The following is a 72089-nucleotide window of genomic DNA, read 5'->3' as shown; positions in this document are numbered from 1 at the left end:
GGTGTATAAGGGGAAGTTGTTCAAACATAAGTCTATTATTCGATATATAGATTTCAACTGTCATGTCTCCACATAGTTTACGCTGTGAGATTCATATGACGCTTCGTGTCACCCTGGAAGTGGCCTCCATTCGAAAAGTATTTTGTATGAGTCAATATCAAGGTAAACAGAGGAAGTAGTTCATAGTAAGTGGGTGAAGGATGTGTGTAAATATATCCTACGGTCTCCTCCATTAGTCCAAACCATGAGATTTCTATGTTGCGCCTCCTGGTTTGGTTTAGGTGGCCCTTTGCTAGTCGTTTAGTGATGGCTATCCCCTCGGAGGATTGTAACATAGGATTCGGAACAACGCAGGCTTCAGTAAAATGAATAGGGTCTTATAGTCCCATCTTGGATGTTGTCTTCTATTTTAGAGGCAAGTTTATACCATTCTATAGGATCTGAAAATAGCGGGTTACACTTACAAGAATTACTAAGTTGTTAGTAAAGATCTTGACCGAAAACGATAACTAAACAACTATAGGAATAAGAGTTATTCCAAAGATAGTGTTTGGTCAAAATTGTTTGTTTTAGTGATGGAGTATGTGACTGCCCCTCGGTAGCATATATTTTGACTTACTAAGTATCGTTGCAAATAAATAATGGTTATGGGTACATTATTACTTTTTGCTAAAACTTGATTTTGGATTTAGTTACAATCTGCTAATTAGAATTTGTTTGAATTTTATCAGCATGTCAAATTCTAGAATACTCACTTCCGATGTACATAACAGTAAAATCAAATCAACAAACAAATTACTAGCGGTTAATTACACCAAAAGAGTTTTAACAGAGAATTGTCCTCTATCTCCCAACTCATCTAAAATTATGAATTATGTAGAAGAGGCTGTTGAATTCGAACAATAAGATTTACTTGTTATCGAAGCATGTTTAATGGAAAATGATAAAATCTGGATAATTGATTCAGGTGTTGCTAATCATGTATGTACTATCTCACAAGAAACAAGTTCCTAGAGACAGTTGATAGAAGGTGAACCAATCTTTAAGGTAGGGACCGGGGAGATTGTTTAAGCCAAAGAAGTAGGAGATATGAAGTTATTTATAGGAGATAAGTATATTTATTTGAAAAATATATATTATATTCCTTCTATGAAAAGGAATCTATTATCTGTCTCTCGTTTGCTAGAATAAAATCATAAAGTTTATTTTGAAAATGATGAAGTGTTCATCAAAATGGGAAATATACAGATTTGTTCTGCAAAAATAGAAAATAACTTGTACATGTTAAACCCAACTGAGCTCAAAGCTGTCTTGAGCATAGAGATGTTTAAAATTGTTGGGACTCATAAGAAGAGGAAGATTTCTCCAAATGCCTATCTTTGGCACTTGAGACCGAGTCACATAAATCTCAATAGAATTGAGAGATTGGTTAAGAACGGTCTTTTAAAAAAGTTGGATGATAGTTCATTACCACCTTGTAAGTCCTGTCTCGAGGGTAAAATGACAAAAAGATCTTATTTTGAAAAAGGTCTTAGAGCCAAAGAACCCCTAGAGCTGATTCACTCAAAACTTTGTAGGCCTCTAAATGTTAGAGCAAAAGGAGGGTACGAATATTTCATCAATTTTATAGATGATTATTCTAGGTATGGGCATGTTTACCTAATGCACCAAAAGTCTGAAACGTTTGAAAAGTTCAAAGAATATAAGGCTGAGGTTGAGAACCAATTAGGTAAAAAAATTAAAACACTACGATCGGATCAAGGTGGTAAGTATTTAGACACAGAATTCCATAACTATTTGATAGAACATGGAATTCAGCCTCAACTCACAGCCTCTGGCACACCTCAGTAGAACAGTGTGGTAGAAAGGAGAAACAGAACTTTGTTGGACATGGTTCATTCCATGATGAGTTACGCTCAGTTACCAACTTCTTTTTGGGGACACGCAGTTGGGCCTGCGGTGTATATTTTGAACATGGTTCCCTCGAAAAGTGTTTCTAAAACACCTTACGAGCTTAGGAGAGGACGTAAAGGAAATTTATATTACTTCAGAATTTGGGGTTGTCCAGCACATGTGTTGGTGCAAAATCCTAAAAAACTGGAACACCATTCAAAAGTATGCCTATTTATAGGTTACCCAAAAGAAACTAAAGGTGGTCTCTTTTATGATCCTCAGGAAGATAAGATGTTTGTATTGACAAATTCAACCTTCTTAGAGGAAGATTATATAAAGAACCATTAACCTTGTAGTAAGCTAGTAATAGAAGAAATGTCCAAATAAACGACAAACATATCAACAAGAGTTGTTGATCGAGCAGGTCCTTCAACAAGAGTTGTTGATAGAGCAGGTCCTTCACATCCTTCTCAAGAGTTGAGAATGCCTCGTCGTAGTGGAAGGGTTGTCAACAGCCCTACCAGTACATGGGTTTAACTGAAACTCAAGTTATCATACCAGATGAAGGTTTAGAAGATCCATTGTCTTTTAATCAAGCAATGGACGATGTGAAAAAAGACCAATGGATTAAAACCATGGACTTTGAAATGGAATCTATGTATTTCAATTCTGTCTGGGATCTTGTAGATCAACCTGAAGGGGTAAAACCAATCGATTGCAAATGGATCTACAAGAGAAAACAAGACCAAGCTGGTAAGGTACAGACCTACAAAGCTAGACTAGTGGCAAAAGTGTTTACCCAAATAGAGGGGCTAGATTTTGAAGAAACCTTCTCTCCAGTTGGCATGATAAAGTCTATTAGAATAATCTTGTCCATAGCCACATTTTATGATTACGAAATATGGCAAATGGATGTTAAGACAGCTTTTCTGAATGGCTATCTTGAAGACAGTATCTATATGTCTCAACCATAAGGGTTTATACAGCAGGGTCAAGAGCAAAAAGTTTGCAAGCTTAATCAATCCATTTATGGATTAAAACAAGCTTCTAGATCCTGGAATATGATATTTGACGCTACGATCGAATTTTATGGCTTTGAACAAAATGTTGACGAACCCTGTGTATACAAGAAAATCGTCAACAAAACTGAAGTTTTTCTAGTGTTATATGTTGATGATATTCTATTCATTAGGAATGAGGTAAAATATCTAGCTGACGTTAAGAGATGGTGGCTTCACAATTCCAAATGAAAGATTTGGGAGAAGCACAGTATGTTCTTGGAATCCAAATAGTTCGAAATCGCAAGAATAAAACATTGGCATAATCTCAAGCACCTTATATAGACAAGATGTTGCCTACATATAAAATGCAAAATTACAAGAAAGGATTTTTACCTTTCAGGCATGGAATTCATCTAAGGAACAGAGTCCTAAGCACCTCAAGAAATTGAGGAGTTGAATCGAATTCCATATGCATCTGCAGTTGGGAGTTTGATGTATGCAATGTTGTGTACTCGTCCCGATATATGCTATGCTGTAGGAATTGTCAGCAAATTTCAGTCCAATCCTGGTATGACCATTGGACTGTTGTTAAAAATATTCTCAAGTATCTTCGGAGAACGAGAGATAATATGCTCGTGTATGGTCTTAAGGATCTGATCCTTACTAAATACACTGATTCTGACTTTCAGACCGATATTGATTCAAGGAAATCAACTTCGGAGTCGGTATTTACTTTTAATGGAGGAGCAGTAGTGTGGAGGAGCATCAAGCAGAGTTGTATTGCAGACTCCACCATGGAAGCTGAGAATGTAGCTGCAAGCGAAGCAGCAAAAGAAGCAGTATGGTTCAAAAAGTTCTTGACAGATCTGGAAGTGGTTCCTAATATGCACATGTTTGTCACTCTCTATTGTGACAATAGTGGCGCAGTTGCAAATTCAAAGGAACCACGAGGCCATAAAAGAAGAAAGCATATCGAACGGAAGTACAATCTCATTAGGGAGATTGTACACAGAGGAGATGTCATCATCACCCAGATTGCTTCCCAAAACAACTTAGCTGATCCATTTACAAAGGCCCTCTCGGCTAAAGTGTTCGAAGGTCACTTAGTAGGACTAGGTCTACAAGTTTTGTATCACTAGGGCAAGTGGGAGAATTTGTTGGTATTGTAATGCCCTAGTTTATTGTATTTGTACATTTTATTCTCTCCATGTAAACTCCACATTGTATATATTTGTATATATTGATCCACTAGAGTTTTAGTCCAAGTGGGAGTATTGTTAGGTTTTATGTCCTAAAAACTCGTAGTTTGTAAAATAATAAACATCTTCTATAATCAATATACTTGTTATTGATCTCATAAATTTTATGAAATTCTAAATCAAATAAACTAAGGCCCATGACTATTGTATGAGTACTTAAACTTTATGTAGAGACATAAGAGTGGATCGAGTTTGAGTAAATAGTCAAAATGATCTATGGTACATGAATGAGGTTGGGTACCTTATTCTGGTAACACCATTGGATGCAGCCTACTCTGTAGTTGTTATAAAGAGTTGTAAAGTGCTAGATACGATGTGATTGTAATTCGTACATATTATGACATGAGGAGTGGGGGCATCCTATGCAATGAGTATGCATAAGATCAGAACCAAAAAATAAGTCACTTTTACTTTATAATGTTGTTTACTATTTAATACTGACTATTTACCTAGATGACCTAGGTAACTTCATCTTAATCCTGAGCTAACTATGAACTCCTGTTTATTCGGGATTACCCTTAGATTTTCATAGTTGAGGGTTGGCTCAACAGCACCGGCTCAATAAGACTCCCATTTCAGGGGTAAGATCGGATAGATAGACGGAAACATAAGGTGCAAGACAGAGTTCACGCCTACCCGATTTAGGGATAGGAGAAAGGTTGTTCTCTCAAGTACTGAATCCAGGTCTTGAACAAGGGGTCCCACCCTCTCACTAGGTTGAGAGAGTTTGGTTTAGTGATTTGATCACAAACCAATTGTTCATTAGAGGATCAGTAGGACTTGAAGAATAAGATGTAATCTCGGGGTAAAACAGATATTTGACCCAATCATTATTACGAACAACTTGTGAAGGGTTGATTTGCTGATTATGGTTAAATCATGTGGACATAATATATCTACAGTGAGGGGAGTGTAACTATGGGCTTTAGTGGAGTGATCCATTAGTTTTCGAATGGAGATTAATTTGGTCTGATGAGTTTAGCCAATTAATCTCGGATTGTTGGAGCCCATGATCTATTGGTTCGTGAGGTCCCCCTACTAGCTCGTAACGGACTAGCTCTAGAATAACATGATAAGTTAATTTGAATCGTTCATAGTAATTATATGAGATATAATTACATATTTAATTTGACTATTAAATGGAATAGGAGAATATATATATATATATATTTAAATATGATTTAAATATATAAATATGGATATGTGTTAAAATTAATCTAATATTTGATATTAAATTAATTAAGTTTTATTTAATAATTAATTTATGAAATTAATTAAAATTTTCATTTTTAAAATCAAAATAGATTTTATAAAATCAAATTTTGATTTTTAGATAAAATTGGAAAATTAGAAAACAAAACACAACAAAATGGAAAAAGAAGTTTTCCATTATCCATCACCTAAGTAGCTCACTCAAATGGCATTATTTTGGCCTTGTCTTCTCCAAGTATGAGCTGCAACTCATGCAACTCTTTTCTTTGCATGTTGATATGCAATATAATGAGAGATTGGAGTGAAAATCGAGCATGCAATCTATAGAGATTTTGAGAAAAAATCTGGTTTGAAGAAAGAGTTCTTCAGCTAGTTTTTTGCAGTGAGCATATCTTCTTCTTCCCTTGATTCAAGCTTGTTTTGGGTCCCACAACTCAATCTAGAGCACCAAGAGAATAGTGGGGAAGATCTTGAGGTGGTCTACGATAAGATTTTGAGAAGATAGCAGCTGGTGAAGGAGCTTTAAAGAAGTTCTACAAGAGGTATGTCTTGAAATTCACTTGTTTCTGCAAAAGCATACTTTATATTTTTCCAAAATTAGTGAATTTAAGTGCTTAGATGATTCTTGTGCTTCCGTTGTTGTTGATATAATGCTATACTAACCATGTCTAGTAGAGTTTTGTTTCTTCTTTCTAATACACCATTTTTTTGTGGTATACCAGGTGTTGAGAGCTTTGATGTGATCCTTTTTCTATCACATAATCTTGAAATATTTAATTCATATACTCTCCACCTCAATCTAATCGAATTGTTTTAATTGTTTTACCTAATAAGTTTACAACTCCAGTCTTATACTCTTTGAACTTTTCAAGAGTTTCAGACTTGTGTTGCATTAGATAAAGATACCCATATCTAGAATAATCATTTTATAAAAGATATGAAATATTCATACCCTCCTCTTGCCTTAATATTCTTCGGACCACAAAGATATGAATGTACAAGCTCTAAGGGTTCCTTAGCTCTATAACATTTCCCAGTAAAAGGTCTTTTAGTCATTTTTTCTTTAAGACATGACTCACATACTGGTAAAGTATCTACTTCTAACTCGTTTAGTAGACCAACTTTAACCAATCTCTCAATTCTATTGAGATTTATATGTTCTAATCTTATATGTCAAAGACGAGTATTTTCTTTTGGAGAGACCTTTTGTCTTTTAGTTTAGTTGTTGCTATTTTGAACAATTCAATGTGATAAGTGTTTTAGATGCTAACTCTCTTGGCACATATAAGTTATCAGTTACTATCGAACAAATCTCAATATCATTCTTCAAAATAAATGTTTTATTACAAACAAAAGATAATGAATAAAATTGTTCAAGTAAACACGATACAGAAATGAGATTCCTCTTAATATTAGGAACCAAGTAAAAATTGTCTAATAATAAATGTTTTAATAAAAAAAATAACTTTAAACATCCTATAGTAAAAACAGAGACAACCTCCCCCAGTCCCAACTTTCATGGTTATCTCTCCATCCTCCAGCTACCTCTAGGAGTTAATTTCCTACAAAGAAGAACAAGCATGATTAGTGGCTTCTGAATCAATAATCTAGATGTTCGGACTCGGGAATCGATGTCATTACTCAACCCCAAAATAGAACAAAAATTATTTATTTTCACCGATCTAAAACTTATACCACAAACATAACAAAGCGGTAAGATCAGGGTCGAATCCACAGGGAGACTGCTGAATCAATCTAGGACAATTTATGAATTCCAAAAAAAAAAGGATTCTAATTGTTTTGGTTTTGATGAAGGAAATTAAACAAAAAGAAACAACAGCAAGTGCAAAAAAAGGGGTTTTGAATCAAATTGAGGGAAAATCTTGAGATTAGTTTGTATGCTTTTTATTTTCTATCCTTAGTACTAGTTATTTTTTTCCAATTATGTAAACCCTTAACCTATTAGAAATTCTAATAACCCAATTAGCCAATTTTTGATAAATATCTAAATTAACCCTAATTCAGTTAAAAACTTTTCCTTCTTAGTGACGCCCAAGTTAAAAGTGAAAAGCATTAAGAAATGGTTCAATTGTCACGACATTCAATAAGCCGAAAAACCATATCTTGTTGTATGATTCATTTGGGAAGGATTATATTAGGACCCACATGAACTTGGCCAAAAATAGTCTAGACCTCAACCATGCGACCCTAATATTTGCAACTTAATCGATCAACAACGCATAGGCTAGAAAGATTTTGCAAACATGAAATTTAACAAATCAATTTGTCAGAAATTTTATTGAATTCAATTAAAAATAAACAAATCCCCCAAAGGGTTCACAACAATTGAATAAAAGAAACTAGTTAGCCTTCAAGAATTAAGACATACAACTATCCGAAGAAAATAATTTAGCCTCTAAAAGGCATATTCAGACTACAATGATTAAAAAAGGAAGAATTAAGGCTAACTATACCAATAATTGCTCAACAATTTGACTCAATCACTCAAAAACTAGACAAAAGCTCTCTTTATTTGGGCTTATTCTCAAATGAGTAGTGGCTACTTTCAAAGCTGACCCCGAGGGTCCTATTTATAATATCCTTGCAACGTCGCAACACTAGGATCAAGTGTTGCAACGCTTGGTTGCGCCATGCGTGCCCTTGATTCTCCGTTAGTGTTCGTAGCATTGTGACGCTGCTCTTCTATCTTCCAGCGTGCTTCATCGTCAAGGGGTGTTGCAACGATGGAGGTGTCTCAACACTGGAGCATCATGATGCTCTCAGTAGCGTTGCGATGCTGCCCTATTCCTGAAGCTATTGCCTTTCAGTGTCGAAAGTGTGTTGGACTTAGGCTTGAGTTGAGCGTTGTGATGCTGGCGTAGGGCAAAATCGTCTTTTTTCAACTCAACATGATTTAGTGCGTTTAGACTCTAGCTTTTCCGCTCTTGTGACTCGATTCTTTGTCTTTTCCACGTGTCAGCTCCATAGGGTTAATTCTCCTACAAAATAAGACAATAGAATCCAAGAATTACCCAAATATAGGAAGCTAAGGCTATAAATTTAGCTCTTTTTGAGAGCTAACAAACACCCCCAACTTAAGACTTGATCGTCCCGAGCAAGATAAAATTCAGACATGGATTTCAATAAGAAAATGTTCACTTTATTTAATGAATCCTTTCTCCAATCTCAACAGTCTATAGGGTCGCATAATAAATCAAACCAAATAATAACTCAATTGAGACTTTTTATAAAAAGTTTATTTTTCAATCAAAACCATGTACAAACGAGAAAACTAAGAAAGAATTTTTTTCGTTAATCATAAAATGCCCGAAAAAGTCATATCCATCTCTCAATTCATCTTCCCTCTACTCTAGCTTGGACATCAGCTAAAGACATATTGATATTGCTAATCAAAGAGTAACACTATCAAGGAATGCCCAAAACTCACGCACACAAAACATAAAAGGCATTTATTTTACCTAGAGGGCTAGATTTCACACTCCACCGTTGGGAACCTATCACTTTTTTCTTGCAGGCCCTAACAGAATACAGCGGAGGTAGCTCTTTTCTTGTGGGCTCACCTCTATCCATTCACACACGCACACCTATCACTCTTTTCTCACGGGCCTTAACAGAATACAACGGAGATAGCTCTTTTCTCGCGAGCTCACCTCTATCCATGCATACACGCACACTTTATATATCTTTAGCAGAGAAAGGCAACTAGTATATTTCTCTTTTATTTTTTTCACACACACTAGGCTTTTTTTTTTTCCTCACTATCTAGTTTTACTCTCAGGCACTAAAAGTTACTCCCAAGCCAATAGAGGGCCTTTCGAGATGACAACGAAATTCGAGATAGATAATCCATTTCTAAGACTTTAAAGGATATAAAACCGGAAAAAAAAAATTCAACTTAGGTTCATTTTACATGGATCTTATGAAAAAAATTTGTTTATAAAAAGCTCAAAATTGTGAAAATTACCTTTTTTAGAACATACAAACCATTAAGTGTGTCATCAATAACTCAAGAAACAGCAAACAGAGCAAATAAAAATAGGCACACCATGACACAATTAATTTAATTTTTAATTATAAACATGTTTCGCCACCCCCAACATAAAAATATGCATTGTCTTTAATGCTAAGGACAAAAAGAGAAAGGGAAAAAGGGAACAGAAAAACTCCCCTGGATTTTTGGGCTTTGGCATAATCATTTTATACCTCAAGAGTCAAAATTGCACATCTTCTACAAAGAAGGGTAAATGTAGTCAGTCGATATTTTAAATCAAAAAGAAAATAAAAAGGAAAAATATAGAAGAAAGGAAAGAAAAGCAAATAAAACTCCTGGTTGCCTCCAGATAGCGCAACATTTAATGTCTTTTGCTAGACGCCTGGTGATACAGGCTCAAGTGATGGAAGGTTGGGCCAATAGGAAGTTTGCACTAATACAATTGACTTCTCCTTCATTGAAAAATTTTAAGCGGTGCTCGTTCACTTTGAATTCCTTCCCAGTTTCCAGACTTCTGATTTCCACAGCACCATAAGGAAATAAATTAATTACCTCAAAGGGACCAATGAAGCTTTTAGTTTTCTGGACATAAGTGATAGATGAGAATTATAGAGTAACACTTTCTGCCTGACCCGAAATTTCTTTCTCAAAAGGCCTCTATCATGAATTAGCTTTGATTTTTCCTTGCAGATCCTTGAGTTCTAATAGGCCTACAAGCGCAATTCCTCCAACTCTTGTAGCTTTAGTAATCTCTACTCACCGGCTTGGGCCAAGTCCATATTACACTGTTTGATGGCCTAATATGCTCTATGCTCGATCTCGGCCGATAGGTGGCATGCCTTGCCATAGACAAACTTAAAGGGCATTGTTCCAATAGGTGTTTTGAATGCAGTTCTGTACGCCTAAAGAGCATCATCAAGACGCGTGCTCCAATCTTTCCTAGTTGGGTTCACCGTCTTTTCCAGGATATTTTTGACCTCTCGATTTGATATTTCAGCTTGTCCGTTCGTCTGAGGGTGATACAGAGTGGCAACACGATGGTGTACTCCATATTTCCTCATGAGTGCCTCGATGGTCCAGTTGCAAAAATAAGTACCCTAGTCATTGATTATAGCACGAGATATACCAAATCTAGAAAAAAAATATTAGCTCTGAAACTTGAAACTGCAGCAGCATTATTAGTCCTAGTGGCGATTGCCTCGACCCACTTCGAAATATAGTCAACAGGTAAAAGAATGTATAAGTAGCCAAATGAAAAAGGAAAAGGACCCATGAAATCCATACCCCATACATAAAAAATCTCACATACAAGAATAGAATTTAATGGCATCTCATTCCTCCTAGACAAAGATCCTGACCTTTGACACTTCTCACAAGATTCACAAAATGCAAAGCAGTTGGTGAACAGAGAATTCCAAATCAACCTACTATCTAAGACATTCCTAGCAGTTCTCCTAGGACTAAAATGCCCTCCACAAGCCATCTCATGACAAAAGGTGAGCACTAATTCAAACTCTTCATTTGGGACACACCTTCAAATGATTTGGTCAGAACAAATCTTCCAAAGGTATCGTGGTTCCCAAACAAAGTACTTTGAATCACTTTTCAATTTGGCCCTTCTAGAACTAGGCATATTGTAAGGAAACTTACCTGTTACTAGAAAATTAACCATGTCTGCGTACCATGGAGTGAGTGTGTCGATATGGAACAGGAATTTATCTAGGAAGTCCTCACGTAGGGGTATAGAGTCTTATTCTTGTACTATCCTACTTAAATGGTCAGCTACCAAGTTTTCTGCCTCCTTTCTATCTTTGATGGTCAAATTGAACTCTTGGAGAAGGAGCATCCAATGGACCAATCGGGGTTTTGACTCCTTCTTGGTCATTAGGTATCTGAGAGCAGCGTGGTCAGTAAAGATAGTGACAGGAAATCCAAGGATGTAAGAACGGAATTTATCTAAAGCAAAAACAATGGCAAAAAATTCTTTCTTCGTTATGGTGTAATTAATTTGATTGGGGTTTAGGGTCCTTGATGCAAAGCATATGACATGGCTCTTCCTATCGACCCTTTGTCCTAGCACCGCTCCACAGCTAGATTACTAGCATCGCACATGATCTCGAACGACACATCCCACCTTGGAGGTTGCAAAATTGGGGTAGTGGTCAGCTTCTCCTTTAAGGTGTCGAAAGCCTCTTGACACTTTTTGTCAAACTCAAAGGGAACATCCTTCTGCAATAATGTCAATAGAGGCTATGCCAACTTCGAAAAATCCTTGATAAACCATTTGTAAAACCTTGCACCTCTAAGGAAAGAACGATTTTCCCTAACACATGTCAGATAGGGGAGGTTAGCAATAACATCCACCTTAGCTACTACCTCAATTCCTTTTGCAGAAACTAAATGCCCTAGCACAATACCATGGGAAGCCATAAAGTGACATTTTTCATAATTTGAAACAAGATTAGCCTCAATGCATCGTTTCAAAACTAGACTAAGGTTATGCAAGCAATCCACAAAAGACTCTCCATAAACTATATAATCATCCATAAACACTTCTATACACTTTTCTATAAAATCTAAAAATATGTTCATTATACACCTTTGGAACATACCTGGGGCATTGCAAATCCCAAATGGCATACATCTGAAGGCATACATACCGTAAGTGCACGTGAATATGGTCTTTTCTTGGTCCTCTTGGGCGATGGATTTGGTAGAATCCAGAAAAGCCATCAACAAAATAGAAGAATGGTTTTCCGGTAAGCATTCCACCATTTGATCTAGAAAAGGGATAGGAAAGTGGTCTTTTTGGTTACCTCATTTAATTTTTGAAAATCAATGCACATCTTCCATCTATTTTGCACACGCATTGGCACCATCTCTCCTTTGTCATTCTCTACAATGGTCATACCGGTCTTCTTGGGAACAACATGAATGGGGCTTACCTACTTGCTATCAGGAATGGGGTAAATGATCCCAGCCTCTTTAAGCTTGATTATTTCTTTGAGAACAACATCTTTCAAGTTGGGATTGAGCCTCCTGAGGGGTTGGACCGTGGGCTTAGCTCCTTCCTCTAGAGTGATTCTATGCATGCAAAAGGCATGGCTTATTCCCTTGAGATCTTCTAAGGTCCACCTAATGGCCTCTTTATAAGTTTTCATGATGTCGATCAAGGATTCTTCTTGGGACGATGTCAATTCTCTAGAAGTTATGATTGGAAGTGTATTTCATTCTCCCAGGTACACAGATTTCAAATGACTGGAGAGAGATTTCAGCTCGGTCCCTTGTACCTGCAAGTCAAATATATCAAAGTTAGAAAAAGGTTCATCTATTTTGGTAGCATCAACAACAATAAGAGACAAGTCATGTGAGTCTATATCAATACATGGAGCAATTAATGTGTTCGCATCATCATTTTAATCATGCAATATATCATCAATAAAATCATCTGCCTCAATCAAACATAAGGACAAATACTCCTCAGGAAATTTCATGGCATCATACATGTTAAAAGAAACAACTTCCCCATCAAATTCTACAGACAGTAAACCCCTATCTACATCAATTTTTGTTTTAGCTGTTTTCATAAAAGGTCTACCAAGCAAAATTTTAGAAGATGAGGGAGAACAAATTTCATCCATCCTTAATATGTAAAAAAAACCGGGAAAATTAAGTCCTTTACTTGCAAAAGTACATATTCAACTATCCCTAATGGTTGGATATAAGTTCTATTAGCCAGTTGGATGCACACAGCAGTTTTTTGTCAATAATTTAATTTTAGATCCTCATAAACATGATAAGGCTTGACATTTATAGAAGCTCCTAGATCTAACATGGCATGATAGATTACTCTATTACTAATTATACAGGTCAAAGTGAACATACCTGGATCTCGGCACTTTTCAGGCATATTATGTTTTAAGAGAGCAAATACGTGCTTACTTACCACTACCCTTTCCTTGTCCTTATCTTTTCTCTTATTGGTACACAACTCCTTGAGGAATTTAGCATACCTGGGTATTTGCTGAATTGCATTCAAGAGCGGGATGTTAATTTGAACCTTTTTGAACATCTCGATCAGCTCTTCGTCCCTTTGTTCCTATTTTGGCTTTGCTAGGCTACTAGGAAATGGAGCTTTAGGAATGTAAGATTCAAAAGAAGGTGTAGAAGGGGTACTTACCTTAGGTGGTTGTGTCTCAGAATCACCATCATTCTTTTCAGCTTCTTCGTTTGTCTTACCAATTGAAGAAGGATCGTCAGAGGAGGTCTTGGGTGATGAAAGTTCCATACCACTTCTTAGTGTTATAGCACTAATGTTGGCGTGGTCTGGTTGGGCAGGAAGCTTTCCAGAACTTTTGTTCTCAATTTGATTTATTGCATTAGCTAGTTTTGTAACTTGAGTCCCTAGATTGGCCATGCTTGCTCTAGTCTCTTGTTGATAGGTCTTAGTGTCTTGAGACAATTGGTGTGAGTCCTTCTACAGCTGTTGGAGTTCCTATTGAAATTTAAGAGAATTATCAGTTAAAGACCTAACAATGTCTTCTAAGACATACCTGAGGAAGATGATGATGGTTGATTGGAATGATTAGAACTATCATGCCCCTGTCCTTGGCCTCAACCTCCCCACTTAAGGTTAGGATGATCACGTCAATCTGGGTTGTAAACTGGGCCATGAGGGTCATACTATCTCTGGTATCCCCCAACTACATTTACTTGAGCTTGAGAACATACTTCAAATGTGTGCCTAACTACTCCACAGACTTCACAAGTCTTAACTTGAGTTACTCCTCCTTGAGCCAACTGTGTCACAAGAGAAGTTAAATGAGAAATTTGAGTTTTTAATTCCTTAACTTCTAAATTACCAGATACATCAAATTCAATGGCCCTGGGGCCAAAATTTTGGTTATTCTCAGCCATGCGAGATATCAATTCTTGGGCCTCCCTGGGGTTCTTGTCAGCAAGAGCACCCCCAGCTGCTGAGTCGATTGAATTCTTATCATTGGTAAGCAAGCCACTATAAAAATATTAAATTAGTAATTGGTCAAAAATTTGGTGATGGGAAAAACTAGCACATAAACGTATATAGCATTCCTAATATTCAAATAGAGATTCTCCCATAAACTATTTTATACCATAAATGTTTTCCTTATGGAATGGGCCTTAGAGGCTGGGAAAAATTTTTCAAGAAATTTCTTTTTCAGTCCATTCCAAGTAGCAATTGATCCAGGAACCAAGTAGTACAACCAATCCTTGACGTCGTCCTGTAGTGAAAAAGGAAATGCCCTTAGGTTTAGTTGCTCTTTTTTGACTCCATGGGGTCTCATACTTACACAGACCATATGAAATTCTTTGATGTATTTATGGGGGTTCTCCCCTGCAAGCTCTCAGAAAGTTGGTAATAAATTAATTAGTTCTGGTTTTAATTCGAAAGGCACCATGGTTGTATTAGATTCCTTTGAAGAAAGGAGTACTAAGGTCCTTTATGACTTGGTGTCAAAGATCGTATTTCTTGTTAGAAAGGAAAAAACTTAACTATTTACTTTCACAATTTCTCTAGGTTTGATGGTATTCTATTACTTAAGCATCTAGCATGTCATCAATTTCACTACAGGATTGATTTGCGAATGAATGCTGGGCTGGGCCACCTCGAATGGCGTGAGCCACATGCGGGGAGTGGAAATACGATGCACAAAAGCTGCTGGTCCATGTCAGGCTCCGCCAGCTCAATTAAGGTCTTATCACGAACTTCCTCTCCCATTGTTATGTTTTCAACAATTTCTGGAACTTCTTCTCTACGTCTCTTTCAGATTCTCCTCTCCTCTTGGTCTATATTTGGAAGAAAAACAAAATCTGGTCTCCTAGAGGGGCAGCTCATAAACCAAAGGGCAAGATATATATATATATATATATATAAAGGGATTCACAAACTGTCCTAGGCCGATTTGCCAGGTCTCCCTGGCAACGATGCCAATTTTGTTCAGACTCGGGAATTGATGTCATTAATCAACCCCAAAGTTGAACAAAAATTATTTATTTTCATCGATCTAAAACTTATACCACAAATATAGCAAAGCGGAGATCGGGGTCGAATCCACAGGGAGATGGTTGAATCAATCTAGGAAAATTTATGAATTCCAAAAAAAATAGGATTCTAATTGTTTTGGTTTTGATGAGGGACATTAAACAAAAAGAAACAAGAGCAAGTGCAAAAAAAGAAAAAAAAAGGCTTTGAATCAAATTGAGGAAAAATCTTGGGATTAGTTTGTATGCTTTTTATTTTCTATCCTTAGGTACTAGTTATTTTTTCCAATTATGTAAACCTCTCAACCTATTAAAAATTCTAATAGCCTAATTAGCCAAATTTTGATAAAAATCTAGATCAGCCCTAATTCAATTAAAAACTTTTCCTTCTTAGCGATGCCGGAAAACCATATCCTGTTGCATGATTCATTTGGGAAGGATTATATTATGACCCATATGAACTTGCCAGAAAAAGTCTAGACCTCAACCATGTGACCCTAATATTTGCAGCTCGATCAACAATTCATAGGCTAGAAAGATTTTGCAAACATGAAATTCAACAAATCAATTTATCAGAAAAATTTATTGAATTCAATTAAAAATAAAACAAATCCCCTAAAGGGTTAACAACAATTAAATAAAATAAACTAGTTGGCCTTCAAGAATTAAGACATACAAACTATCCCAAGAAAATAATTTAGCCTCTAAAAGGCATATTCAAACTACAATGATCAAAAAGGAAGAATCGAGGCTAACTATACCAATAATTGCTCAGCAATTTGACTAAATCACTCAAAAATTGGACAAAAACTCTCTTTATTAGGGCTTATTCTCAAATGAGAAGTGGTTGCTTTCAAAGCTAGCTTCGAGGGTCTTATTTATAATATCCTCGTAGCGTCGCAACGCTAGGGTCAAGCATTGCAACACTTGGTTGCGCTGTGCACACCCTTTATTCTCCGTTAATGTTCGCAGCGTTGCGACGCTGCACTTCTGTCTTCTAGTGTTAAGCTTGAGTGTCAGGGGGCGTTGCAACGGTGGTAGTGACTCAACTCCAAAGCATCGCAACGCTCTGGGTAGCGTTGCAATGTTAACCTGTTCCTGAACCTACTGCCTTTCAGTGTCGAATGAGCGTTGGACTTAGGCTTGAGATGAGCATTATGACGCTGGCGTAGGGAAAAATCAAAGTCAACACTTAAGGGAGCAATTCATTTACTTGCCTTAATGATGAGAAGGAGTGGATTCCATCTTGTGTAGATATGTTCTCAGCTTTCTACTCGAAAAAATCTATAAATGGTAGACTTATTGAGTCAGTGAGTCGGGTCACCCTCACCCATACAAATCAAATAGAAGTCCATAACTCACTCAGAATTGAGGTTGAATTACCTATGGCAATCCTACAAAATGTTAATATATTCAGTCAGTGTTGTTATAAAGAGAAATTAATCATTTCGCAGTCTGGTCTTATGCAAACTTTTTGTATAGGATACCCTCACTCGCATGTCTCTACATGAATGATTAGGATCAAATCGTTTGTAACACTTTACAACTCTTGTAACAATTATAAATTGGGTTATATCCGCGGTGTCACTAAGATAAGGCAATGATAACGGGCAGAAATGCACGTTATCATACTAAGTTCTTAAACAATGATCCACCCGAAGTTAGAAACTTGGATGATCTAAAATTCTACTCAGCGGCTTCAATTTATAGAGCTTGATCGCCGACAGCATTAATGGACCTGCTCTAAATCTGACACTCGCGGCTCGATGGTCCTTTTCTGAATCTCTACTGCTAACGACGTGGTAGGTTAAATGTCAACATCATCTTTTGATACTCCCGAGATATGCATTTATGTTGCATTTCACCAACCTTGCGATCATTCCTCTATTATGGTTATTATTCTGTAGCCGCAATCTCTCTGCAATGACCGCATTCGCTTAACGACCGCAACTTCAATGCAATGGATACATGCGTTAATTGTCACAACATCCATGCATCGAACGTATGCGTTCACCTCTACGATGGAGAGATCCCCGCATACGGTCGCCTTTGCAATAGCTTGGCTTCCGCGCATACGATCACTTTTTACGGTTGCTACAAAAATAGACATTTAAATGCATAATAGTGGGTTAGCTGAGATTCTTAATGTCGATGAACGCAAACTCATTTTCTCATGAATTCCTAACATATTCGCCACATATTTTACTTAAAACCCTTCATAATTCTAAATAAAAGGCCTAAGATGACATGCATTTCTGCCCGTCGTCAACTATACACTTCATGGTCCGGTCTTATACAAACTCCTTTATATAGGACACCCCCGCTCGCATGTTTCCACATGATGATCAGGATCAGACCATCTGTAGCATGTCACAACACGTAACTATCTACAAAGCGGGCCGCATCCATAGTGTCACCAGGATAAGGACTCCCTCATATATCCATATACTATAGACCATTTTGGTTATCATTTAAGGCATGATCCACTTGTATGTCTCTACATGCATGCTTAAGTTACAATGACAATCAGGGATCTTAGTTTATTGGTTTGTGGTAAATGCAAATAAAACATCTCATGTTTCATAGACAACAGTAAAGAAAATATCTCATATTATTACATCACAAACGTTTATTCAATACATGTGTTTACAAACTATAGAACCTAATGAGAGTTTAGAACATCAGCACCAACAATATAAGTGAACACTTCTCGGGCCATGAGAAGGTGTGGGGCCACATTGTTCAAGCCTCAGAATTAGCCTTTAAGGGAGCAATCTACCTACTTACCCCTGCTTTAGAGAATGAGTGAATTTCGTCTTTTGTAGCTGAATTCCCAGCTCCCCAATCAAACGAATCCCTGATAACGGGCAGAAATGCACATTATTACAGTGCTAAGTTATTAAACAATGAAGGTTTGCATTGATAAAATATGTTAGATTGTGTCCAAAAAGCATTAAGTTTATAACATTACGGTCGCATGCGTCCATCGCATAGAAACAGTTAATTTTTGTATTCTTATGCAGAATATGCGTTGACGCAAGGCAAAAAGCACGATCACAAGAAATCACGGTCGAGCACAGCATTACCGCAAGGTTTTGCGGTGATGTATGCTCGCAAACATCTGCTCAAGAAGGATTGTCGCATAGAGCCGCCGCAACTTGGTGGGCGCATCTGGTGAAAGGCATAATTAATCACGATGGGACAGAAAGTTGATGACGGTCAAATCCGAATTAAGTTAACAAGCCGCTTACGATAACAACTACATCCAGCTTTTTGGTGACAAATATTCGGTGCATCAGTCAGAGAATTAAAGCCATCCCATCCGTGCAATCATAAGAGAGAAGCCGTTAAAGGCTCTATAAATACCAAAGGCATCCTTCAGAAAAGGGTTCACAAGTTTAGCCTTGTCCATAGTTTGCCTTTTTATTTTAAGGGGGAGCAAGAGAAGAATCGAGACGTCGAAAGATCGCTCAGGGCAACTCGAGAGAGAACCCGGAGGTGTAAAAGCAGAGAGCGGGCTGACTCTTGCGAGAGCGAGAATATCTTTTGAACCCGAGTAGAAAGACGGTGTAAAAAGCCTGGGAAGCAAGAGATTGCTACCAGGCTCTTTATTCTCTTCTTACATTGTTATTTTGTACTACAACTTTATATTTATATAATGGAAGTTTTTATTCTACATCTGTTCACTCTCTTAGCAAGCATGAGTAGCTAAACTAATTGAATGGGTTGAGAAGAACTAAGCTAACATGACCTAGGATCTTCATCGCATGCGGTTATCTTGTTTTATGTTGTGCCCAACACCCCTTTAGAGCTACTCAAGAGAGAGTCTAAAGAAAGAACCTAAAGACTCGAGAGAGCTAGGTTAGAATCTAAACTCGAGAGAGCAAGATTAGATCTGCATAAACAAGAGATAGGGACTTAGAGATAAGCTCTATTTGTCAGCCTGCATCGCATGCACCCTAGAGATAGGTATGATATTATGTGGTCGCATTATTTATGTGTGTGTCATTTTGTCATCGCATAAATAAGAATAGAGGCTTATGTGTAGGTCCTATAGACTTATCGCATATATCGCATGTGTTCTAGCATTAGAAGCCGTAGCATTCGCATTGAGTGGTTTACTATTGTATGTGTATTGCATGATCGCATAGCATGAACGCATCCTAGGAAGTGTTAGCCAAACCTTTCTCAAACCGTTCACCGCATACTCATTGCATCTTCTGTTTATCAACTCTTTTTTAACTCCACCGCATTTGTTTAGTTTTATTACCACAAAAAACAATCCCAACAACTATTGATTAATTTGGATACCGCAAAGTCTTACGAAAAATTTTCATCGAATACCGTTTTCCCAAGTTCTTGAGTTCAACCCTAGACTTACCAGGAAACTTAATAGGGTTTACACTTGTATCCTACTGAGAATACTTGAGTGCTCAATGCAACTCCATTACTGCATTTAATCCATTATTCCACCTCATAAAATAACGCATCAAGTTTTTAGCGCCGTTGCCGAGGACTTCGGCAAATCAGTGTGCTAACGGTAATTTTCCTAATTTCTTTGCATACTCTCAATCTCTGGCGAACTATGACCCGGAGATTGAGAGAACATTTCAATGCAGACTAAGAGACAACTACCAACAATAAGAGAGAACACCAAGAATAGCAGAACAACCGGAAGCAAGAGCCGCAAACGCGAACAATATAATGGCCAACCCCATCCTTCTGGTGAATGACCACAATAGACCTATTCAGGACTATGCGTCACCCAACCTCTATGATTTCTCTCCAGGAATCATGAGGCTAGCGTTAGATGGATCGAGGTTTGAAATGAAGTCGGTAATGTTGCAGATCATCCAGGCTGCAGGACAATTCAGAGTACGGTGGGCGAGGACCCGCACCTCTACCTCTGTAGCTTTATAGAAATCTACAACACTTTTATGTTCCCGAACATCTCTACTGAAGAAGTTCGACTGACTCTGTTTCCAGTTTCTTTGTGTGATCAGGCAAGAAAATGGGCGTATTCCCTCGAACCGGGAGAGATCACTTCGTGGGAATAAGTGGTGAAAAGGTTTATGAAGAAGTATTTCCCACCAACTAAGAATGCTAGGAGAAGGAAATTAATAACAAATTTTGAACAAGAAGATGACGAATCACTCAACGATGCCTGGGTGGGGTTTAAGCGGCTGGTGAGAGACTGTCCATATAATGGCTTACCAGACTGCCTGCAAATGGAATTTTTTTACTAAGGACTGAATCCCTCTTCGTAGACCGCTGCCAATGCGGCAGCCGCTGGTGGTCTGCTAGAAGAAATATATGAGGAGGCAAAGAGTATACTTGATCGCATTTCTAAAAATCACGAGGATTGGCGGGAAAGCTATCAAAGATTAAGAATTAAAGATAATGACGCAAACAATGGGGCCATCGCATCTCTGCAAAACCAAATGATTGCGATGATGAGTTTAATACAAGGCATCACAATTAATAACATGGGAGCAAAGAAAGGGCATGTCAGCGCAATTGCTCAAACAACCACAAGTTATGTTATTTGCGGAGACACTCACGCAATGGAAGAATGCCCAGTAAACTCACAGTCAGTATGCTTCATAAAAAACAATCCCTATTCCGATACATACAACCCTGGGTGGAGAAACCACCCAAATTTTGCGTGGAAGAATCAGCAACAAAACTTCCAACCAGTGGCGCAGAGAGAAGGGCCACCCGGATTTTTCCCGCAAACAAACGATCCAGCACATAGCCAAGCTAGCAACTCACAAACACCGCAATCATCATCCTTAGAGAGCTTGTTGAAGCAATACATTGAGAAAAACGAATCAGTGCTTCAGAATCAAGCTACATCCATTAAAAATCTCGAAATTTAGCTTACAAATTGCGGGCAAGCTGAAAAATAGACCGCAAGGAGTGTTGCCAAGCTCAACTAAGCTTCCTCGCAATGTTGGGGGTACCGAGAAGGAACAATGCTTAGCAGTCTCCATGCTAAGCGACAACATGACTGCAGAAGTAAGGGAGAAGCCCATTGCGACCAACTTGAATGCGGTGACAACCGAGGACCCGTTGACCTATAGTTCGGGAAAGCTCAAGAAAATTAACCCCAAAGTTGCGTCCACCCTCAAGCCTTTAAAACATGAGACAGAAGAAGTCCAGCTACCACCAGCTCCGCAAAGATTGAAGGAGAAACAAAATTATGAAGAAAAGATCGCAAAAGTGGCAGCAACGCAAAATGTTATGATCCCACCTAAAATCGGTGACCCAGGAATCTTCACGATACCATGCTCCATCGGAGGGGTCTACAGTTGCCAAGCACTATGTGATCTTGGGGCGAGTATAAACGTAATGCCGCTATCAATATTTAAACAATTGAATATTGGCACACTCACGCCCACAACAGAGACTCTCTTACTTATGGACAGATCCTGAATATATCGTAAAGGAGAGTTGAAAAATGTTGCAATCTCAATTGATAAATTCATCTTGCCGGAAGACTTCATCATTTTGGATTGTAAAGTGAATGAAGATGCGCCCATCATATTGGGACGATCATTCCTTTCAACCAGTCGTGCTCAAATTGATGTACGCAAAGGGGAGATTGTAATGAACATTCATGGGGAAAAGCTCCTGATTAAGGTAGTCAAGCTCCCAGAAGACAAAGAAAAGAGGGAAAAGCCACCATGGACGTGAAAAGACCAGCTTGGAATAAGCAATCCCTGAGTTATTAAGCGAATCAACCTCATCAGGGATGCAACTCTTTTGAATATCCTTTTTCCTGCATCAATACTTCATAAACTTCCATCATCATAGTTTTATCTATTATCACATAGCTAGTTTTCTTTTTTTAAATAAATAATAAAAAAAAGCGATCATACTGAACAATTGCAGTAAACGATTTTGTTTAGTTTAAAATAAGTTGACCCTCTCAATGTTTTCTATGCAAACGATCGAGGTGAACGATTGCGGAGGCGTTACACAACGAAGCAACTTATCTTATTCTGTCACCGCAATCCAAAGAAGAAGATCGCCGCAAAGCGGGATGCGTCACTAAACAATGCAGGCGACAACGCAAATTTGGGGGTTGCATTCTTCCCTAACTTTATTCCAAATTTTGCACTCTCGCATCGCATTTTAATTTTGAGAGTTTTATCACCGCATCCTCTTTGATTACCACAATCATTTCATATGGATAAATTTAGTAAGTCGCCGCATGCTGTCTCTTTGCCAATTATTATTTCAATGATGAAACATATGCTTCTATTTTTTTCACATATACTAGAATCAACTTAATCTTAGAAAAGTCACCTCATGAAATATTTCTAGAAGTTAGAGGTCTGCTAGCTTTCTTTCAAACTCTCTTTACATAGCTTCCTAAGAACATCGCATGACTTCTTTGAATCTCCCATTTCCGCATTTTAAATTTGGGGGTGAGGTATTTATTTTCGACCTTGCTATTTTTAGCATTCTACAAAAAAAAATGAGAATAACAACTCCACTGTCAAAGCAATGGGAAAACCCATGTTGATAAGAGTTAAGTTGTGAAGGGTACTTACCCGTAGTTAGATGTCCGCATCACACATGTGGGGGCAAGCCAAAATGAAAGTAAGTCGCCAGGATCAACGCATAAATAAATGACCGCACTCCGCTGCCAAGTAGGTATGAGTTTAGTCTGAGAAAGAGCGCATTGCTCATAGTTGGATGTCCGCATGACACACGTGAGGGCAAGCCAAATGAAGGCAAGGCACTTGGATCAGTGCAAGGTCAGAGAGAAAAAAAAATAATAATAATAATGTCAAAAACATGCAAGGATAAAATCATTTGACACCCCAGTGGAAAAGTTTCTTTTTGAAATAAATCATGCGATGTCCTAGAATTTAGTAAAGTCCTTTTGAAGATTAAACTTGCGGTCTCTAAGTCTTAGAAATATTTTAGGAAGAGACTTGAATAAGACCTAAGGAAATTTTGGTGTATAAGATTTGAAGGAAGTATCCTTGAGAAATCTAGGAAAAAAGATTTGCAATCGACTTTCTAAAGGAAATCTTTAGCTTATGCTTGAGGACAAGCATTGTTTAAATTTAGGGGTGTGATAACGGGCAGAAATGCACGTTATTACAGTGCTAAGTTATTAAATAATGAAGGTTTGCGTTGATAAAATATGTTAGATTGCGTCCAAAAAGCATTAAGTTTATAATATTGCAGTTGCATGCGTCCATCGCACAAAAATAGTTACTTTTTGTATTCTTATGCCGAATATGCATTGACGCAGAATATGCAGTTAATTAAGTTGACAAGCCGATAACGATAACAACTACATCCAGCTTTTCGATGACAAATATTTGGCACATCAGTCAGAGAATTAAAGCCATCCCATTCGTGCAATCATAAGAGAGAAGTCGTCTTTCACCCCAAAGGCTCTATAAATACCGAAGGCATCCTTCAAAAAAGGGGTTCACCAGTTTAGCCTTGTCCATAGTTTTCCTTTTTATTTTAAGGCGGAGAAAGAGAAGAGCCGAGATGCTAGAAGATCGCTCAGGACAACTCGAGAGAGAACCCGGAGGCGTAAAAGCAAAGAGCGAGCCGACTCTTGCGAGAGCGAGATTATCTTTAAACACGAGTAGAAAGACGGTGTAAAAAGCCTGGGAAGCAAGAGATTTCTACCAGGCTTTTTATTCTCTTCTTGCATTGTTATTTTGTACTTCAACTTTATATTTATACAATGAAAGTTCTTATTCTACATCTATTCACTCTCTTAGCACGCATGAGTAGCTAAACTAATTGAATGGGTTGAGAATAACTAAGCTAACATGACCTAGGATCTTCATCGCATGCGGTTATCTTGTTTTATGTTGTGCCCAACACCCCTTTAGAGCTACTCGAGAGAGAGTCTAAAGAAAGAACCTAAAGACTAGAGAGAGCTAGGTTAGAATCTAGACTTGAGAGAGCAAGATTAGATCTGCATAAACAAGAGATAGGGACTTAGAGATAAGCTCTATTTTTCAGCCTGCATCGCATGCACCCTAGAGATAGGTATGATATTATGTGGTCGCATTATTTATGTGTGTGTCATTTTGTCATCGCATAAATAAGAATAAAGGCTTATGTGTAGGTCCTATAGACTTATCGCATATATCACATGCGTTCTAGCATTAGAAGCCATAGCATTTGCATCGAGAGGTGGTTTACTATTGTATGTGTGTTGCATGATTGCATAGCATGAACGCATCCTAGGAAGTGTTAGCCAAAACTTTTCTCAACCCGTTCACCGCATACTCATCGCCTCTTCCATTTATCAACTCTTTTCGAACTCCGCTGCATTTGTTTATTTTTATTACCACAAACAATAATCCCAACAACTATTGATTTATTTGGATACCATAAAGTCTTCCAAAAAATTATCATCGCATACCATTTTCCCAAGTCCCTGAGTTCGACCCTGGACTTACTAGGAAACTCAGTGGGGTTAACACTTGGATTCCACTGAGAAAACTTGAGTGCTCAACGTAACTCTATTACCGCATTTCATCCATTATTCCACCTCATAAAATAACGCATCAATCCCTAAAGTGGTAGGTTTGAGTTGGTGATCTGGCCACTCACACCCATGCAAATCAAATGACCACCCTCATAGGCAGGTGTTCTCAATTCACTCAGGATTAAGGTCATGTTACCTATGGTCATCCTAGTGAAATGAAAGTCTCTGCTATGAATGGCATTATATAACAAAACTAAACATTTCATGGTCCGGTCTCATACAAACTCCTTTGTATAGGATACCCCACTCATATGTCTTCACATGAATGATCAGGATCAGACTATCTGTAGCACTTTATAACACTTGTAACATCTATAAAGCGGGTCGTATCCGAAGTGTCACAAAGATAGGGTTTCCCTCCTTAATCCATATACTACAGACCATTTAGGTTATCACTTAAGGCATGATCCACTTGTATGTCTCCACATACATGCTTAAGTTACAACGATAACCAGGGATCTTAGTTTATTGGTTTGTGGTTAATGCAATTAAAATATCTCATATTTCATAGACAATAGTGAAGAAAATATCTCATATTATTACATCACAAATGTTTGTTCATACACGTGTTTACAAACTACAGGACCCTATGATATTTAGGGCATCAACCCCTACAGGCCCTACACGCTCAATTATCTCAAAGGGTCCTATATACTTAGGGCTTAACTTACCTTTCCTACCAAATCTGAGTATTCCTTTTCACGGTGATAGCTTTAGGAATACTTGATCTCCTATCTCAAATTTTAACTTTCTTCTTCTTTTATTTTCATAACTCTTCTATCTGTCACAAGCTATCTTCAGATTTTCTCTGATTAACTTAACATTTTTTTATATTGCCTAAACTAACTCTGGTCCTATTAACTATCTTTCACCAACCTCATTCCAACAAACCGGAGTTCTACATGGTCTTCCATGCAAGGCCTTATACGGTGCCATACCGATACTGGAATGATAACTATTATTATAAATAAATTATGCTAATGATAAATGTGTATCACAACTGCCTTTAACTGCAACACACAGGCTCTCAACATATCTTCCAGAGTCTTGATTGTTTGTTCTGACTGTCCATTGTCTGTGGATGAAAGGCTATACTAAAATGCAATTTAGTACCAAGTGCCTTTTGCAAACTAAGCCATAACTTTGAAGTAAACCTTGGATCTATATATAATATAATGGATACTGGAGCTCCAAATTGGCTCACAACTCGATCAACATATAACTTAGCCAACTGGTCCAAAGTAGACGTAGATTTAACGGGCAAAAAATTTTTCCTTTTTGTCATCCTGTCCATTATTACCCAAATATCGTCATGGCCGCTAGGTGTCCTAGGTAATCCAAACAGAAAATCCATAGTCACATGCTCCCATTTCCACTCAGGTACTAGAAATGCGTTTAACAAACCTATAAGTCTCTGACGTACTGGCTTAACCTACTGATAGATTAGACATCTGTCTACATAACTGGCTATGTCTTTCTTCATCTTCGGCCACCAACAAGAGTTTTTTAATATCATGTACATCTTAGTGCTACCTAGGTGCATAACATAGGCTGCATCACGTGCCTCTTCTAGTACTGCATTTTTCAATAGCTCATTGTTAAGGACACATAATCTATAATCCTTCATCAAATTGTTCGCTTGCTATCGTGAGATGCTTTAGGAGTATAATAAGTGAAACAGATTGGAAGAATAAAGTCTAAGTGTTGCGTTCTGCCTTGATGCGTTTAAATGAATGCAACGCGTTAGGGCATTAGTATTATGCACAGAAGGCCCACAACCCCTTATAATAACGTTCAAGTTTTCCTAGATTAAACCCAAGTATAAATCTAATCTAGGTTCCTGGCAAGTCTAGGGTCAATCACAGGGATTCAGTTTCACTAACACAAATTATGCGTTGTACTTGCAGTAGGAGGTTTTTCCTAAATGAATGTGAAAGATGTATTATTTACACTAACATGCTATGCCTATGCAAGATAATACAAAAAATTTGAGTGGAAAATGAGGGATCATGTGAAAATGGAATTTAAGTAGGTGGACGCGCCGGTTAAAGATAATTGCACACAACTAATGTAATGTGGATGATATGGGATGGGTTGTTTATCTTTTCTGTTCATGCATTAGACATCATTCAACACTTCTCAATGCGAATAACATACAAGCCTATCTCTAGGGTGCATGCGTCTAACTTAGAATGCAAGAAACACCAGTAAGTCTATCTTTAGTTGTACTAGGCGTTCTACTTAATGCGGCTTAGCTATTCTTTCGAACAACTAAGTAAAGAAGCTTTCACCAAGTTGTCAAGTTGGTTTAGGCGTTGGAACAGAATTATGCATGAAGTACTAATGCTTTCAACATAAACAGAAGATAAACAATAGCAAAAGTGATGATCAAATATATGAATTTTATAAAGGATCAATGAGTCTTTACAAATAACTATATTCAATCAAAATGAAATGGAAATGATATTAAGAGAGAAATTGAGTCAAGCCAAAGAATACAATCTCTTGTAGTTCTTTGGCTCAATCTTGTTGTGTACAATCACTTTAAAGAGCCAAGGACAAAGTATATTTCTCAAGAATAACTTTCTCCACTCCCTGGCCGGCGGTGGTGGTGGTTCTCAGCTCCTTCTATCGTCTTACGCCTCGGCACGACTTGTACAAACTAAAACTAAGTCTACAAATTTACAGAGAGTATGGAGCTTCTTATTCTCTAAAAACTCTTAATTCTGGAGGATCTTCAAGTATTTATAGGCGTTGGTCTCGTCCACTTGGAGGATGGGCTGCATTTAAGTCCATGCCCTGGTCAGCATTAAACTCTATGTCCTGGTTAGCCGCCTGACCTCTAGATGCTTTTCAGACGCCGCCTATTGCAGTGCCCATGCTTGCAAGTGGTGATGTGACACAATCAGCCCGGAGCAATGAATCTTCTATGCGTTGAATTCCCTCCGACGCATGGCTCATGTGTTAGCGTGTTTCCTGCGGCACTTGTCTAATGCATTATTGTCAGTTCTTGCATTGAAAGCCTGCAAAGTAGTGCATTAGCGCCGCGATTTTTAGTGATAAACTTCTTTTACATGAAATTGCTATTGTTTAAGTAAATCTATGCGTTTCTATTAAAAATGAGGAGAGTTTAACATTAAAAAATCTAATTGTTCTAATTTAAGAGCAAAGATAACTTGTATTTTTACAAGTTATCAAAAGCTCCATCCTATCTTAGAATAAAATCTGATCTCTACTGTTGTTTAACTTCTTCAATCAATTTGCTAAGATTATCGTCTATCATTTGAGCCTTGATGATATCATCGTCTAGTATATGTCTTACTTGGAAATGTGCTACCATGTCTCCTAAATGACCTACTGTCAGAGTTGCATTAGCTTCTTTGAACTCTTGTAGTAACCTTCCCCTTAAGAAATTCAACATGTCCCTAGAACAGATCGACTTTCTGCTCAAAGTATCTGCTACCACATTAGCCTTACTTAGGTGGTAGTCAATAGTGCAATCGTAATCTTTTATCAACTTAATACAACGTCTTTGTCTTAGATTTAATTCCTTCTGATCAAAGATATATTTCAAACTCTTGTGTTCTGTGAAGATATGAAATTTCTCACCTATAAGTAATGCCTTCATATCTTGAATGCTAGCACAACAATTGCTAATTCCAAATCACGTGTAGGATACTTAGCTTCATGTTTCTTCAGTTGCCTGGATGCATAAGCTACAACTTTACCATCCTGCATCAACACACATTCCAATCTCTGTCTGGATGCATCATAGTAAATTTCAAATTCCTACCCTGGCACTAGAAGGGTTAAGATTGGCACAATTACCAATCTTTGCTTCAAATCTTAGAAACTCTACTCACAGTTATCTATCCATGGCGCCTCATAGCTACAACGCATGGAGTTCTCTACTTCCCTACTTCCTCTAAATGTTAACTTCTTTCTACTCCTCTCGAGACTCAACATTCCACACTTAACATATTTTCTTGCCCTTTTCGACTTGCCATTGTTATTCTCAACTCTCTGTACGTCGACTATGTTCACAACCTGGATGCATATACTCATAACACTTAGAAAATTTTCATTCTCTCACATTTCAGATGCATTATTCATTATACACACTTAATTTATTCTTTCCATTGATGTTAATACACATCTTTAACACATAATTAGGAGGACTTAAACTTAATTAACTAGTAAAAAAAATCGTAGGTTTACATTGATAGTAAACGATGTTATAAATTAAAAGTGACTATTTCGTGGTCTGGTCTTATGCAATCTCATTGCATAGGATGCCTCCACTCGCATGTCTCCACATGAACGATTCAGGATCACATCGTTTGTATTAAGTACAAAGTGGGCCGCATCCATAGTATCCCCAGATTAAGGTACCCAGTCTTATCCCTATACTATAGACCTTTTGGGATATATACTTGAACTTGATCTACTTTTATGTCACCATATATAGTTCAAGTATTCATGTTATAGGCAGGGTTTTTTAGTTTATGGGATTTAGGGTTAAAAAAAGGTGCACTTCACATATCCAATAACATCTTTACTAAATAAACCTCAATAACAACTTTATTGTAAAATAGAATATGTTTAATGTTTACAAACTACGAGTTATAGGACATATAATCCAATAGGAAGGAGAATATCAAAAACAAAAAATTGTAAAAAGCTATCCATTTTGAAACTAATCCTGGTGATGCTATTGTTCCTTTGGTTAGAGAGTTCTACGCCAACATAGACCTAGATAGAGATGTATCTTTAGTAAGAGTTGTTAGAGTCTCTTTATATTCCTCTAGAATAAATGAAACCTTTGGCCTAGCATAGTTTGATGATGAGTATAGTCGGTTTCTATCTCAACCACTGGACAAACAGGAGATCATTGAAGCCCTCTGTGGGCAAGGTGCTCAATGGACATGTTCAGGTGGAGTTGCAGTAAGGTTTAGATCTACAGACATGTCTATAGTAGGTCAAATCTGGTATGCTTTTGTATGTTCCAGATTGATGCATGTCCTTAGATTCACTGATGTAACTCGAGATAGGACCAAAATTCTTTACTATCTCATTTAGGGTATGTCCATTAACATCGAGAGAGTAATTCATGTGGACGTTGTTCTACAATGGGTAGCCTTGGACACCCTAGCTTAATAACCTTGTTGTGTCAAAGGTCCGGAGTAGAAATACCTAGGAATGATGAGTGTATGGGGCATAAAGCTTCAATTTCCAAGACTACCATCTCAGCCTTCCAAGGTCTTGGAGTTGAGGAACTCCACGAACAAGAACAAGAAGAGCTAGGTGAGGAAGATGAGAATTTAGGAGAAGAACCACTTAGGGTAGAACTTCCCGCTCATTCTAATGAACAAACCACTAGTGGTGAAACCTTAAGTGAGCAAGCACTTAGAACTGCCACTGAAGCCTTAAGGGTGAGCTGTGAAACCACTCGCCAAGTTAGGCGTATGCAAAGGACGATCAATTTCATGTGCGAAAGAAACCGTCTTTACTATGCTAGTATAGGCTTTCAGTATGATCTTCAACGAGAGCCTGATTCACCTGATTCGGACTGATTTGGCATCACACATGTTTTCCTACGTATCTTCTTCCATTTTTTCCCTATCTTTTACCTTTCGTTTTTCATTTCACTTTTTATTTGCTTTCTAGGTTTAGAATTTTTAGACTAACTTTCTTCTTTTCTTGTAGCTTTTCTTTTCCTTTCTTTTTCTTTTTCTTTTCTCTTTTGTAGGAATAAACGAGAATAAAAGAAAGACGAAAACAAAGAAGCAGGAAAAATGTCTACCACCAACCATTGTGCGAAATCAGGGGAGTTCTTCTGTTCCCTTTTCATTTTGTCTTTATGCTTAATTCTTAGTTTTAAACATTGAGGACAATGTTTAGTTTTTAAATTGGGGGTGGGGAACATTGCATATTCTTGACATTTATTAGGGTTGTAAAAATGAGCCATGTTGAAAATTTTTGCTTTATGATATCTTTGCATGTCTGGAACCCTTGAGCACCTGAGCTCGGGTTATGTGGATTTTTGTGATTTTGATGATATATATCTAGATTAGGCTCTATTACATCCCTATGCCATTCTTTCTATTCTCTTAAAAAAAAAACACAAAATATCATTGTCTTAGTATCATTTCTCTTGTATGACTAATTTTTGCTTTCTAAGTAGTTCATTCATTCAAGAATATCATTCCCTTTGTTTACCAAGATCATTTGCTTTTCTCAATCTTTTGATTCTTATCAATGAACTTTGATGACACATTCTCTCAAGCAATGATACAAATCAATTTTAAACTTCTTAAAATCTTTTCTTACAAGTTTTGAAACTCATTTTTCAAAAGAAACTTTCTTTTCCTTTTAACTTCATAAAACATTGAATACTTGGTCTTTAGATTTATTTAGAATCTCAAACTCTTAGAAATGTCATATCTACTCGATTTTCTTTGTCATCCCGATATGATAACCTTTGGTCTAGAAACAACCATCTTGTTTTAGAGGCAAGTCTAGACAAAGAGGAATAAAAAGGGCCTAGTGAATAAAATTTGTTAGCACAAAACAAAACAGAGAGAGAGAGAGAGAGAGAAAAGCTTGCTAATGGACATAACAAAATAACATGACCTTAACTAACGAGTGTGTGTGTTCATGGGCAGAGGTGAAAAGAGCTACCTCCGTCGTGTTTCTATTAGGGTCCGTGAGAAAAGAGCGATAGGTTCCCAGTGGTGTGAGTGTGAAAGCTATCCCTCTAAGTAAAAGAAATGCCAATTTCGTTTTGTGTGTGTGAGTTTAAAAGGCACCCTTGTATTAGAATTGCCTCTATCCAATGCAAGTTAGGTATATCCTAGACCGATAACCGAGCAGTATAGGGCGAAGAGGAATTGAGAGTTGGATAAAGCCTTTGCATTAGTTTTAGCCTTTAAATAAACTAAAACTGAGTAGTCTTTTTTCTTTTATAGCTTTACAAGAAAAAGACATTTTCTTTTCAAAAATAGGTTTCAATTCTTTGTTAGAAAAAATTTTAAAAGCTCAAATACCCATTTGTATCATTTGTTTTGCTTGATTGTTGAGAAGAGAGATATGAATCAAACTTTTGGGCAACCCACATGAACATACTAAACATTTTTTAATGAGTTCTCTGAATGAATGCACATTTGATATTCATGTTTTTACTTGAATGTATGCATATTTCTAGTTTAGGCTTGCTTGGGACGACCAAGAGCTAAGTTGGGGGTGTTTTTTTAGGTCATTAAATGATGCATATTTTATATGTTAATTCCCCAAAATTGAGTTGATTATTTGTTTTAAATTCTTATTTTGTAGGCAAAACGGTCCCTGGGGCATTTAGAAGTAATTAAGAGAAGATCGGGCCAAAAATGATCCAAATAGCCAAGAAATTCAACAATTTGAAGAAGATCGAGTAAATTACCAAAATGCCATCAAGAATGCAGCGTCATGACCCTAGGAGAGGCGTTGCGCAATGCTTAAAGGCAGAATGATCAATCTAGCTGTAAAACAGGGTAGTATTGCGACGCCCCCCATAGCGTTGCAACGCTCTAGACTTTGACGCATCACCCTGCACGCGCTCGCGCATGGCTTGCATTGACGAGCGTTGAGGGGGGTAGCATTGCAATGTAAGCTCAACACTTCAAGGATTTTCATCGATTTACCGTTTCAATGCTACCTCAGCGTCATGACGCTAGCCTACATACTATAAAAGAATTTCTTTCATTTTTGCAAAGAGAGAGGAAGAAACATCATGGAGGTTGGGATCTCTCTCCAAGTTGTTTCACTTCTTTGGTAATTCTTGCTCAAAATTAGGTTAGATTGTATATTTTTTTTGAATTGTAAACAAACTCTTGTAATTCTTCATACAATTTGTCAATGAATTTGTGTAGTTGATTGAATCTTGTTTCGATTTCAAGGGTTCTTATAAATTCCTTTGAGTTTTCTACTTTTTCTTTATCAGTTGCAATTTGAATTGTGTATTCTTGAATCTAATTTTAATTCTTAAATCATGTTGAATGATCTAAATATTGAACATGTATAGCCTGGATGCTTGGTTTTGTCATAATCGTTGTTGAATACATTGCTTTCAAAGTGTTCGATGGAATGTCTAGCCAAGATCTACAAGAGGCAATAGTATTAGTGTGTTTGATGGCTATCTTAGGATGCACTAATTACTAGATTTGGAAAAATTTTGGTTAATTGAGTAAGCTATCTTAATAAATAATCAATGAAATTGAATCCTAGAACCTAATGCGCATGTTTTCTATTCTATATGGCCGCTATCGAACCCAATAGAAGTAGGAGCATGTACGTTGATTAGGGTTTGGCCTATCCAACCTTAATCAATGATTAGGACGCTCTCTCGACTAGGTTATTGCAAGTTTTCGGTCTTTGTAGAGGCTAGCTTGATTGAGTTGAGCGAGTAGTTGCAAGCATAATTCGATTGTCAATAAACTGTTAGAACTCGATGATAGGAATTGCTTTGAACGTTTAATATGAATTAGAAGCAAGATCATTCCTTACTTGTTTACATTCATTCTCTATCTTTTGATTTCTAGTACTTTTTGTTCAATTTTATCAACCCCATTTTATTGCTTTAATATTCAAGGTTAGTTAAGAAATGATAAGAATTAAAACATTCCCTGTGGATCGACCTATTACTTCCACTTTATCTACAAGTTAGTTAGGTTGTTTTTCGAGCTTTATAAATATTGTTTGTTTCAGGTTAGGTAGAACTAACGACACCTACTTAACAACCGAACACCACGAGTTATAGGACATATAATCCAATAGGAAGGACAATATCATAAACAAAAAATTGTAAAAAAAAAAAACTATCCATTTTGAAGTTTACCCTGATATTGATCCATACAAACATCATCTGAAGAGAAAGGGTCCAAAGCTGCCACAAGACTAGCATGAGTCACATGATGTAAACCAATGAAGGAGACCATAAGATGTGATATTGATCCATGCAAACACCTTCCTAAAGTGGACAATCATAAATTGCCTGAGGCCAAGCATGAACTTGTGAATTTTATGGAGAACGTGAGAGAAATGACATACCATTTATATTTTTCTCATCGAATTCCTAGCGGAAGCGTATAATCACTTTATTTTGAGAAGATGAAAAATCCAAAAAATTAAGAAATAGAAACAAACATCACATGTTGTAATTTGATGGCTAAGCATGAATTAAAATTAGAAGAGAAAAAATTACCTTTGTAGTTTCCTTTTCAATTCACCAAAGTAATCTCCTCCAATTTGTTGATCTTCTCCTTCGTTGAGAACGCATCCAAATGGTCTTCCTTGGCTATGGCACTAGGCAAGGTACCGATTTGGGAATCAAATTGAAAGAGTAAGGGAATAGAATAGAGAAGTATCAAAATACAGAAAATCTTCTATGAATTTTGGAGAGAGAGAGAGAGTTTTTGTAAATCTTGCGTTAGTTCACCACATAATCTTTATGTGTGTTATTAACATGAAAGAGATGGCAACCACCCACCTCGCCACTCTCCTTATTAATTAATTATTTATATAATTAAATTATATAACAATTAATTTAATTAAATATCTCATACTTAATTAAATATAATTTGAATCATATTCAAATGCATATTTCTCTCTTAATCTATAGTTTTAATATAAACCTTATTCATATTTATTTAGTATTTGAATCATATTCAAATACATTAATTTTTCCATGATATATAGTTTAAATTTTAATCATATAATAATGTATCTATGTGTTGAGTTATATGTTCTAAAACTCGCAGTTTGTTATATTAAATATATTTTATTTGCAATAAAGATGTTATTGAAGTTTAGTCAATAAATATATTATTGAATATGTAAATTGTACTTGTAAGAGCCTAAATCCAATAAACTAAGATCCTTTACTATTATTTGAGTATTTGAACTTTAGTGGAGACATAAAATGAATCAAGTTCGAGTAGAAAGCCAAAATAGTTTATGGAAATTGGAGTTGAATTCGTGGATTGAAGGTCTTCAAAGATATATCATCAAACCCTCTTTTCTATTCTATGAACATGCTTTCTTAGTTGCTAAAATTGATGAATTAGAGTGCTTAAGGATTCTGTTTGCTTTCTTAGTTTCTATTATGTTTTCTATTCAATTGTTGGAGTGCATGGTAACTCCAACAATTGAGATCAGAGCATGGTTTAAGTAATCAATTCGTGGTGATTTTAGCTTGGTTGGCGATTTCATAGGTTGTATGGAAATGGTGACTTATATGGATAATTTCAATTTTGGCATTTGAATTCTCTTCAATTAAGTATTAATTGTTGTAATTGGTTGTGGGCCTTAATGTATGATTAAGAGTTTATAAATTTGTTAGAGTTAATAGAATTGCAATTAGGTTGTAATTGAAGAAAAAAGCAAGAGAGGCCAGCTGCAGTTTTTCAAAAATGAAGCTACTGCCCACAGAGCGTTGCAATGCTGTTCTTCATCAGCCCGAGGCATTGCAACGCTAGGATAGAGCATTGCGCAACGCTACACATTCCCACCCAGAAATTCAAATTATTCTTTCAAAGCAATGGTCCTTGTTAATCTGTTGTGGGCTAATAAGGGATCTTATGAACCAACATACTATGAGCTCTAATGATTCGATATTAACTAACTAAACTATTTAATTAAGTAATCAACATTCATTAACTATGGGGCAAACAAACTCATAGTTGCACTCTTATGCACTGTAGGACATGTTGCGTCCTTGAATATAATCACTTCATATAAGTTGATCCTTCACAAGTTATTCGTAAATACAGCTGAATCAAAAGTCTATTTTATCCCTGTAATTACCTTTATATCCTTAAGTATCACTGATTCTCTAATAAACAATTTGTTTATGGTCCAACCATAAACCAAGTCCCTCTCGTGGAAATGAGAAAGTGGGGTCTCATTGTTCAAGTCCCAGAGTCAGTACTTAAAGGAACTACCCATCTACTTTGCCTACACGGGAAAGAGTAAATTCCATTTTGTGAAATTACGTTTCCAACTCCCTATTCGATTAAGTCCCCAAAATGATATGCATGTTGAGTCGGCAACTCGAGCCACTTTCACTCATGCAAATCAGAGGACGGGCCCTCATAGATAGGAGTTCATAACTCACTCAAAATTAAGATCGAGTTACATATGATCATCCTATGAAATATTAATCTCGTCAATTAACGAAGTTACAAAGAGAGATTAATTATTTCATGATCCAGTCTTATTATACAAACTCTTTGTATAGAATACTCTCACTCATGTCTCCACATAAACGATTGATTTAGATTACATCGTTTGTAACAATTATAAAGTGGGTCATATCTATAGTGTCACTAGATTAAGACACTCAACCTTGTCCATCTACTATAGACGCTTTAGGTTATTACTTGAACATAATTCACTGTGTGTCAACTACATATTGTTCAAACCTCATGTAAATAATCTTAGATTTTACTTTATTGGATAGAGTTATGCAAATTTAAGACATAAAATAAAATAACCAATTATTTTATTAATAATCAATTAATTTATTTATTTACAAACCATGATTTTCGGGCATAAAACCCAACAGATCTAACATTCTAAAAATAGTAGTAATTGATTGGATGTTTTTCTCTTTTTTTTTTCTTTTTTTTCTTTTTTTTTTTATTTATTATTTTTTTTTTTTTGTAGTTAGCCATATATATATATATATATATAAATATATATATATATATATATATATATAAAGCAAAACTTAAAAAAGATAAAATAAGAAATAACTAGAAAAATGAGTGATTAGTTAAAAATAATAGGGATGATTGGACAAATGTGTAATTTTAAAATGAAATTTTGAAAAATACCTAAACACTATTTCTATCCCCAAAATGTCTAGACATAAACTATTAAATAAAATACACTGTAATTGTTTGAAAATGTGGACAATATACCTTTCCTAACAACAACAGAATTATGGAGTATTTAAAATGCAAAATCTAATCCAAAAATTCAAATATGCTCTAAATAAAGGAATTAGAATCCAATCTAATAATTGAAAATAATTGAAAATAAAGGAAGAATTACTGGAAATAAATTAATTGAAGTAATTAGTTACGTGAATTAATAAATTATACAAAAATAAACAAATAAATATTGGATGAAAGTGAAAAATAGTCCCGATAAAAACATCTTATTCGTGCAAATATAATATTTGCAAACAAATATAAGAAAACTCAATATGAAAACAAAAAATAAACTTCATTAAAAAATATATAAATATATAAATAAAGAAGATTTTCAAAAACATACAAAATAAGGGAAATTATTTACGCAACAAAATTTTAATCTTCTATCACTGATAGAAGTTTATCATTGGTTTTTTTTCTTTTTATATTTATATAAATAATTTGAGATTTTTTTTATTGTAAAAACTTCACTATAAATAATAACCACATATTATAATATAGCCACAAATACAATGACTGCACACCACCTTGATATTGAATGAATAAATAAGAAAATGGACAATAATAATTATGATGTAAACCCGAAACACAATTGAAAACAAAAATATTAAAATCTACCACCCTAAGAAAGTGACTACGTCTGACACACCTCCCAAACCATCGTTAATCACTTTTAAGGTATTGAGATATTGTCAAATTTAATAACTATACAAAAACCACGGGTTTTGTGAACTTTCTTCTTGCTAAAGTTCATCCTATTCCACCGCTTATATTCGGTTGCCGCTGCAATTGCTCGGCTCGCCTAAGTTCATCCTATTTTGTTGCAGTTCTGCCCCCGCCAACCAACCCCTCTGTTTAGATTTGACCGCCTCTGTTCATATATGTCGCCGTGCCTACCTAGGTTTGATCCGTTCGAGGATGGGTACAAATGAATTTGGGAAAATGCAACGCCATTGATGAAAGAGGTAGTGGAAAATGAAAAGGCGGGAACGAATCCGTTTAAATACTTAAAAGTATAAATTTGCAAACATAAAAAAATATTTCAAAGAAATATTAAAGTCTTAAAAATCTTAGAATCCAATAATTAAAAAAATAATAGTAATAATAAAATACCCATGAAAATAGGATTTTTAACCCACCCATTGGGTAGTTGAGGGTAATTGGGGAAGAAAAAACCAAATAGCTACGTAGCAATTCAAAGATTTCGATATTTTTCCAAAAACAAATTAAAATATACTCTTTTTTTTTTTTTTTTTTTAGTAATATCTCCCCCGTTTTAGTTATTCTCTACAATTTCTCCAAATAATATTGTCAATTGGCACTATGTGATTAGGTTATGGATAGCAAAAAGGCCCAACTAACAACTAAATATAATTTGAAATGAAAAATACTTAGGTACATCACCAATCTTTGTGCATCTCCCTAAAGTATCTAATTATAATTTGTCAAGTAAAATTTTTTTACTTTTATATATATATATATATATAGTGTAGTGAGAGACATAAATATAGGTGCATTTTGAGATGATGCTTCCAGTATTGCATTTGAAAATGGTCCCAAACTCCCATCATTTTAAATAGAAAGTATTTTTGGAGCACAATAAAAGTCTCTAGATTAATGTTTAGGTGCTTAAAAGCATTTTACATCATTCCAAATCCTAAAACGTTCGCTTTTCAGTAAACTGTGTAGGTTCTTACAGTAACTAAAAATTCAAGACACACATTGAGTGAAAGAGAAACAAGACGAGCTTTATCCCTTATAATTTGGCAAAGGAAATGCATCACATCAAACTTATTGTCCATTCTTCCTACAATTGTACCTTGGTGACACTAAAGCCAATATATATTGACTATTAAAATCCAACCTTGTTTCTGTCCATTCTTGTTTTCTCGTAAACATCCTTGACGTCACAAAATGAAATCAAATGAATGGGAATACTATTAAACTGAAGTTTATTTCCTATAAAGTTGAGGTGGGCTTGTATGCCACTCAGAACAGGCAAGAACAAAATGATTATAAGGTGGTTCCATTGCTTTCAAATGGAGTGCATTTGTGTTGAGTTCTTTCAGTCATCAACAGAATAAAGAAACACAACAGTTGCATAAACTTGTATGTTGAAAAGGAAGATGGAGATCTATAAACACAATGCAAACAAACGAGCAAACTGCAAGCATCTCATCTAGCAGCATTACATCTCAGTCTTCACAAAATTAGAGCAGAAATAGTCAAACAGAAGGCCATATAATTTCATAAGTTCTCAGAAAGCAGATCAGAATTGAATCGAATACAACCTCCAACTCTCCCAAGCTTCAAATATAATGACAAAGTTGTTACTTACATTGAATAGAAAGCCAAAAATCAGATATCAAACCACAGAACAGGAAAAATAAGAATGATGATTAGTAACATACCTACACGGAGATCTTAGTAAACATCAAGAGCGGCACCAGCAGCTGATAGAATTCTAATATGTGAAACAAACCAAAAGGAGAAAATTCAAACCAGCCATAACTATTAGCAGATAATTGAAACCCCGAAATGGGTTTAGCTTACAAGACATCTAATAATTTCATTCGGTTTCCAGGGAAAACACAGGCAATAATAGAGTACATGGTGCAGGACAATAATTTTCATTAGCAACCCAACACCAATAATGGAAGTTTCGAGGCAAAGAATTGGAAAGCACAAAGAAATCAATAATGGGGCAAAAAAAAAAAAGAAAACCATTACAGTAATAGACAAAGATGAAAAGCACAAAGAAATCAATAATGGGGCAAAAAAAAAAGAAAACCATTACAGTAATAGACAAAGATGAAACGTATATAAGAAATACAAAATGGTATGAACGTATACCCTTGACGGATTACATATATCATATTATAAAACATGTTAAGAATATCACAACAATCAAAGGAAGAATGAATTAGAGAAATGCCAGAAAGGTATAGCATATACAAACAATTGGTTTCATCATCTAATTATGAACAACAAATTATGGAACACCCAAAAGGAGAAACAGTGATGAATTGAAGCCTTATCGTCTATTGCCCCGGATCCTCGTGCCCTCAAATGCAGACTTGCAGTCATCGACACACTTAAAAATTCCAGAAATCGCACCAAAAAATTAACAGCCCGACCAAAATAATCTTCAGAAAAAAGTGTAAATACCGCTTAAAGGAAGACCCGCATTCTTCATTTGCTTTCGTTTTGACAATCCCTAGCAAAATGTCCTGTATCCCCACAATTGTAACAACCACCACCAGCCCCGCCGCCATAACCCCGACCACCGCCGTATCCACGGCCCCCTCCACGGCCAGGAGGCGCACCGCCGTTTCCCCGATAACAATCCCTCGCTAAATGACCCATCCGGCCGCAATTGTAGCACTGACCACCGCCACGACCACCACCCCGGCCGCCGAAGCCACCGCTTGAGTCTTCGTACCGTCCTCCTCTGCCAAAACCGCGGCCACCACCACCGAATCTTCCATAAGCACCACCTCTACCTCTCCCACCTCCGCGGCCTCCTCCATATCCGGTAGATCTACCGATTACAGTAACGTCGACGGCCTTGGAGCGCTGATCTTCGTCATAATCGATGGTAAACTCAACAGCTTGACCATCGAAAAGAGTACGAAATCCTTCAGAACGAATGGAGGTCTGGTGGACAAAAAGATCCTCGCTAGCATCATCTGGAGCTATGAACCCAAACCCCTTCTGCGCACTAAACCACCTTACAGTACCGCTGGATCTCTTCACCTCAGCCATGGAAAGGAAAAAGTGTAAAAGAACGAAAAAGGAAAGAAAGAAAAATCGAAAAGCTTGTAGCAATGTATATCTAGCTGAATAAGCTGCCTGTCATTCACAGAAGGAATCAATGGCGGACAGTGGAGTTTTTTCCATTTGTTTTTTTAGTATCGATTCAGTTTTCAAAAGTAGATATCTCTCGGAAAGGAGATTCGAGGGAAAAGGAGGATTCCGGGATCGGACGGTTATTAGCTGCTTTATCAGCTTCCTCCCTTATCCATTGGCCTATTGCCACGTCATCCACTTAGATAACGGAGTTAACCGAAAACCAACACGTAATCCCAAAAAAATATTGAAAATAATACTAATTATTATTAAGGCGCCTAACCAAAATGAGGCGGGTATATTAATATCTTTTACATTTCCGTTACGTCTACTTTACCTCCCCTTAGCAAAAAATAAAATTTTAACACATAAGAAAAAATTTGGAGAGATAATGGGCTCGGAAGATGGGCCGAAAAGGCCCATTTAAGCCATTTAAGCAGGCCGAGCTCAGTAAGTATTAACTGGCCTGGGTTGGGTTGCCCAGATTCCTGACTTGTGAAAATGTCAACGTTGGAAACTGTGCCTTTAAAAAAAAAAAAAAAAAAAAAAAACATTGTACCATAAAACTATTTTTAATTATAAAAAAATTAAAGTTAAAAATCAATTTTAGTCCCTAAAGTTTTATAAAAGTAACAATTTAGTCTCTAAATTTTTGTTTCCAAAATACGTGATCTGATTTGTTTGATAGGCTGCCTGCAAAAAGAGTTTGTAACATTTTAGTCTTTGTACTTTTAATTCTGTAATAATTTAGTCCATAAATTTTACCATATAATAATTTAATCTTTATCTTTTAAAATTGTAACTATTTCAGTCTCTATTGTAAAAATTAATGTTACCATTTAATGAAATCTCATTCATAAACAATAAATTAATTAGAGACTTGATATTTTAACAAATTATAGAGTCTACATAAAATATTAAAAATTAAGATTTAATTTTAACGAATATTTACGTTAGGGACTAAATTATTACAATTTTGAAAATAAAATGATTAAATTGTTACATACTAAAGTTCAATGAATAAATTGTTATAAATTTAAAAGTATAAAGGCTAAATCGTTACAAACCAAAGTTCAGGAACTAAATTGTTACTTTCATGAAAGTTTAGGAATCAAAAGTATTTTTTAACCAATAATTAAATATATCTATTATTTTTTGGACAATTTGGTTGATTGAAACAAAATTCTTCATAGTTTACCTTGGCTAATGTTGAATCTAAAAGTCAATGGATCTTGAATTATGTTTCAGAATACTATGATGAACGACAATTTCTCAAAGAGTTGAAGATTTGTAAGTCTTATTTATCTCGTCCATCTCGAAAATGGGATGGATGACGCTGGTTTCCGGATATCTCAATCTCAATGTAGATGCTGCATGGAAAATCATCCCTTCTATAACAGGATGGAGTGAGATAATTCGTGATGAAAATGGCAATCTTAAAGTCACCCAAATGGAGAAGACCTAAAATTAGCGAAAAGTCTCAATATTGCTAAGATTATTGTGCAAACAGATTGTAACGAAGCTTCAAGTCAATCAATATTCTTCTTCATTGAATGAATGCGTCTGTTGATTATCGAAAATATGGAAAATTCTAAAAAAAATTTGAAGATTATAGGGTTGTTCATATATTGAGAGAAGACAATTGGTTGACAGATGTTTTGGCTAAAAGAGTTAGGGTAAATGCTTGTTCTAAGATTTGGATGTATCAATTTCCTTCTTAGCTCCAGGAGTTATCTGTAAAAGACAGTTTGAAAATAACCCTTTAAGCATAATAAAGAGTACTTTTTTCTCAAAAAGATATATATATATATATATATCATTTTAGTGTAAACAATTGCGTGCAACTAAAGGTCTGAAAAATAGCAAAATGAGTGGTATTCTTCTATTCTACCATATTGGGATGGAATGTAAACTTCACTCTATAGTAGTACCTTGCAATCTCACAGGTGATTTGTCACGTTTGATGTGTTTTCCTATAGTTCTAAGTCGTTTGGAGCTTTCATGGAGCGAATTCATGTAGATTCTTTTCTTTGGATATGTTTCCTTGAATTATGTTTTGTGAGTTTGTTTGTATTTTTTGTCTTGGTTTTAATCTTTCTTAGTTGTATTGTGTTTGTGTCTTGACCTTGACCTTAGGTTGTTAGGTCTCCATCTTTTAAAATCTAATATCTTTGTAATAATAATAATAATTAGTTAGTTAGTTAATTAATTAAATCAAGATAACATATTGATAACTTATATGTTCAATAAATAATGAAGAGTGATAGGGAGCATATTATAGACTTATTATTAGTAATTTTTTAGAACGATGGTTAACTATCCAAAATATTTGATACATCAAGTCAAAACCAACATAATTCAATTGACATAAAGTTTATGCTATAAGCTCTAGGTTAGAGGTTTAATTCCTCCACCTACATATTATTAAAAAAAAAAATACATATAAATACATTAAAAAAATGGTGATCGTTTAAACTTGTACTCAACTTGATTTAATTACAATTTTTTATGCTCTCATTTATTCTCATGATCAAATTTATTTACTTTTATAGTTATTATTATGCTCACAAAATGTGGTAGGGATATTCTTCGGTTGGTCAACGTCGATTTTGATTATTGAACCTTCTAACCGATTAACTAACTAAATCTTTCGGAAAATAGACTAACTTGGTCGAGTGATTTTTCAGCTTAATTTTTGTTCACTCCTAGGATGTGGAGAGTCCTAAATATTGGCTTGCAGCGTGTGGAGATTCCTTGGCAGACAAGGAAACGAAAGCAGTGGAAGTGGAAGAACATTGGGATTGTTTTTTTCTTTTTAAAATAATAGAAATTAAAAAGAAAATAAAGGTACTGATGTATTGGCCAATCACTTAATTGTCAAACAAATATAAAGTTTGGATTAGGACCGCCCATATTAATGTACTTTCTCTTATGCTGATGTTGTATGTGTACGTACTTCAACCTCACCCATCCATTTTTAATTCGATATCAACCAACCAAAAAACAAAAGGTTTATCCCATTTAAATCCAATTTTATATCTTAAATAAATTATGAATTTAATCCTATCTTCATAAACACTTACGAATATTCCTTAACCAATTGAATAATAATCTAATTGATACAAAAAATGTATAGCTAAATCTAACGTGTACATCTTTTCTCATTGCACCTAATTCTTTGAATAAATTTTAATTGATTGTTTTTTACTCTACGTTATTTGGCTTTTAAGACAAAAAAAAATGATTGTCTAAAGTTTGAAAAATAATTCTAAATGACCATTTATCTTAATTATCCATTAATTGTCTAACGAAAAAATGATGTCATAATTAATACTTGTTGTCGAGCTTGCCAACTGGCTAATTGATAAATATAGTGTTTGAACTAGAAACGTTTACTAGGTGGGGTGAGACCAAGGATGACTTCCCTATCCCCATCTCCACTTGAACAATTTGAATTTAAAAATAATACTTGAACTTAAACATAATATTTATATTATTATGTTTTTAGAATTAGTTTCACTTGAACAATTTGAATTTAAAAATAAATTATTTAAATTTTCTAGTAAAAGAAAATATTTATCTACTAAATTATTCATATATATAATTTAAATTTAAATATTCAATATAAAAAGATATTGATTATCTTGACCATTAAACAAATAATACTTGAACTTAAACATAATATTTATATTATAATAATAACATTACAATAAATAATTATAATATACTTTTTCAAAAATACTAACCGGGCAAGGACGAGTACAAAAAATGTATTCTTCATTCCTGTTTAGCTTTCGGAGAATTTATTCTCCCTCCTCATTCCCCACCTAAATAAGGGTCATTTTCAAAAAAAAAAAAAAAAAAGGATATGTTTAGTTTTAACTATGCAAAGTAAAAATAACCTTTATTTATTTATTTATTTCTTCTTAAAACCTTCTTTTATTTATTTCTTCTATTTCTTTTTAAAAGTTTAGGTTCAACCATACATTTTAAAACTTTCAAAACTTATTAGGATTTAGGAAATATATCTCATAAGTACTTAAGTACTTAAATGAGATGTGTTTTAAAATTAATGTATTTATTATTAGAAAGAATGTAATTACTTTAGCTTCAAATAATCATCTTCAAATTTGATATAACTCAATTAATTTAAAACCTTTAATTAGAGATTAGAGATTTAAATCTCACCAAGATGCATTAATTTTGAAGCACTACTAAAAAAAAAAAATAATCCATAAATCGTAAATTTCACCACAATGTAGCTACTTCAAATCAAATACACTAATTACTCTCATATATCCAACTAGGTAGAACTGCTACCACCATTGTAGCGCCTCCATTAAAGGTGTAGGTAGGTCGGTTCGACTCTATTTATAGGTAAAACCAAAGTTAAATCACCAAAATCATAAAAGGAATATGAAAAATCAAATCGGCTAAACTACAAAATTGAGCGGTTCGTTCAACTCAACGTCAGTAAGCAATACAAATGCACGGATCGAGTTAATTTACCGTGTGCACGTGCATTTCGTTTTACTTTTTAAAATAAGATGTTATTAATATTTAATATCCTGACCCCAATCCCTTATTCCAAATTTCCAATTCCAATCTTTTAATTCCTTTCATCATGCCATGAGACTGCAATAAACATTAAACATTATATTGAAATTGAAGATTCGAATTTCAAAATATTTAAGACGAATATTTTCAAATACAAGAAAATAAGTTAACTAATTTATAAATATAATAAAATGTTACTATCTATTCGTGACTACGGATAAACACAAGATTAGAGTCTATCATTGTTAAACAATAATATTTTATTATATTTGAAAATATTTTCAACATATTTATCCGACGCTATTGAAAATTTATACATGAAAAATTGGAAATCGGAAGAAAAGAAATATACACGTGTGTGTGCGCCAGGCGTGAGCCGTCAAAGACTGAACGTCAAGTGAACTCATCGACTCATCAGCACCAATAATTTCTCAACGAAGTATTAGAAATTAGAAAAAAAAAAAACAAAAAAACAAAAAAAAGGGTGGTTCACCTGGTTCGGGAGTTGGATTTGTCGTTGACGGAGGTGGCTGTTTGGAGCTGGGTAAGCTTCATTCGTGCAAAGGTTTTTGATACTCCTCGCAAAGGAAACAATGCTGCTCACTCCTCGGCTAATTCCTTCCTTGCTTCTACCCATTCTGCCACGACTTCTTTATTTATTTCGGTTTTTGTTTTCTCTCTCTCACAAAAAAAATAAATAAAACAAAATAATAAAATAAATGAAAGTCAAAGCGTTGAAATGAACCATGCCGCAGCCGCATGCGCTGTGAACGTTCCATCTCTCTCGCTGACAGTTGCATTGTAATGAAAAACGCGTAAATCCCCTCTCTCCCCGCCCACCTCACAACCCTCAAGCCTCAAACCAACGCCTCTACCGTTCATGAACTCACAAAATCAAGCAGAACCAACACTGATTAATTACTATTATTCCCACCACTCTCACTTCCCAATTCGCTTTTGCAAAGTCGCCGTCGCCGCTTCCTCATCTTCTTCACACAAACCCAGGTTCGTTCCCTTTCAGTTTCGGTCTACCATTAATCTCCATCGTGTAATGGCGGTCAAAATTTATCATTTCAAGGCACTGCTTTGACTTTATTTTCTCTTTGCGTGTTCATGTTTCCCCACCAGCATTTATTGTATACATACACATGTCGTTACCTCCACAAACGATTACATATTTCTTAAATTAATCTCCTCGTCAATTTATTTGCTTTAAAAGTTTCTCTCTTAGTGGAAAACATGTCTTCTGAGTCCCAAATAAATTATAATTTTGTATTAATCAATCCTCCTTGAGATTTCATAATTGGTTTGCTAACCCGTGGATGGAGGAATTGATTCTCTGCTTCTCCAACCAATCATACGTTATTTTATCCCATATTAGGTTTCGTTTCTGTCATATTTTAGTCACCAGTCGGTTGTACTTATTTGTTTTTTTCTGTGAAATTCATAGAAACCATGACTATTCAATTAAATATGGACCCATTTTACCTTTGTATACAGTTTTAATCTATATTTAATCTCAAGTCAGAGTAGTTGAAAATAAATGTATTCATGTTGAACTTGTCAGTTTTATCAACGTTTAATTACTCTGTTCTCTCTCTCTCTCTTTCTTTTTTTTCTTTTTTTATTTTTTAATCTCTATTGATCTGATTCCCTGATAAACTTTTTGTGATCTATTCCAAAAAGGGTTCATGGATTATGGGAGTAGCAACCCAGAAGCCAGGCAAGGAATTCCACTTAATCGAGCAAGAAGTTTAGGCACTTCATTTAGAAGAAACTCATTTAACTCTTCTGTCGATCAGCCTCCCCAAACTGATCACGATGCTGAAACCGAGAGTGTGTCAGAGGCAGGAGACATAGGAGATCGTGCTCTTTACAGCAACAGATTTAGTGATAGTGAGCGTTTTAGCTTGTCTCTTGATCGTGCTTTAGAGAATGGTGGAATAATTGCACCTATTCCAGAGAACATCTTCTTGCAATCCTATGGATTTCGGGGTCGTGAGTCTTCAACATTTAATACTACTGCTGTTTCTTCTGTGCCACCTCCAGGAGAGGAAAATGTAGTTCATTCTGAAGACACAAAGCAAGTGGGTTTTATTTTGACATCTTTTCCACGACGGCTGAATTGAATGTTTTTCCATTTCTTGGATGATCTATGCGTTTTGTTTGGTTTCACGAACAGGAAAGCAAGAGAAAGCTGTCCAAGCTGTTGGAGTATGTAACCTGCCTTGTTCATCTTGCTGTTTTTGGAATTCTTGGGGTAACTCAAAGAAAATTCTACAATTAGAAAAGTTCGTAGTAATTATTTTTAGCGCATTCTTAGAAAAACACCCCCCACCTCTCTCATTTACAAATCAGACGTCTGCTATTTACTTTATGCAGTTCGTACTTTATTATTTGATGAGTGATAGAAGCTTTTGGTATTCAAAGGTGTTCGAAGTTTGACTGAACTTTTCAAGAGTTGCATGAAAATTGAGATTGTTGAAACCTCTGTTGCACCCTCCATTCAAACTATGTTGTGTTGTTATGCAGGTCTTGACTAGGTATGGACTACAGAAGTTGTTTGGTCCAGAGAATGCAAACGTTACCAGCAACGAGACGATTCTGTATCCTGATCTTCCTTCCAATATGGTCTTGCTCTCATTTCTTCTTCTCTCATAAACTCATTTGTTACTGATCTTCCTATTGTCTACGTCTGGAGTTATCGAATTCCTTCGATCTCAAGAGGGTGAAAGTGAAGCTTATTATTCAATGTGCTTTACCTTTTGTTATTGTAAAAGCTTTTGGTACAAATTTTATGGGCCAGCTTGCATATAGTTTAGATTTTCTGTGCATGAATAGGGAAGGCTTCTGCAGCTGTCTAATAGGCATTTTGTATAGAAGTGTGAGAACTTCTTAAGTTTTTGTTATAATAAGGGTGAGTTTGGAATAGCTTTTAGAAAGGTGAGAAATGTTTTTAGTCCACAAGCCACTTTTCAAAATTTTAATACTACTTGATGGGTTAAATAATAAAAAGTTGTGCTTTATAAAAGTCATCACAAACTCACATATTTAATGTCATACTATTAAATTTATAGGTGGGATCATTCTTGATGGGATGGTGGGGTGTGGTATTCAAAGGAGACATATCTGACATTTCAGATTATCTAGCCATTGGACTAACAACGGGTTACTTGGGAAGCCTAACAACATTCAGCGGATGGAATCAGAAAATGTTGGATCTCAGCGTCGATGGGCACTGGCTCTTTGCAATCCTTGGTTTCCTCATAGGTAATCCAAAAATTCAAGACATCAAAAGTCCATAACTACATTATAATACAGGACAGAACCACTAGAACAAAATATTTGCTTGCAGGCTTGTTTCTGGTGGCCTACTCAATAATCTTTGGAATAGAGACAGCAAAGGGCTTCCGGTGGATTTTGAGAAGAAAAGATATAAGCTGCAGTTGGTGCTGCAAAGTGGACAGTTACAAGCGCCACATTGCAGCAATGATGGGGTTTTCCCTCATACTAATTCTACTATGGAGCGTGAGTGGGAGTCTGCTAGATAAAGATTTCAGCAGGGGTAAGGGGGCGGAGCTGTGGGTGGGTTGTCTGGTGGGGCCAGTGGGGGTGTGGGTGCGGTGGTTCTTGGCCAGGCTGAATGGGCGTGGAGTGGGGCGGTGGAAATGGGTGCCGATTGGGACTCTAATAGCAAATGTTTCGGCGGCGTGTGTGATGGCAGCGCTGGCGACGGTGAAGAAAGCGGTGAAAACGGAGAGAGTGGAGACAGTGGCGAGTGGGATGCAGCTGGGGCTGTTGGGTTGTTTGAGCACGGTGTCAACTTTTGTTGCAGAGTTCAATGCGATGAGGTTGAGCGAGGAGCCATGGAGAGCATATGCATATGCGGCCCTCACGATGGTCATTTCCTTTGGATTTGGCATCTTGATTTACTCTGTGCCCGTCTGGGCCAAGGGACTCAATGAGTAATGGTAATGTAAAGCCCCAGTTTGCATTTTTTTTCCTTAATATTTGGTTAAGTTGTTTAGAAACCATGGTAGTTTTGAGTTTTAGTTAGTCTTTTTTGGGTGGTTTTAAAGGAATCCTCCTTGATGATTTTTATCCGAGAATGTAATTAGGAAGAAGTAAATAAGTTTTATAGAGACAGTCTCTATGTTGAATAAATTACTAATTTTATTGTGATTGTACGTGATAGATAAGATATCTATTAGATATCAACTTAATAATTCAAGTTATTATAATAGAGTTATTATAATATTTTAAGTATACGAATTAGATAAGCTTGATCTTAAAGCTTCAAGAATTTGTTAGAAAGCTCTGTAAAGTACAAACTATTCAAACACAACTCTGATGATAAAAATCTTAACGCTAGGATATTTAAGAACTTTTAGTGGAATTAGAACCCTTATAACAAGAAATACTAAGACCTAAATCCAAGTTTTATCAATAACCCATGAAAATGTCAGAATGAATGAACATGAAGGAAAAAGATAACGTGTTTCTAAGTTATAGACCCCAATTTCTCGACCAAATAGTTTGATCACTTGAATGATTTTGGCATTACCCGCTGAAAAAGCATATTAATTAATTGTGGGTTCAAATAGGGAAATTGAAAATTTTCCTTATGCCATTTTGATGTTGGAGTTAATGGTCATGATCTGGCAAGCCAATTATATATATATTTTTTCTAAAAGTGTAATTGATTGCATTGATTGTCCATTGATTGAGATAAATTTGGCATGAATCTATTTTAAATTGGCAGTAGTTTTGCTTGCTAATTGTCGTTGCCGCTCAACGAAGACAGAGTAGTGGCTTGAAGTCGTGTAGTATCAAATTGCACTGCTCGCGTTTACTCACCAGAGTGGAGGAGGTTTTGATTTGTTTCCTTTTACTCCTTCGAAGGCAAAGGGTCGACTCTGATTTTTTCATTTCATTCTTTCAATTGTTGATGCTCTTCTGAATGTTGGAGTTTCTGAGCTGCAAATGTTGATGTAGGTTTATGGAATTGGGTTGGGATTTTCTTTTGGGTTTCTTGCTTCTTTGTGATCTGAACTTGTTCTTGTACAATTCTTGAATGGGATATATGTGCAAATGCTTATTGATTCTTCTTCTTCTATGTCCTTTGCATTTTCATCCTCCCTTTTTAAATGAAGAGATTGATTCATTATTATTGATCTTGTAATGCTTTGTTTCTCCATTCCCCCAACCCTAAACAAACAGACACACTGAAGTGATTGATTGTGAAATGTTGGAGGGTAGAATGCAATTTGGGGGAGTTTAGGATAGGCTTTGTCATTTAAACTTTTTAGAGTGAACTTAAGTGGAAGTATTTTGAAGAAGCATTCAATATTTGAAAAGTGGTTTTAGTTGGCTACATAGAATTCTGCTACTATTTTGAAAGTCAATACCAAGCCAAACCAACTTTTAGGTTTTTGAAGAACAGAGTTGATGGAATGGAAATGTTCTGCAGCATTATTGCTATCGTCATTTAGGTATGTCTCGTTTATCAAAGGAAGGAAAACTGAAACATGCTACTTTTTGTCTCATGTCTTTGTTTCTGTTCTCCTACTGTTTGCAATCCATCTAATTGTTCAGAGGAGAAAAAGAAACAGCTATATTCTGCTTTGTGAATCCATATTAGTTAATGTCTGGGTTTGGTTGACCAATGGATTCTTTTGATTATACAATTTAGAGGTATTGTCATGACTGTATCATAGCCAGGACATTTAACTTTGCAGTTTTGATAATTCTAAATGACCTAATTCAAAACGGCTTGGTAATGTCAGTTGTCTCACAACCAAGTTCTTCACATATTTCACTGAATCCTCTTCAATCCCCATTAGAGTCAGATGGATTGCTATATATATAAGTTACAGTGATCCATGGGATCTATAACCTTACTCTAACATGTTAAGTTTGAAGTCTACTTCTCACAGATACCTTCAAGTTATCGTCTTTATGATCTTTTATTGCAAGTTTTCTTCTTATAACTTTATCATACAAAACACAAATTTGCCAGCTTCTTGTATTCTGTGGTGAAGTAATACATGTGTAATATAGAGTATATAGTGTGTGTTATATAACCACCTGAAATTTGTACTTATTCTAAATACATCTAAAAGAAAACTTTCTATATATTTGAAATAAATCTCGTATATATATATATATATATAAAAGTAATTTTACTTAATTTTCTTCTACAAATTGAATTTTGGTGGGTCAACAAACAAGATTGATTTGAGATTCAAATTACACTTTCTTCTTCGATTATTGTTAAATCATTATTTTGATTAACTTTCTTCTTCAATTATTGCTAATCATTATTTTGATTAATTAGCATTTGTTTTCTTGATTTTAAGTTCAATAATACGTGCGAGATTCTACGACCTCTTAATTTGCAATTAATTGAATTAGTTTTTTTCTTTTAGTAACTTTTATTTAGACTTGTCTGTGTTATAGTATAGTTAGTGGATTGATGGTTAATTTTTTATTTACCTATAAATACTTGTAATATTTACATTATTTTTCTCATTTATATCCCTCCATCTATTTTTTCCTTTTTCTTTTATGACAAAAAGTGGGAGGCCTATAAGTAATTATTATTATTATTTTAGTAGAACAACTATAGGGTGGGAGATTGAATCTCAAACTTCTAGGTACAGAGGTCATGTCAATACCACTAATCATATCATGTAATCCTATTACACCCAAAACAGTCTTCAGTCCCATTTCTATTGGTTATTTTGTGGGACTTATGATTTTTTTTTTTTGCTAACTTAATTGGTATATATCTTTGATCAAGAGATTAAAGATTTTAAATCTCTTTCACTAATATGTTACCGAACTAATAAAGAAAGGGACAACGGACAATGACGTGAAAGAAAAATTTGTCGTGAGTCAATGAAGTGGGAATTGGAGAGTAGCGTAACGCTTGCATTCCATAAACTAGGAAGGAAGCTTGAAATTATTTGAGTCATTTTTTAGGCAAAAGAAAACTAACAAACCACTAAACCAAGTTACTCTCTCACTTCCTCATCACAAATGAAAGAGAGAATACAAGTAGGAAAGACATCTTTCCATAAAACAAAATAACTCTAAGATGATGCCCAAGCTGCAATAGTATGAGCAGTTTGTTCTCCCTCTCTAAGAATGTGTGACAAAAAAGCGAGACATTAATAGAGCTTGCAACAAAAATAATATCCTCAATAAGAATCCTGATATCTACTAGAGAGCTCTTCTTTATATTTAACAGATTTATAACTTCTAAATCATCAAAACCCATCTTAAATTCTTGACAATATCAAACATATCGACATTAGCAGGATTAGCATTAATTAATCCATTTAGCGACTCCAACTGCTCCCTGCAAAAAAGACACAAAGGATTAGCATTAATCCATTTAGCGAAAAGGTTAAATTTTGGATGGACTTGTAGGAGCGGGTCATGCCAACAATTAAAATTTCTAGTTGGATTTTTTTTTAAAAAAAAAAATTATTTCGAGTCATTAAAAAGCTACTAAATTTGCATTGAATGGAAGGACTTGAATTACGTAAAGTTTCAATTTAGTTAATGTCTTCAATTTAAATTTAGTTCATTTTTTCAATGTCAATTTAGTCCATTTAATTTTTAAAATTTCAAACTTGTCACTATGAAACTTAACTTCAATTTCATGAAAATTCACAAATTGTCACTAAGAACACTTTTACGGTTTTACCTATCCAATTATATTTTTTTGAACGAACGAAACCCACCCAATTACGTTTGGAAGTGTTTATTGAACCCTGCAATGGAAAAGGCAAAACTTTGGTGCATGTTGTGTTGCACCTTAGCTTTAGAGTGGAATATTAATTAAGGAGGAATCAACAATGTAAGGTTTTGAACACAAGATTCTTGATCACCACTTATTTTTATATCATCTTAAATCATTGATTGACCTAAAAATCTTAAGCTCATGTATGAAGGCAAATTTAATATAATATCTAATGAGTGGTTTTTAAAATTAGTTTCATACTAGTTTTTAGATTCCCATAAATCCTATTTTCTTTATTTTTTTTAATTTCCAATTTTATCCTTCAATATTAAGATTTGTTTCATAAGTTGGATTTTATTTTCCTTAATACTTAACCATTACCATTAATTTAGAGCAACAAAATATAACATTTTAGAGAACTAGTTGGAATTGCGTGCACCTGTGTTATAATATTAAAAATGAAATGCACTTGTATAAGTAGATGTCTTCTCCACAAAATTTGAAATTTTTATATTAAGAGAACAAACAAACTAATAATATTTACATTTATAATTAAAAAAAACTTTAAAATAAAACTAAACTGCTTTTATTAGAATTTAAATCCTATTCTAATATATCTATAACTACAATTCAATTTCTTTTAAAAATGACTTTTTTTTAAAGGCTATTCAATCTAAAAAATACTTAAATCTCAATCCAAATTTGAAAATAAAAAATTAATTAAATAAAAAAAATATAAAGAGGAAAAGGAAGAGATGATGTTTGTCCTCATGCTTCTTCACCTTATTCAAGGCTACACTTGTTTAAAAAAACATATAAAGAGGATTCCCCCTCAAACATATGAAAACAAATTACACTCTGTGGTAAAATAGGCCATGTTGTCAAAGAGTGTAATTTATTTGTTGATGGAACCAACATAGAGACACGAACCTATGAATATGGGAGCTGGTTAAGGTTTCAAGGTAATATCCAAAGACATAGGAGGAAAAACTCCCCTTCAAGGAACGATAAAGATGATTCCCTCTCAGCCTCTTCACCTATCCATCAAGGAAAAACTAATCCTTCTCATTGTTCTATCGGAGAAGATGGTACTAGTAAGATTAAAAGAGCGGGAAACTTTTTCGATTGCTTGATTGTGAAAAGTGATGGCTCTAAAGGCGGTTTATGTCTGTTGTGGAAGGACTCGATTGAGTTGCAGGTAACCTCTTACTCCCAACATCAGTGGAATGGCCATTTAATTAGATTTGCTGGCCTTTATGGTTACCCGGAAAACCACAAGGAATCCTTAACTTGGCAACTCCTTCGAACCCTCCACAATGTAAATGACTTACCTTGGTTAATAGTAGGTGATTTCAACGAAATCCTCATAATGAAAAGCTAGGAGGCCCCCAAAAGATAAACATTTTCTTGAGAATTTTAGAGTGACTTCGGATGATTACAATCTTAAAAGATATTGATTTTCAAGGTTCTAAATTCACTTGGTTTAGCAGAAGATATAACAATTGCATTTGGGAATGTCTCGATCGTCTTCATTGTAATAATTCTTTTGAAAATATTATTGAAAGTTGTATTATTCTTCACTTACATTGGTGCAGCTCGGATCATAGACTGATAGAGTTCTCAACCACATCAAATATTAGCTCTATAAGGAAAAAGAGGAATCTGGCTTTTAAATTTGAAAAAAGCTGGACACCTACCCTGCTTGTAGGGAGATAATTGAAAGGGCGGGAAACTGGAAGCAACACTTTGATAGCTTTCCTACTTTGAATCAGAATTTGAATATTTGTGCCCAGTCCCTAAACAACTGAGGTAAAAATATAAATTTGGAAGTGAAAGAATAAAATTACTAAATGTAAAGTCTCCTCTAAAAGGTTTACAATTGTTGGGTTTTATGCCCTAAAACTCGTAGATAGTAAATGTATATAATTGACTGTCGTCAATAAAGAGTTATCTATGTTTTTTCAATAAATGTTATTGATTGTGTTGTATGAGTTTTGTCTTAATGACCCTAAATCCAATAAACTAACATCCGAAGTTGTCTTATGAGTCTTGAATTGTATGTGGAGACTATAAGGATCAATGTTCAAGATACAATCTAAAGGGTTTATAGTATAGGGATAAGGCTGGATACCTTATTCTGGTGACACTATGAATATGGTTCACTTTGTATTTGATACAAACGCAATGATCCAATGTGTTCGTGTAGATAACATGTGAGTGGGGCTATCATATGCAATGAGTTTTCATAAGACCATATTGCGAAATAGTAACCACTAGATGTAATATCGTTGACTAGTTAAGTCTATTTCAATAGGATGACCTAGGCAACTTAAGTCTCAGAGTGTATTATGAACTTCTATTCACGAGGGATTATCCTTTAATTTTTATGGGTGAGGGTGGCCAGTTCGCCGACTTAATAAGCCTACTATTTTGGGGACAAGACCGAGTGGGGAGTTGGAAACATAATAATATAAGATGAAATTCACTCCTTCCTGACTTTAGGGTAAATAGATGAGTGTTCCCTTAAATGGTGTCTCCGAGACTTGAACAAAGGGCCCTACCTTCTCTGGGCTTGAGAGGGGTTTCTGTTTAATGGTTAGACCATAAACAGGTTGTTCACTAAAGAAGCACCGATACTTAAGGATACAATGGTAACCCAGGGGCAAAATGGTAATTTGACTCATCTAGTGTTACGAATACTTGTGAAGGACTAACTTGTTGTTATTTGTCTATATCCGTAGACACATAAATATATCTTTAGTGAGAAGAGTGAAACTATGAGTCTTTATTGGAGTGTATTCACAATTAATGAATATTGATTAATTTGGTTAATGAGTTTAGCTAATTAATCTCATATCGTTTGAACTTCTGATCTGTAGATCCATGAGGTCCCTTCTTAGCTCGTAAAAAGAATTGAGGTAACTATGTTTTAAATTGAGTTTGAAATGTGCAAATTCAATTAGGAAATAATATAACGTATATTGATACATTATAATATAAATTTTATATTTTTATTAAACTTTATAATATAAATTTAATTTTGGATATAATTAAAAATTAAGTTATCGAGAATTAAATATTTGAAAGTGGATTAGATTCATATTAAAACTATAGATTAAAATTAATATGTATTTGATGTACATCAAAACTATAGGTTATGAGAAAGAGACAATTGAATATGATCTAAATGTATACTAAATTAAATATTTGATATTTAGTTTGGTAATTATTTAATTGGAGAATTGAATAATTGTTTAAATTAATTAATTTAATTTGATTTGATTTAATTAAATTAATTGCATTAAAACTATAGGTTATGAGAGAGATACAATTGAATATGATTCAAATGTAGGCTAATTAAATATTTTATATTTAGTTTGATAATTATTTAATTGGAGAACTAAATAATTATTAATTTAATTAATATAATTAAATTTGATTTGATTAAATTAGTTGAATTAAAACTATAGATTATGTGAGAGTTGTTTCATTTAATATGGTTTAAATGAAATCATTAATTAAACAGATAACTCCCACGTATAGAAGTTATCTGAAATGTGGGTTATCCCACATTCCTCTCTCTCTTTTGATAAAAAAAAGGTCGTGTGTGTGATTGATCTCAAGATATAGAATTGTTTTGTAATCAAATCTCTGAAAAAACTCTCCCGTCTTTTCCCCAATTAATTATTGGTTCCCACAAAACTACACCTCAAAATTCTTAGAGAATAGGATTGTAGTCTTATGTGGTGGTGATGTTCTCAATCCTAATTGAAGAATTGATGTTTTTAATTTGGTTCTACAAAAGTAAGTAAGATTTCCCTTTTCTTTTTAGAATTAATTTTAAAGCATGATTAACCCAGGATTAATTTTACAGTAGGTTGTTTATTTTTTTTCTCTAAAATATTTCTGACTTTTCCCAATATACTAGTATTTCAGAATACCTAAATTAATAACGAGTAATGGTCCTATATTCTTCCGATGCGTTAGGATTTTCATTCTTACAATTGGTATCAAAGCCATCTCATAGTATTAATTTAGGTTTATGAAATTTGCACTTGGTTTTTTGTGGGATTATTGCATTTTGAATGTAATCTTTTGCGAATGAATGTTTACAGTAGCTTATGGCCATAGATTTTCATGTTTTTATTTAATTCGATCAAATTGTAAAGGCTCATGCATTTTTGGGCATTTAATCATGAAATTCGAGTCTTTTGTAAGTCCGTATCCAGAATTAGGTTTGTAATCGATGAAGATCAAGACCAATCTTTGGCCAAAATGAAGAATAGTCGTAGAAACTGCCTAGAAACACATTTTGGTGTCGCAGCATTGCAATATTATGACAATGCAACGCTAGGGCTGCATTGCATGCGATTCAACTACGGTCCAGGATGGTTCGGTCTGGTTCAACTGGTTCAAAGTGGTTTGGTCCAATTTTGCATTGCGTTGGCTCAGTTCATTGTTTTGGGATCTGATTCGAAGCGGTTCGGGTTAGTTCGAGTTGGTCTGGTCTAGTTCTGAAGCGGCAGAAGTATATTTAGGATAAAATTAGCCTAATTATTGTAATTTATTGCTTTATTTTATCTGGGGCCAAATTGCCAGTTCATTTGCTATTTAAATGCTTTATGGATGTCATTTAGATAAATCCCATTATAGGTTAAGAATGTTCATGCATTTTTAATATGTTATAAGTATTATAATGTATGATTTTAATGCATAATGTGGATATGATTTCATGTGTTATATATATTTTGATATGATAAATATATGAAATTGGAAAAACATGGTGCATGACCTTACTTAGGTAAATATAAAGAGTTATATTTATTAATGTCTTGTATATGCTTGGTGGATTTTCATGAGTTGTTTAAAATGAGTGTTATATTAATAAAGTTGAAAATCAATTTGTATTGATCATGACACATCCATAGTTTAATATAATTGTTATATTAAAGTCATAAAATGCATGTAATATGGTTTTCTTGTTAATTAGAATTTGACTGTTAATCAAGTAAACCATAGAAAGCATGATTACGAAGCTAATAATTAATTTTGAAATAGTTATTAAATTAATATTTAGTAACCGTCGACCTATAATAAAGAATTGCAAGCAAACTTAGGATCTTAGGGAATTGGAATTAATTTTAATGTTTAAAATTAATTTAGACCTTAGATCACTTTAATTCTAATAAGATTAAAATTATGTTCTTTTCGTTTTAATAATTTTAAAACATGACTAATAGGACAAATAGGACTTTATGTTATAAAGAACTCTATCGGTGAAATTTTGTCTAGGTTTGGGATTCTTAAAATGACGGTTTATGGAACACCTTCTATCTAGGAACTGGCCCGGAATTTGAGTTGAATTAACCTTAATCGTTTTAGCATGCAAGGTCACTACGTTAATTAAATTGTTTAATTCACCTAGAACATTAGAGTAAATATTTATTACAAGAGTTATAATAGGCATGGACTTAGATAGATTCATTAGCCGAAATTTAGCTAAGTAAAATAAAACCTTAAATTGATAGAACAAAAGTGGGCGAAAACTAGTATATGGGATATATCAATTGATAGAACAAAAGTGGGAGAAAACTGGTATATGGGATATATCAATTTTTAGCTCTCACGTCCCTAAAAGTTCACAACGTGAGATCCATGCTCAACTTCATGTCGCCCTGGACGCAACTCCCTTCGAAAAGTGTTTGCATGGGTTAATACCAAGGTGAATAGGGAAAGTGTTCATAGTAAGTGGGAGAGGAACGCGTGTCAATATATCCTATAGTTTCCTTCATTAGGTTGCACCGTGAGATTCCTATGGTTTGCCTGCATGTTGTCCTGGAGCAACCATCCCTACGGAGGGTCTAATCATAAAATTCGGAACAACACAAACTCCAGTAATGGATAGGGTTTCTTAGGTTAATCTTCAACAGTTGTCTTCCTTTACAGTAGCCTGTTGAAGTGTACCTCTGGGATCCAAAAATGGTAGGGTCACACTGCAGGATGAATTAAGCTAGTTAATGAATTCTTTGTTGAAAAATGATAGCTAAGAACTATAGGAATAATAAGAGTTATTCTAACATTAGAAATTAGCTGAGATTGTCTCAATTCAAGGGAGGGGTAGTTGATCACCCTCCGGCGGCTGTTGCTCTAGATCTCTGAAGTATCATTGCAAAAACTAAATCAATAGTTTAATTAGGGTTTTTTGATTATTTATTTTTTTTTGAATTGATTAGATGCTTGTATCTTGTGTAATGGGTTAAGACACATATAACTAATACGATCAATTGTTTATTATTCGTTTTAGCATGTCTTCCATAATTTTTTCCTTGCTTATGAAAGAAAAACTAACCAGTGAAAATTATGCGACGTGGAAATCTAACTTGAATACGATTCTAGTTATAAATGATCTATGGTTCGTCTTAACGAAGGAATGTCCTCCAATCCCCACTCGAAATGCATCCCAAACATTGAGAGTTGCTTATGATCGCTAGACAAAAGTTAATGACAAGGCCCAAGTCTATATCTTGGCAAGTCTATCTGACATTCTTACTAAGAAACACGAGGACACATGATCACTACATATCAGATCATGGAGTCCCTCCAGGAGATGTCTGGGCAACCGTTCTCTTAGATCTAGCACGAGGCCCTTAAGTACGTTTATAATGTTCGAAAGAAGGAAGGCCAGTAAGTGAGAGAACATGTTCTCGATCTAATGGTCCACTTCAATGTTGTCGAGATGAACGACATAGTCATCAACGAGCAGAGTCAGGTGTCCTTTATTCTAGAATCTTTTCTAAAGAGTTTCCTCCAATTTCACAGCAATGCGGTTATGAATAAAATAGAGTACATCATGACTAACCTTCTGAATGAGTTACAGACTTATCAATCTCTTATGAAATGTAAGAGACCTATAGAAGGAGAGACAAATTTTGTCCATTCCAAAAAGTTCTACAAGGGATTATCCTTTGGAACTAAGTTTGTTCCCTCATCGTCTGGTTCTAAAAAAATCCATAAAAAGAAAGGAGAGAAGGGGAAGGCTTCCGCTATTGGGAAAGACAAGGGAAAGGTCAAGATGGTTGACAAGGACAAGTGCTTCCACTGCAATGTGGATGGTCAATGGAAACGCAATTGCCCTAAGTACCTTGCTGAGAAGAAGAAAGAAAAGGAAGGTAAATATGATTTACTGATTCTAGAAACTTATTTAGTAGAAAATGACAATAATTCCTAGATACTTGATTCAAGAGCCAATAATCACGTTTGTTCTTCTTTACAGGGAATTAGTTCCTTCCAGCAGCTCGAGGAGGGTGAAATGACGCTTAAGGTGAGAATGGGAGACGCCATTTCAGCTCGTGCAGTGGGAGCTGCTAAGTTGTTTTTTAGAAATAGATATTTAATTTTGAGAAATTTTTATATAGTTCTCAAAATTAAGAGGAACCTTGTATCTATTTCTTGTTTAATTAAACAATCCTATTTAGTTTTTTTCATCTAATGAAGCGTTCATTATGAAAAATGGTTTGACTATTTGTTCAACTAAACTAGAAAACAACTTATATGTATTAAGGCCAACTGAAGCAAAAACACTTTTAAATCATGAGATGTTTAAAATGTCAAATAATCAACCAAAAAGGCAAATAATTTCTCCAGGTAACAATAATACATATCTTTAGCATTTGAGGTTAGGTCACATAAATCTCGATAGGATCGGGTGACTGGTAAAGCATGGACTTCTAAGCGAGTTAGAAGATGATTTATTACCTCCATGTGAATATTGGGTTGTATGTCCTAAACTCGCAGTTTGTAATTGTTAACTTGTAGAAATATAAGTTATTTGTGCATTTTTCTTAGAAATATGCGACAACAAAAAGGAAAAAAATGTGCCAATCATGGTGAAATTATATAAGAAAATAAATTTTGTGCTAAGGTACTTAAAACACACCTGCTAACCGCATTTCATGGTCAAAGTGCGCCAAAGTTTATGTTTTGCAGGAAAACGGGAATCATCGCATGCGCCGATCCTTCAAGGAGAAACGTAATCAACGCATGCCTCGGGATTTCTGAAATCGTACAACAAATATTCTGACGTACTCCTTGATCGTTGACCATGATGTAGCACTACGTTCTCACCTACCTTGACAAATGATAGCAACCAATCAGAGCGGGAGTTCCAAAATAGAACAGCGTAGGACTCTATAAATAGAGCCTCAACACATCAAGTGAAAAGATCTGAAGGCTGACAATTGGAAAGAATATTCTATTCCAAATTTCCATTCCTTTCTAGGAGGCTCACTGGAGAAAGATCCTGAGAAGGGCTTTCACCACTCCATCCATCACATCTAGCTGACAGTCATTACCACCATCATATCATATCAAGAGATTGATATTGATCGTGAATTCATTTCATTCCTTGTGCATTAACGAGTTGTAGAATTTGCTTGATTGATTTCTTGGACAACTTATATTTAAAAGATTCTCTTATCTTAATATTATCATTATGTTCATCTTCACTTTACTCCATGTTCATGCATTCATCATCTCTTCTCTCATGAATCACTAAACCCTTAGGGTAAGGGAGAAAGTCACTTTTACGATTTAAATCATATCTTAAGACATTACCATGCTCGCTTAACATATGTCAAAAAATACGTGCCTGCGAGAGTAGAGTTGAGTCATACAATCAACTCCTCGAAAGAGAAAAGTTGATAGAACCTGTTAAGCGAAGCAAGAAGTATTTCTAGAGATAGAAACAACCTTGTGTTATATAGCATTCCCATTTACATCTTATAGAAATATGACCATTGAGGCAACCACTGAAAGGTGTGCGCCAATCGGGAACAAGAACAGTGGTAGTATCTGTAATGAGATTTATTGATTCTTTAGTGCCCTCCCTCTAGCCCTTCCTTCTCCATATAGACCCTTATTTAGTTTGTGGCTTTACTCACCCATCTCAACCTCACGATTACGGCCCTCAGTTTTTTAGAAATTCATTATTTGTATTTATGTATTATCATCACAACAAACAACGCATATTTACACCTTTGCATGATTCACTTTACTTCAACAACATTGCATCAAATCCTCGTGTTCGACCTTGGATCATTCCGAGAAACTTGCGATCTCCTTATACTTGACGAGAGAGTAACGAGATTGCGAGAAAACTTGTGACAGGAATACTTGATTATCACATATACATTTGACGCATAACGCATATTCTTCAAACCATCGTATGATCATCGCATGACAATTAACGCATATCAACAAAATAATTTATCCTCAACAGTAATCTTTAAACATATTCTATTTGTAATAAAGTTGTTATTATGGTTTATTTAGTAAAGTTATTATTGAACACATAAATTGCACTTGTAAAGCCTAAATCCAATAAACTAATGAACCCCTGGCTATAGCATGAATACTTGAACTTCATGTGGAGAAATAAAAGAGGACCAGATTTGAGTATATAGTCAAAACGGTCTATAAGTATAAGGATGGGGTTGGGTACCTTATCCTGGGGACACCATGGATGTCACCGCTTTGTATTTAATACAAACGATGTGATCCCAAAATCGTTCATGTAGAGACATAAGAGTGGGTGCATCCTATATAAAATATGTTTGCATAAGATCGGACCACGAAATAGTCATTTTTCTTTATAACGTCGTTTACTATTAAAATTGATTATTTCAATCTGATGACCTAAGGTAACTCGATTTCAATCCTAAGCTAACTATGAACTCCTGTTTATTTGGAATTATCCTTTAATCTGTATGGGTGAGAGTGACTCAATATCGCCGTTCAATAAGCCTTCCATTTTAGGGGTTAGACCGGGTAGATAATTGGGGACATAATTCTACAAGATGGAATTTACTCTTACCCATTTTAGGGATAGTAGATAGGTTGTTCCCTTAAGAACTGACTCCTAGTCTTGAACAAGGAGTCCCGCCCTCTCAATGACTGAGATTGTTCATTAGTGAATCGGTGGAGGCTTAAGGAGCAAGATGTATTACATGGGTAAAACAGTAATTTTGACCTCAGCTATTAATACGAACAACCAGTGAATGATTGACTTACTGATCAAGGTGAAATCAAGTGGACAGAAATATATCTACAGTGAGAAGAGTGCAGCTACTAAGCTTTAGTGGAGTGACCTGGTAGTTAATGAATTTGGTTAATTCGGTTAAAAGAGTTTAGCCAATTAATCTCAGATCGTTGGAGTTCATGATCTGTAGGTCCATTAGGTCCTTCTACTAGCTCATAAACGAACTAAACCTTAGAATAAAGTGATGAGAAAATTTGAAGTGTTCAAAATTCAGATTACGTGAATTATTAATTATATACGATATAATTAAACATTTAATTATTGAATTATTCGAAATTAGAGTATTGAAAAATATTTAAATATGATTTAAGTATGAATAGGGTTTCATATAAGGAATTGGTGGTTTAATGATTTAATATTTGATATTAAATTATTTTAATTAATTATTTAAAATTAATTTTATCTAAAGTTAATTATTTGAATTAATTTTATTTAAATCTAAATTTCGATTTTGTGATTTTAAAATTGATTTTCAATTTTCAATGATTTTTATGAAAATAATTTTAAATTAGGAAATTAATGAAAATGGATTTCTCCCACTTTTACCACTTTCAATTCCATTTTCTTCTTGAAGTGTTTGGTGTCAATTTCTAGTGATTTTCAATTGCATGATTAATTTTGATAAAAAAAAGAGTTTTAATTTTAAAAAATTGATTCATGCAATTGAGTTTTATAGAGGGAAAAGTGTTCTCTCAAACTTTTCACACCAAACTCTCTCATCTTAATATATATATATAACTCATATTCATTCTCATTTTGGATCTCACAATCTAATCTAAAGTAAGAGGATAGTAAGGAAGACACTTGCGATGATCTACATCTTGTTGAAAAGGAGATTTCAGCTTGAGATTGGAGCTTTGAAGAGATTTTACAAAGGTTGTTCTCTTCAAGCCCCATTTTCTATCTTTTAGAACATGCATGCTTAATCTCTAAAATTAATGTAGTTAGAGTGCTTAAGATCCTAATTACTTCCATTTGTTGAATGTTAACACCATCAGTGCATCCTGTCTTGAAGGAAAAATGACTAAAAGACGTTTTAGAGGGAAATGTTATAGAGCCAAAAAGCCATTAGAGTTCATACATTCAGATCTTTGTGGTCCAATGAATGTAAAAGCTCGAGAAGGGTTGAATACTTCATCTTTTTCATAGATGATTATTCGAGGTATGATTACTTATACCTAATGGAACATAAGAGATCATAAACCACGAAGCAAATTGGTATACCTCAGTAGAACAGTGTTTCAAAAAGGAGAAATAGAACCTTATTAAACATGGTTTGTTCTTTGATGAGTTATGCTATATTGCCTAGCTTGTTTTGGAGATAATTAGTAGAGACTACAGTTCATATCTTGAATAATGTTCCCTTGGAAAGTGTTTTTGAAACACCATCGAGTTATGAAGGGAACGTAAACCTAATTTACGTTATTTCAGAATTTGAGATTGTCTTGCACATGTGCTAGTGACAAATACTAAGAAGTTGGAACCTTATTCAAGGTTATGCCAATTTGTTGGTTACCCTAAGGAAACGAGAGGTGGTCTGTTCAATGATCTTCAAGAAAATAAGGTGTTTGTATCGACAAACGCTGCATTCTTGGAGAAAGATCACATGAGAGATCATAAACCACGAAGCAAATTATTATTAAATGAAGCTACTGAAGAATCAACAAGGGTTGTTGAAACAACTAGTCCTTCATCAAGAGTTAATGAAGAAGCTAACACTTCAAGTCAGTTTCGTCCTTCTCAATCGGTGAGAGTGCCTCGACACAGTGGGAGGGTTATGTCACAACCTGACCGTTACTTGGGTTTAACTAAAACTCAAGTTGTCATACCAGATGATGACGTTAAGGATCCATTGTCTTATAAGCCCAATGAATGACATAGACAAGGACCAATTAGTCAAAGCCATATACCTTGAAATGGAGTCTATATATTTCAAGTCAGTGTAAAACCTGAATTCCATTGTCTTATGTTGTAGAAAAAAGGTTAGAGAAAAAGGAGAGTGTTGGAATAAGGCTCTTGGGTGGTTTTGTGTTGGCCTTAGCAAGTAAAAAATTGGCTAAGCATAGAAGCCAAGAGTAGGCATGCATTGGTGTTAGGAAGCATTGACACATGAGGCATTGTGTGTGGAAACCAAGGCTTGTAGAGGTTGTGTGAGGCCAAATGTTGAAGCCAAGGAAAAAATATGTGTTAATGTAAGGCCATGCCATGATAGACGCATGGTATGGGTTGGCCTAGTGATGACATGAAGGGGTTGTCCAAGCGTAGGCAAGGGACATGTCAAATGGCCATGCATTAACAAGAGACTTGCGTGATTGAGGAAGGGCCATCGTGCAATGAGTATGGGCCAGGCGCGAGCAAAGAAGCGCTCGATTGCATGTGAGCGTGGGCGCTAGATGTTGGGACGTTGCGCGAGGGGTGAACGCATAGGTGCACGTGGGGCTGCACGATAGGAGCTAGACGAAAAGTGCAAGGTTGTGTGATGTGGCATTGGAGCTATACAATGAAGCTAGGAAACGTGCAATGAGGTATGTGATGATGAGCATACGATGTGTGCTGGGGCTGCACAGTGAGGCAAGGCGATGTGCGCTGGAGCTATGTGATGAGCATGACAAAGTTGTATGATGCTCATGCGATGCCAAGGTTTAAAGGACCATGCAATGGAGGTGTTATGCGTTGGCCTATGAAGTATGCGCCAATCATAAGACGGGACATGAGAGACATGTTGGGCGCATGGAGTTGTTGGCTAAAAGTGTTATGGTCGAGGTTAGCTATGCGTTGAAGGGCCCTAGTCATGCATTAATTAAGCTTGGCCATGAGGTGGTGGTGTGCTATGCATTAAGGTTGATTATGCACCAAGGTCATTCGAGGTTAGAAAGGGCATCACGGGTACATAGGACAAAGTTAGTATGAGTGGCATGCGATGAAGGAGATGCGTTGATCTTGATGGACGCATTCGCTAAAGGTAAGCCTTGTGAAAAGGATATGTGTCCAAAGGTATACGATGGTATTGAGGTTAGTGTGGCACATGGGAGGCGATGCGTTAGCTGAGCCATGCGTTCAAGTAAACATGCGGCCATGAAGGAGTTATACGATGACAAAGAAAAACTTGGAGAGCAAGGTGGAGCTGCTAACTCATCCGGACATGTGGCTAACTAAGGGATGTCTGGGATTTCATGCAAGTTAAGGTGGGCACATGAAAGGACATGCAAAGTGAAGAATATGCGTTGGCTAAAGGAGAGAAAGGAACTTCAGAGCCAATGTGGCAAAGGTTTGACGTTGGCAGCACGAGAAAAGGGAACATTGACATGCAACTAAGCTGGAGGTGTCAAATTGGGATGAGTTTTGGACGCCTATAAATAAGGCATGTTGGGGCAATCAACTCTCACAATCCCTCATGCCATTTGAGTGAAATCAGTATGAAAGTACTCAGTAAGGAGTGTAGTGAGAGGCTCCAGGCTACCGTTGTAATTAGAGTTCCAGAAAAGGAAAAGGTTGCGTTGAAAGTCAGATGGCACAACTGGACGCATAGGCCTATCGCCTAGCACTGCCGCGCGTCCTCACCAACACGAGTGCTCGCGCACACACCCTCGCTAGACGTGCATTTGGATGGACGCATCCCAAACGCACGTCCAGACGTCCAGCGCTGCCCTGTGCGAAGTCTGCCGCCCATCTGTATGCGCCCCAGCCCACCTGCATGCACAGACGCCCACCAGCTTGTCAAAATAACCTCTAAAGGGGTTGTTTTGAAGAGTTAAGCCTATTTTGGTTATTTTAAAAGGGGATAAGCTGGTTATTCCAATTTTTAAGGTTATTTAGAGAATAATTTGGAATTATTAAAAAAATTATAGACCGATTTGGGCTTCCTTTGGAAAGAAGAGAATTTCATGGAAACAGGGCTAGGAGCTGATTAAGGGATTTCCTAAGAAAGTCACCAAGAGAAAACTGTGAGTGACTCTAAATGCTTTCTGAATGTTTTATGAATATTTTAGTTGTGATCCTTGACAAAAAGATCCAGTATAGCTCAATGTACATATAGGACAAGTTCAAAGGTTAGGATAAAGGGTTGAGCAAAAAGGACTCTCCTTTAGACAAGGATAGGATAAAAGGTTGAGCAAAAGGGACTCACCCTTAAAAGAAGAATAGTGTGAAGGGCTGAGCAAAAGGGTCTCTCCCTCAAATATAGATTAGTTAAAAGATGATGGCAAAAGGGTCCACACTTTAGTATAGATTATGATTGGGAGTTGAGCAAGAGGGTCTCTCTCTCAGCTAATGACATGCTTAGATATGATATGTTAGAAAATTGTATGGAAGATAGGTTAACGAAGAGAGATGAACAAAAGGGTTTTCCTCTAACTGAGGATCAGAACAGCTATGCCTTCCAGATGTTAAGGCTATGCTTACGGAAAAGATAAGTTTAAATTATACAGACATGATGTGCTTATCTAGTACTCAGTTTAGTTTTAGCTTCCAGCTTGTGCATGAGATTTATGTTATGTTGTAAGTCACTCACTGGGCTAGTAGACACTCAATTTGAATGTTTTCTTCCACAGGTAGCGGTCATTCCCATGAAGACAACTCTGATGCTGCACTGCCACTCAAGAACTTAATTAAAAAGAAATCAAGGTGTTGGTCTTGTAAATAATAGTACACATGGGTCATGTTAAATAAGGACTAGTTATGCATTTTGGGCTCATCAAGTGTACAATGTACATAAGTTGAAAATATAATTTTATGAAACCTGGTTGTTGTATGTTTCTTAAAAATTCCGCTGTAAGTTTATTTGTTTAAAACAAGCTAGTAAAGTTGGGCAATAGATGTCATGAAAGGGTGATATTTGTTGTCTCCATGCCTCCTTTTGGGTTAAAGAGGTGAACTCGGGAGGGGGTGTGACATTCAATATGGAAACTTATAGATGTACTTGAAGGGGTTAAACCTATAGAGTGTAAATTTATATATAAAAAAAAATAGAGATATAGTTAGAAAGATACAGACCTTCAAAGCTATACTTATAGCAAAAAAGGTTATGTTGGGAACGTTCTAAAACTCGTAGTTCGTAATCATGAAAATATATTCTATTTATCAATAAAAGTATTATTAAAACATTTATTTAATAAAAGTGTTAGTGAAATTGCATTAGGTAATAAAAATCCAATAAACGAATCTATGACTATAGTATGCATACTGTAACTTTATGTAAAGACATAAAAGATGATCAAGTAATAGTATATAGCCAAAAAGATCTATAAGTATATCATCTGAAAGTACAACCACCTTCACGATTCTATTAAATAATTAACAAAATCTTAACCGCAAGGACCAAAATAAGTAAATTTTCAAAATTCAATGACTAAAATAAATGTTTTTAAAGTTTAGGATCCAAAATAAGATTTAAACAAATAATAATAAAAAAACTATTAAACACTTACTCAAAATAAATAACACTAATCATACCAATGAAAACAATTCAAATGGAAAAGGAGTAAACAAAGAAGCATCCTCAAGCCTGCTTCAAAAGCACCATATAATTTATAAATTAATATACCCTTCAAATTTTCAGTTTCCAACTATAGAGAGAGACATAACCCAACATTTCAAACCACTTGAGCATTGCTTCAAAATTTTTTAGCAAAGCATTTTCTGTTCTTTCTTTCATGACTTGTTTATACATCTTAACCACAACAAGTGATTGTGCAACTTTATATAACATTCAATAATCTTCAACATATCACCTACCCACCATTGATGGCCAAGATAGAAGCTTTAATCAGAGCCCATCCCATTTGAATTGAATTTATGCATACCCAGTCATCCCGACCGTTGAGCTCGAACGATTTGCTTTGTGAGATGCTTGAGAAGATGTCGCCTTGGTGAAGTACATGTAATAATACACATTAAGAATCATGGTTGCAACCACAAACACAGCGCCAGCAATGAACACTCCTTTCCTCAATGTTTCACATGGTAAGTTCTGAGCGTATATCATTCCTCGATACTTGGTATGGTATGCATTTTTTGTTGCACCAGCAATTAAACAAGCTTCCGCTACTAAAAATGTTGCCCTGAATATTCATAAGACATTAAAAAAGGATTAAATCTGTTGGAAGTTGAAATTTGTTTACTCCAGATTTTGCCGTTTCCAAATACAGATGATGCAGGCTACAAAAGAGTTGACTTTCAAACAAAAACAAGCCTGTAGTGGAGGTTTTGCCATTGCCTAAAAAATTCTGTGTTATGAAGCATGGGATCGAAAATGTGTTTAGATTGTGCAAAGAAAGAAAAAAGGTCATAGGAAATCCAAGTTCACATAAATCTATGATTCACAGACGTTTATAGGTAGCAAAGGGTTTCTAAGCTTGGGTCAGCTGGATTTATTCAATCTCATATCAAGACAAGCTCGATTTTGAAACTCAAGGTTACACAAATTTAACCTGAGCTGAACACCCTTGTAAAGTTTAACTACAATCATCTTCCTCAAATTTCATATGGCAGAGAGAGAGAGAGTAGCACATTTCTTGTCGTACCATAAACAAAATTAATGCTACACGTGAAGGATTTTAGTATTTGTTTATGCTTTAATACACAGCATAACTCAAGAGTCAAGACTACAAGACTACAAGAAATATTTTATAATTCCAAAATAGATTATAAACAATGAATAGCTCTTATAGAAAAGTGAAGTAAACTCACAGCAGAGCCAACACTTACCAACATATAAAAAGAAAATCCAGAAATAATGATAATAATGCGAGCTCAATGCAAAGTTCCTAAAAGTAGCCTGGATCTTGGTCAATATAAGTGTTAACAGCATAACAGAGTATTTCTTCCACAAATAGCAGCATATCAATATTCTATCGTCAGTAGAAGAAAAAGAAAAAAAGAAGAAATATTTGTTTAGTGGTTCTTTTTCAGACTTAATTCATAATGAAATGCTCACCCTGAGGAGAGAAAGTATATAATGGTCCATGCCCTGTTTCCTCCTGGGGTTAAAGGTCTCCCAAAACACATGCATTTTGTGACACCCATCAGCAATGCTTCACCAGAGAGAAGAAATAAGAAAGCCCCTACACCATAACCGGTTGCAACATCTGATTCGTAGACACAGTACGTCGCATTCCTTTGCTTATCTTCAAACAGAGTCCCCTGTTAAAGCATACACCACCTCACTATTATATTATACACATTGAATATGCTAACACTCTCCTTCACGTGAACTACTTCATCAGTGTACAAGAAGCTGGCAAATTTGTGTTTGTATGATAAAGTTATAAGAAGAAAACTTGCAACAAAAGATCACAAATTAAAGTAAAGACAATAACTAGGATGAAAGTATATGCGAGAAGTAGACTTCAAACTTAACATGTTAGAGTAAAATTATAGGTCCCATGGGTCACTGAACTTATACATGTAGCAATCCATCTGACTCTAATGAGAATCTAAGAGGATTCAGTGAAATATGTGAAGAACTTAGTTGGGAGACAACTGATATTACCAAGCAGTTTTGAATTCTCATGCATTAACTTTACAGGTCATTTAGGATTTTCAAAACTGCATAGTTGAATGTCCCGGCTAGTCATGACAATACCTCAAAATTGTATAACCAAAGGAATCCATTGGCAACCAAACCAACATAACTAATATGGATTCACAAAGCAGAATATAGCGGTTTCTTTTTCTCCTCTGAACAATTAAATTAATTGCATACAATAGGAGAACAACGTAATTGATATTCAAACAGAAACAAAGAAATGGGGCAAAAAGTAGCATGTTTCAGTTTTCTTTCCTTTGATAAATGAGACATACTTAAATGACAATAGCAATGATGCTGCAGGACATTTCCATTCCACCAACTCTGTTCTTCAAAAACCCAAAGGCGGGTTTGGTTTGGTATGACTTTCAGACTAGTAAAAGAATTCTATGTAGCAAATTGAAACCACTTTTCAAATGTTGAATGCTTCTTCAAAATACTTCCAATTAAACTTCTAAGAGTTCAACTGACAAAACCCATCCAAATTGTTTTCTACCCTCCAACATTTCACAATCAATCACTTAAGTGTGTCTGTCTGTTTGGGGTTTGGGGGAATGGAAAAACAAAGCATTACAAGATCAATAAGAAGAAAAATGCAGTGGACATAGAAGAAGAAGCATCAATAAACATTTCCACAGATATCACCATTGAAGAACAGTACAAGAACAAGTTCAGATCACAAAGAAGCAATAAACCCAAAAGAAAATCCCAACCCAATTCCAGAAAGCTACATCAACATTTGCAGCTCAGAAACCCCCACACTCAGAAAAGCACCAATAATTGAAAAATCAAAAAAGGGGGAAGGCGATTTGTTCTCATTACCACACTTCTTCGTCTCTCGGCAGCAATGGAGAACCCAAAAGCCACTAAACACAAAACCACAACTAGAAGATGAACCAGAGTCGACCCTTTGCCTTCCATTTCCTACAAATCACAGCAAGAAAGAGAAGCTCCCAAGAGCAAGCTGAACACTGAGCTGGGAGTGAGAAAAGTGTGGGCGAAAGAGAGGGGGGTGTAAAAGCAGTGAAAGTTGTGTAGGAAAAGGAGAGGCGGTTTCTTTAGATCCAACGCGGAAATTTGGCACGTGAGATACACGCGGGATTTTGAACCAATGGAAGAGAGCGTGCGGACCACGTGGATGGGAATTCGGAATTGGTGCGGTGATTTTGTTTGGCTGAGAGTAAAAGGTGATGGCGGGGGCTTAATATTGGTTTTGCTGCCCTACGAGAGGCCTCATTGTAACGTCTGTGGATCGGATGTTTCGTGTGAAACGACGACGTAGAGTGGGCAATTTATTTTATTTTATTCTTGCCTTTTTTTTATATAATTTTTTCTTGACAACTTTTAGACATCCGTCGAATTAAAGAGGGGACTTTGGTCGGAACTTTTTTACATCGTTATCTG

The 72089-nt window shown here is 35.4% G+C and overlaps 3 protein-coding genes and 1 long non-coding RNA gene across 10 annotated transcripts; 1 reads left to right on the top strand and 3 right to left on the bottom strand.

The window, feature by feature from the left end:
• Positions 1–38823: 38823 nt before the first annotated feature.
• LOC120092520 (cold shock protein 2-like) lies at positions 38824–40888 on the bottom strand. Of its 2 annotated transcripts, XR_016525517.1 has the most exons (3): positions 40077–40888; positions 39320–39372; positions 38824–39215 (listed from the first exon to the last, which is right to left on the bottom strand). XR_016525517.1 is itself a non-coding variant. In XM_039050621.2 (2 exons), the coding sequence occupies exon 1, from the start codon at positions 40671–40673 to the stop codon at positions 40101–40103; it is 573 nt and encodes a 190-aa protein (XP_038906549.2). In that variant the 5' UTR covers positions 40674–40888; the 3' UTR covers positions 38824–39372; positions 40077–40100. The 2 variants fall into 2 exon arrangements, 1 of the variants encoding a protein (XP_038906549.2); XM_039050621.2 differs by having other exon boundaries at positions 38824–39372.
• Positions 40889–42025: 1137 nt separating this feature from the next.
• On the bottom strand, positions 42026–46169 carry LOC150032012 (uncharacterized). 3 transcript variants are annotated; one of them, XR_016525520.1, is made up of 3 exons: positions 45808–45970; positions 44504–44584; positions 42026–42491 (listed from the first exon to the last, which is right to left on the bottom strand). It is a non-coding gene; the product is annotated as an uncharacterized LOC150032012 (long non-coding RNA). The 3 variants fall into 3 exon arrangements; XR_016525519.1 differs by lacking the exon at positions 42026–42491 and adding an exon at positions 46060–46169 and having other exon boundaries at positions 44424–44584; positions 45808–45952; XR_016525518.1 differs by lacking the exon at positions 42026–42491 and having other exon boundaries at positions 44424–44584.
• Positions 46158–50430, top strand: LOC120092534 (camphor resistance CrcB family protein). Of its 4 annotated transcripts, none has more exons than XM_039050650.2 (7): positions 46158–46319; positions 47001–47401; positions 47497–47574; positions 47847–47945; positions 48392–48584; positions 48670–49285; positions 50080–50430. In XM_039050650.2, exons 2-6 carry the CDS (start codon positions 47006–47008, stop codon positions 49281–49283), a joined length of 1380 nt encoding a protein of 459 aa, XP_038906578.2. In that variant the 5' UTR covers positions 46158–46319; positions 47001–47005; the 3' UTR covers positions 49284–49285; positions 50080–50430. The 4 variants fall into 4 exon arrangements, with proteins under 4 accessions (XP_038906578.2, XP_038906576.2, XP_090164814.1 ...); XM_039050648.2 differs by having other exon boundaries at positions 50077–50430; XM_090308688.1 differs by lacking the exon at positions 50080–50430 and having other exon boundaries at positions 48670–49501.
• An 18210-nt stretch (positions 50431–68640) lies between these two features.
• LOC120092556 (sodium/hydrogen exchanger (DUF1218)) lies at positions 68641–71712 on the bottom strand. The gene is made up of 3 exons (XM_039050677.2): positions 71508–71712; positions 70095–70300; positions 68641–69219 (listed from the first exon to the last, which is right to left on the bottom strand). The coding sequence occupies exons 1-3, from the start codon at positions 71604–71606 to the stop codon at positions 68952–68954; spliced, it is 573 nt and encodes a 190-aa protein (XP_038906605.1). The 5' UTR covers positions 71607–71712; the 3' UTR covers positions 68641–68951.
• Between the last annotated feature and the right edge of the window lie 377 nt (positions 71713–72089).

This window comes from Benincasa hispida, chromosome 12, assembly GCF_027475165.1.
Source record: "Benincasa hispida cultivar pf3 chromosome 12, pf3_genome.v1.1, whole genome shotgun sequence".
Classification (NCBI taxonomy): Eukaryota; Viridiplantae; Streptophyta; class Magnoliopsida; order Cucurbitales; family Cucurbitaceae; genus Benincasa; species Benincasa hispida.
Note: the sequence above shows the minus strand (reverse complement) of the source record. Positions and strands in the feature narration are given on the sequence as shown.

Excerpts from the sequence above, each read along its gene's own strand:
- LOC120092520 (XM_039050621.2), bottom strand. The coding sequence starts at position 40,673 with ATGGCTGAGGTGAAGAGATCCAGCGGTACTGTAAGGTGGTTTAGTGCG.
- LOC120092534 (XM_039050650.2), top strand. The coding sequence starts at position 47,006 with ATGGATTATGGGAGTAGCAACCCAGAAGCCAGGCAAGGAATTCCACTT. Across the intron at positions 47,402-47,496 it reads ATTCTGAAGACACAAAGCAA|GAAAGCAAGAGAAAGCTGTC; the intron begins GTGGGTTTTATT and ends TTTCACGAACAG. Across the intron at positions 47,575-47,846 it reads CTGTTTTTGGAATTCTTGGG|GTCTTGACTAGGTATGGACT; the intron begins GTAACTCAAAGA and ends GTTGTTATGCAG.
- LOC120092556 (XM_039050677.2), bottom strand. The coding sequence starts at position 71,606 with ATGGAAGGCAAAGGGTCGACTCTGGTTCATCTTCTAGTTGTGGTTTTG. Across the intron at positions 70,301-71,507 it reads CCGAGAGACGAAGAAGTGTG|GGGACTCTGTTTGAAGATAA; the intron begins GTAATGAGAACA and ends ATGCTTTAACAG. Across the intron at positions 69,220-70,094 it reads ATATACTTTCTCTCCTCAGG|GGCAACATTTTTAGTAGCGG; the intron begins GTGAGCATTTCA and ends ATGAATATTCAG.